General features: G+C 43.7%; 2 protein-coding genes across 3 annotated transcripts in view; both read right to left on the bottom strand.

Annotated features, from left to right (window-relative positions):
* Positions 1 to 3956, bottom strand: part of LOC145403821 (uncharacterized) — a 33667-nt gene extending 29711 nt beyond the window's left edge. For both annotated transcript variants that reach the window (XM_080275501.1, XM_080275502.1), the window contains exon 1: positions 3889 to 3956. The gene's annotated coding sequence lies outside the window, so the exon portion shown is untranslated. The remainder of the gene's footprint in view (positions 1 to 3888) is intronic.
* Positions 3957 to 15781: 11825 nt separating this feature from the next.
* Positions 15782 to 45513, bottom strand: LOC145403754 (venom allergen 5-like). The gene is made up of 7 exons (XM_080275432.1): positions 45339 to 45513; positions 27290 to 27411; positions 21423 to 21504; positions 20735 to 20913; positions 16852 to 16952; positions 16471 to 16574; positions 15782 to 16083 (listed from the first exon to the last, which is right to left on the bottom strand). The coding sequence occupies exons 1-7, from the start codon at positions 45511 to 45513 to the stop codon at positions 15782 to 15784; spliced, it is 1065 nt and encodes a 354-aa protein (XP_080131558.1).
* Positions 45514 to 72089: the final 26576 nt, after the last annotated feature.

Below are 72089 nucleotides of genomic sequence, written 5' to 3'. Positions count from 1 at the left end.
TTTTTTAAGCATAATGGCAAAGACTTACTAAAACTTACTCAAATCTAGTTATCATCACTATCCAACCCTTAAATAACCATAATCTAGAATTGCCTAATCTAACATAATATAAACTAATTTAACTCAGCCTAAATATTAACCTAACAATGAAATAATGTAACCTAACCTATCAATCTAACCAACATAGCCTAACCTTACTTAACTGAACTGATATGAACTTAATTTAACCTAATTTCACCTTACTTATGGTAATTTAATAAAATCTGCTGAATGCAAAAGTAAACTAAGTTCAGTGGACCTAAGTAAGATTTAGTGACAGTCCCCCATTAAAACACACACATAATGGGAAAGCAAAATGCTAAAAACAAGAAGGATGCAAAAATCACTAAGACCCCACCATTTACCCTTGTAACATGATGAACTGATTACCTTTTCACAAAATAAGACTGATTTTTCACATATTCAAATATTAGGATCCTGTATAAAGCCTCATGGATCAATATACAATTGCTATTTTTACTTGTATGATCATCCTCATGCAAGTCTACAAGTTATTCCAAGATAGCATTAGCACTTGTCACTACTGGGTGTGCTAATGTCAGTGATGGGACAGTAGTGTTGGAGTTCAGGTAGCAAGTGAAGTGAAAAAACTTCCAGTTTAGGTGAGTTCAAAACTTGCATTTAGGCTTAATTTTGGTGGTATTCAGCAAGTGAAATAACAACCAGTTTGGGTGAGCTGGAAACATTTCAGACTATGTTGGGTGAGTGAACCTTGGCCAAAAAGTATTCCCATTGAAAATATTATAACTGGCTCAAAAAATATGATAAAACATTATGTAATGAATGTTTTCAAACAAATCCTCATTGTAAAATGAGGGTGTGTTACAGAGGAAACAAACTAGAAGAATAAGAAGTGCTTTCTTCAGGTCTTTCGGCTTCTTAAACTAAGCCACACATTAACCCTATTCTGAACTCTATTTCCGTCAGAGATGTTTAGTTTCTCAATACCAGATACATTACTGACATACCACAACCTTGCATCTTTAAAAGGGCCAATACTGGTGACAACATAATGTTTTTTCTGATGGTTTATTATGTAGTCCTGATGATTCTGATTTTCGCTTCCAAAGGATATGCTTTGTTTTCTATTTATAAGGATATCATCCAATGTCTTGATAAGGGGCTGGGCTGGTGTCCACTGAATGAAATGTAATTTCCCATTGTACAAACACACAAATATTACAATGAAATTACAGTTACTGTACAGTACCTGGGAGCAACCCTTAGCCTTAAAAAAAAAAAAAAAAAAAAAAAAAGTACGATGAAATAAAGCACAGAACACAGTAAAACCTTACAAGATGAGTGTTCACATGGAAAAATATATAGTAGTATACCAGTTATGTCTGGTATAGCCTAAGTACTCGTAGTTATGTTGGGTATGGTAACCTGGCTTCAGCAGGTTGATAGAAATGAAAGGTCAAAATTGGATTAACTGTACACCTTAAAAAAAAAAAAAAAAAAAAAAAAAAAAAAAAAAGTACAGTAACCAAGTTTCAACTCACACATTCCTAAGTTTTTTTGGGGTGTTCCAAAGCTATATCTCACCTAAAATCTTACTGGATACTACATCAGGAATCAATAAAAATGACGATGTTGCATTCATATACAACACATAGTTACACACTGAGGCAACTGGTGTCTGCTACACCACAATACACAGCAACTCGTGGTGTACTGGATGCGACTCAAACTGTGGGGCTGTCTATTAAAGTAAGGTTGGAATTGGTCTTGGTTAGGATTGAATTACATGGGTCAAGATTATGTACAGTAAAGTAAGGTCAGCATAGGTTACCGTAACTGCACTGCTGGCAGTTGTACACCATTAGTTTCTGGGTAAATTTTTACCAGTTGCCAATACACCAACCAGGTAGTGCAATATATTTTTCTGGTAGTTTCTGATGCGATTCAAATGTTTCTGACCTTCATTTTTTTCAGAAATGCCTCATTTCCCCTCTTTCCAATCATGAACTTTGATTGGACAAGTAGGTGAAATCAAGCTATCTATCTATCTATTGCCAGACACCATAATCCCGTAAAGGGTGGCCATTTGACACTGAGTTAGATGTTTTACAGGGAGGGCATTTTTGGGGGGGACACCTAAAATTGCATAAAAAAAACACCAGAAAAATATGCAATGAGTTAGTTGTTTTACAGGAAGGGCATTTTCTGGGGGGGGGGGGGAGAAAAAAGTAAAACAACAACTAAAATTGCATTAAAAAAAAACAGAAAAATATGCTGTGCCAACTGCCAACATAACAGAACAGACCAAAACTAACCCAACCCAACCATACAGACCTAACCTAACCTGACCAAATCTAACCAAACAGACCTAACGTAACCTCAACTAACACACCAAACCTAACGTATCCTAGGGGAATGCTTACCCTAGAGATATGATGGTTCAGGACAAGGGTCGTCTGAGTCATTGTCGTCTTCCAGGGGTAGGCCTAGAGGGATAGCAGAAACAGCACCACAGGACCTGTTTCTTGGTTTTCACATACTTTTTTTGTACTGACCACAGTACCACTGATGTCTGTCGTTTCTAAATTTACCGGCTTAATCACCCGTAAATAATCAGTATCACACCCAGGACACACAGCATGCCTTTCTTCTTTAAAGGCCATACCGAGAAGGAGTTGAAATTTCCATCCAAAAGAAATCAAATACCGCGCTTCAAATAGATTGGTAGAATACCATCACGTGCCCTAAAGTAAGCCTATGAGTGGGTGATACAGACCTACCAGATACAAGCACAGTCGAAGAGAAGAGAAACACGTACGAACGCATGCATTTTTTACATGGACTAGCCGTGAAGATCTAAAGGTATGTATTTTTTGGAATATTACATTAAATTCATTATCTCTGAAAATATCAATTTCCAAATAGGGTTATGGGGGTTCATTATGATCCTCAGGGACTATATTATCCGTTAATGGTGCTAAAATTCCTGAACTGCGTATTGGCAACTTGTAAAATAATACCTAGTTTCTGTATAGTTCCACCATTATAGAACAGGAGGATAGTGGGTTCCTCTCTCAAAAGTTGGTCATTTCTGACAGTTAAAGCAAAAATCAATGGTAAAAAAATCACACAGAGAACCAACAGGAAAAACAAACTTATCTCCAATAAGAAAATGGGTCAAAACTTAAAAATACCAAAAATTACACTGCACTACAAAACTGTATGAAAGGACAAACTGACCAATTGTCTAACAATGATGTTTTCTAACTGCAACACTGCAGAACTTGTCAAACAATAACTGTCAACACTCTGACTTGCTTAACAACACAAACTTCTATCATTCCAGTATCTGAGTATGACAGTGAAACATACCAATTACCATATCTATGTTAAAGTTACAGAAAATCCTTAACAATTCACAGAAATAAATAATGTTAATGCCGCTTCGATTGTTCCTTCACTATGAGTTAAAATTTTCATCAGAAACTGCACCAAAAGCACGGAAAAGTCCCAGTCATGACCATCAGGCAAATCAATATGGGTACAATTAACCAAAAGTGTATCTGTCAAAACTTGTGGCCGGACATGAAACGGAAGCATCAAATTTGTGGCTGTATGAATGGGTGACACTGGGCCTTCAAAAGAAGCCACACCCAGCGAAACAGATACAAGGCGACATCAAATCACTAATGGACTGAGATTATTTTTATACGCGGTCCGAAGTTAAACAATTGCATACAACTGTGCTAAATAATAACCCTTCATTTCCGCTACACAGCTAATACTCAGGCTTATCACTTACTTCACAATTTAATCCTGCCGCTCTACTTCACTCAAAAACCTTCAAAATAATAAAGATAGACTCACCTAAGCGCGAGGGGGCGGCAAAATACCATGAGCCAGCAGGTCTGCGTCACTCCCAACTGACCACTCCGCCATATTTGCTCCAGGCCTGCCAACACAACACACAACACGCCCGACCATGGCACCAGGCATGCCAACCACACTACCTCTACCATCTGGGACCTCTCTGTCCATTGATTCTCGTCTTATACACGACAGAGCAGATTAACTGAAGAAAATTCGGTCACATAATAAGGGTTATGTACGCATGAACACCATTACTTCAACCAGCTGGGGCCTCTATACCTCCATGGACTTTTTCTTGGTTCATACCCAATGGAACCTCAGTTAGCAGTTGGAAATACCTATGTCGATACACAGCAGGCTACATGATAGTGAAGAAAATGTAACCGTATAAGTGCAAATTTCCATTGATTCCATTACCGCAACCACCTCGGGCCTAATAATCTCCACCGACTATTTCTCGATTCATATTCAACAGAGCCTCCAGCTCTGTTAGAACTTAGCACAGCAGAATAAGTGAAGAGATTATGCTAATATAACAAACGTAAAAAGCTTAATTATCTGATAGTTGATGGGAGAAAGTTCAGCATTAGTAATTTGTGTAGTTAAACTGCCGAATATGATACACTGATAAATAACCAGCAAAACTGTGATGATGATGATGATGATGATGATGAAATGATATAAGAAAAGAGAGAGACGTTACAGAAAGTTACTGTTAAACAAATATAGGCTATATTTTCTATGAAAAGCAGAAAGTTTTTTAAAAGGCTAACTGTACTACTACTTGTAACTCCTTATCGTGTTTAACTGTTCATGTTTTATATTAGCTTCCTTTCAGTATCATTGCTTTTGATTCAAATCCACTGATGGATTCCCTCCTGTTGTCCTCAAGAACTGTGCTTCATTGCTCACACTCTGCCTAGGTAAACTCTTTCGCCTTTTTCTGTCAACTTGTACCTTTCTTTCTTGCTGGAAGTTTGCTCTCATTCAGCCAGTCCCAAAGAAGGATATGACCATTCCCAACCCTCTAACCATCGTCCAATTGCTTTAACATCCTGTGTCTCAGAAGTTTTCGAGTCAATTCTTAACAGAAAAATTTTAAAGCATCTTTCCTATCACAACCTTTCTGATCGATAGTATATATGGGTTCCGTCAGGGACGCTCCACTGGCGATCTTCTCACCTACCTTTTAGACTCCTGGTCATCCTCCTTTAGGGACTTTGGAGAAAGCTTTGCCATGCACTTGACATCTCAAAAGCTTTCGATCGAGTCTGGCATACATCTTTAATTTCCACACTACCCTCTTACGGTTTCTATCCTTCTATCTGTGCCTTCATCTATAGCTTCCTTTCTGGTCGTTCTATAGCCGCTGTTGTAGACGGCCATCGTTCTTCTCCTAGATCTATCAACAGTGGTGTTCCTCAGGGTTCCGTCCTATCATCAACTCTCTTCCTTTTATTCATCAATGACCTTCTAAGCTGTAGGCCTACATCTAACCCTATCCTCTCGTACGCTGATGATTCCACTCTTCACCTTTCCATTCGGTTCCAGCAACGTCCATCTCAGCATTTACTTCAACAAACAAGGGATGAGGCTATGGCACACCTAGTGTCTGACTTGGCTCGTATCTCTGATTAGGGTAAAAATAATCTTGTTGTTTTTAATGCAGCAAAAACTCAGTTTTGCACCTATCAACCCGACACAATCTACCACAGGAGTACCCACTAATGTTCAATAATATCCAGCTCAAGCCTTCATCATCCTTGAACATGCTTGGGGTTTCATTCACTCGGGACTTGTCTTGGAAAGATCATATTGCATCTCTTGTAAAATCTGCTTCCAAGAGATTGGGTGTGCTAAGCCGACTCCGTACCTTCTTTACCCCTGCACTGTTGTTGACTTTATACACGGGTTTTATTAGCCCCTGTTTAGAGTACAACTCTCGTGTGTGGGGAGGCTCCCCACATACAGTTCTTCTCAATAGGGTGGAGTCAAAGGCCTTTCGTCTTATCAACTCTCCTCCTCTTTCTGGCTCCCTTCAACCTACTGTATGTCTCTTCGCCGCACTGTTGCATCTTTATCTATTTTCTATCGTCACTTCCATGGTCACTGCTCCTCTGAACTGTCTGCTTGCATCCCTTCACCACTACGACGTGTGTGTAGCACCCGTCTAGCAGCAAACTTTCATTCCTTTTCTGTCCAACTCTCTAATGCAAGAGTTAACCGTTACTCCCAGTCCTTCATTTATGCAACAGGTCAACTCTGGAACTGTCTCCCTCTGCATGTATTTCCTACTGCCTATGATCTCCAGTCTTTCAAACGCAGTGTGTCCAGGCATCTCGAATTGAATGGATCTTGAATTTGGCTCTCTATTATATTGTCTTGTGTTTTTTCTTGGAAGGAACGGTTTGCGCGCTTCTGGCCTTTGGTTCCTTCTTTCTTGCATCAAAAAAAAGTAGGGAAGAGTTAAGAATAATGGTATTATCAATACAGGGGAAGAGAGGAGAACTGATGAAAAAAAAAAAAAAAATGCTTAGAAGCTCTGTATGCGAACCACATCCATACACAAGAACTATACACAAGGACGAATTAGGTCCCTGTAATGGAAACTACCAGCCAGAGGTACCAAACCCTTGTCATGTACTCCAGCTCCGTGCATGATTCATCTAACCAACCAGTTTTGTATATTAAAAAAAAAAAAAAAAAAAAAAAAAAAGTACACTACAATAAAAAAGGATATCGGTACACAGACCCTCACCACAGTGAAAGGAACTGCCAATGCTCTTTGAACATACCCTAGGTGATTTTCCCTGCCGCATCAACACAGCAACACCACTACACCCACCCCATCAACACCAGGCACTCACCCATCTCAATTGGTCTGCCGCTGTGAGTGTAACACGCTCATAGTCGGGACAACTTTAGCATTCAAGTCCAAGGATTTTATTCAGCTGTGATTATACGGTATCCAAACACTGTGCTGTATTCCAGCATACGTTAAACGATTTTCTTCCCCTTCAGCCATGACATCCTCACAGTATTATCATAAACCCTTTCAAACCCGGGACAATTCTAGTATCTATTCCAGCCATCACCAGACTATTTTATTAATCTGAGAGGAGGTTATAGAATCCTGAGTGTTTCGTAGTATTCTGAAGTAGTGACCACGCAGGCAGAGTACAGTAATTTTTTTCACTCATTTGAATGTCCCCTCCCCCCTCCCTCTCTCCAAGCTCTAAACTTTTTATGGCAGAGGTGTGCGCTCTCTGAGGCTGTAACAGGTCAGACTAAGAACACAAAGTTAAGTGACTATGAGTATGTGAGACCGGAGAAATATTCGCGTGGTAGGAAAGAGAAATTAAAGTAGTTAATAATTAATATTATTGCCGTTAGAGAGGTATGTGTTCTCAAAGCGCTCTCTGGTTTAATATCCAGATAAAGTGTTGCACTGCCCTCCCCCCCTCCACAGAATAGGGTTTGACCCCACTCAGACCCCTCCATGTATCGAGACCTGGCTACGCTACTGACGCAGTGTAAAAGCTTGACATGTTGTGGCATAACTTTCCCAGGAAATGTGGGTCAATAATTTATCCTTACTTAACCTGATTTAGTAAACTACCCTGACTTAACCCACATCCCTGCAGCTAATTATCTTATCACCCAGTTGTCAAAGTCATGTGGGCAGTGTCAATGTAGCTGTTGAGGAGTCTCCCTGATGGAATGCTGTTATCAACCCAACTGGTTTTGTTACGTATCACAAAAATTGTAACAACGTCATGTATGTCATTCACTTTATCTTACACCTTACAAGTAATACATTAACCCATTCAGTGCGGTGATATCTTTTTAAAGCTTATTCTTACTACACATATTATTATCTTTAAGATCTCTTCGTGCTACACAAATTAATGAAGAATGTATCTAACCCTTCTAAAATCGTCTGAAGGAAGCAAGAATATACTGAAAAATTCGACATTGGTGAGAACTTTGTAAATTATCTCTTTCACTGCTGTTGACCGACTTACATGTATTAAATTTATTTTGGCATAATACAACGTACTTATATTCTACTGAGGGAGATACCTAGACGACAGAAAGCTTCGATACTACATGATTTAATCTTTCATTGTTAAGGACACACTAAGCTTATTTCAACTAGCTCCGTATGATTTTATTACACTAAAGGAGTCAAATAATTATGGACGATCAATCCATTTATGATCCTACTCGTACTCTTGCTGCTCATGGCATCTGTTGCACTCTTTTCACTTTAACTTGGCCCAAAACTACGGGTTACCCTATTATTTCTCCAGACGGTCCTTGGTTTAATGATTTGTGCCGTTAATACTGAAACACCTATCACAGAAGGATTCCAAACTTACGAATGTTCCTGAAACCACGGGATGGTCGCCAGAGGGTCTGTGAGGATATGAACCCAAAGGTCAGCTTGAAGGTGGTCAGTCAGTATGCTGTTTACTTTAACCAGGCGTAAAATTGCCACCTCTCCGTTGACAGTAACAAGAGATTTACACTAGAATATGGTTTTATGGAAAGGATGCAGAGGGACACTTGTCTTTTTCTGAGCTGCGGGAAATAAGCTGCAGAACAAAAATATTTGCCCACTTAAAATGAATGTACAGAATATTTTCTTGCTCCACATTTCCCAATTGTCCATGATCTCTAACACTCCTCTTCCCTTCCTTCACTCATCCATGTAACTAATTCTTTTGCTTACACACCTCTCCCCTCAAACCTCCCTTTTATCCATCCCATCCTTTAAACACTAGTCATTCAATGCAAATTTCAAAGCAGCAGCCTATAGTTGTCTTTTCAAAGCTGTGCTTAAATCTGTTACTCTTTCTTTCCTGCATATTTACTACGGCTGGTTAACTGCATGTCTAACCATCGTAGCGTCAGCTAGGGTGTTTCATATGGTTTCAAAAGTTGTCAAAACTGGGTTTCTACAAATGTTTTATTTTCGAATCTTGGTGTTGCATTTGTAACGAGTGTGACCTAGATTTTTGGCCCTAATAGCTCATTGCTTAGTTTTGTTCCTCCCTTTCCCCACCTCACGACAAGCATGGGGGTGGGATATCAGAAGTAGTGGGTGAGAGAGGAAAAAAAGAAAAGAACGTGTGATTTGGGACTGGAATCAAGGCCAAATACTTACAAACAAAACAAAAAAAGGGTTTGAAAAGCAAAAGAAGAAAATGTGGATATACATAACCAAAATAAATCTAATCATATATTAAAAAGTCTAAACTAACCTTATCTACCCTGACCCAACCCATACCTAACAGACTTAACCTAACATAACAGACTTGCCTAACAGAGACCTACAGTGTTTTAGAGTATCAGGTACATACCTGGAGAGTTCCTGTGTAGTAGTTCGCTGACGTTGACAGAACACAGTGATTTCTTCAGCTTTCAATCCGGTAACGTATTTTCTACTCTAGCCTCGCCAAAGACATAACTATTGTGATCAGGTCCGTCTCTACTGTATGTGTGTATATTAAAAAAAATTGTCATGGATGCCCGATCATATCTAGAGCAAATTTGGCGTATACAACGTGTGTGTGTGTGTGTGTGTGTGTGTAAGTAGCTTCAACTGTGTATTGTCAAATTGTGTGTTTTTTTTTTATAGTTATTGGGAAAAAACGGTGACTTTGGCTAAGTGGCCAAATGCAATTTGGCCTGATCTTCCAGTACTTCCAGTGGTTTTCGGCAGCACGCTAACCTGAATACATTAAACGATGGACTAGTGTGACTGTGGCAAACTGTAATGTAGCACCCTTTAGTTAAGGGTCATTTGTAATAATAAATGTCTGGTTTAGTATAGGTAGGGTACAAGTGCGTGGTGACGAGTGCTGTGGCAATGGGCCATGTTATGGTGTTTATGATGCAGGTGGTGACTGGTGGGAACACAGAGGAAGAGCTGAGGTCTGCGTCCAACCGGCCACTGCAGAATGAAAACCTGCTACTCAGGGAGTCAAGGTTCATCCCACTAGATACCGACGAGCCTTGTCGCCTTCCTGACGTGCAGCGTCGTTTCCCCTACCAGTACAATCTACTGTACTACTGGGCTTCCACCATGCCTTTACGGATGGCTATTCTGTCATAGTGTACATTCGTTGCCTCCTGGCCCTACTGGATGACGTGGTGGCCGGGCGTGTCACAGATGAAACACAGCACCTTGTTGAAATTCTGCCAGGTGGTATCGCAGACCCATTGGAGGAAGCTATGCGAAGGGAGTTCCACGAGGACCCGAATAGTCTTGCGTCAACGGTGGCACGGATGGAGGCGTGCAACACCCCTCCTGTGTTGCTTCAGGCATTCCCAGAGCCAGGGGAACCGCCAGCAACAGATGAAAGGGGTGCTAAATAAACAAGGAAGACTGAACAAAGGGCAGAAAACAAAGTGATGCTAAAAAAAAGGGAACAAAAAACGTGGTGCTGACAAAACAAGGAACAAGAAAAGGGAGTAGTGTTAACATAATGTAAAAAAGAAAAAAAACAGTGGTGTGGTCAAAACAGGGGAGAAAAAATAAAAACAGTAAAAATGATGTTACTAAATGAAGGTGTTGTTCAGAAAATAGGAATATAGATAAAAAAGTGATGAAAAACAACAATGAAAAGAGAAAAAGTAGTGCTAAAAAAAAAAAAAAAAGAACAGCGAGACTTAATGGTGATAAGAAAAGGAGAGAGAGAGAGAGAGAGAGAGAGAGAGAGAGAGAGAGAGAGAGAGGCGAAGTAGTGCTAACAAGCGAGGAATAGAGAGAGACAAACAAACTACCAGTACGACTCTGCCTTTACTACCATTCCTGTGCAGTACGGCTACGTTACAAGTGTGGCAGGACTTAACATTAACTACAATAAATAGCCTCTTCGGATTACTGGTGTCTTTTGGGGGAGCCTCGCCCACACGCCTGCACATCCAAGCCTTCCTTCCTTAACACACACATGCTCTGGGAAAAAAAAAAAAAAAAAAAAAAAAAAAAAAAACCTAGCACTCTTCTCCAAGCCTTCCTTATCTCTGGTATGATCGCGGAAACTCCAATATTTTCCTCCAGTTAACTTAAAACGCATTTTTTCAGCTAAGAGTGTGTCACAGAGCCTGAGTGTTTATGTTTGTGCTCTCATATGATTGGGGAAACTCAAGGACTCCATTTCAGCTGACGTCAAAATTCAAGGACTCTCTTCCAGCTGACGTAAAAACTCAAGGACTCTATTCCAGATGATGTAAAAACTCAAGGACTCTATTCCAGCTGACGTAAAAACTCAAGGACTCTATTCCAGCTGATGTAAAAACTCAAGGACTCTATTCCAGCTGACGTCAAATTCAAGGACTCTATTCCAGCTGATGTCAAAATTCAAGGGCTCTAATCCAGCTGACGTCAAACGCTCTCATTCACCTGGGAGTCATAGGAGCCCTGAGAGTGTTAAGGTCCAGGAAGACAGGGATGCGTGCAAACCAGATCAGGTGATGCGTGCAGAATACAAAATAGCCTATGATATACATGATACATACATAATGCGGGAAATAGTGGTCTAGAGATACACTGTGCAGGAAATACAAGTCAAGGATACAGGATACAAAATATACAGGTTATGAGGGATACATGATACAGGAAATACGAGCCTAAAACTGATATGTATGGAATATGATGCACGAGCGACAGGTCCAAAAGTTGATGTGTACAGACTATAAAATGGCCTATGAGATGCGTTAAGAGAAAATACGGGGAAATACAAACTACAGAGTAACGTGAAACAGATGGAAAGACCTGTGAGTTTAACTCTTTCAGTACGAGGATGGTTTTTAATTTCTACTAACTCATCCATGACAAGATTTTAAACAAATCACTAAAGACCTCTTATACTGAAAGGTTAATTAATACTACATCTCATTCCTCAGTAAAAATAAGTCTTGTATGAATGTTCTGTAAAAGTCCCCAGAAAAAAAGCTGAAGTCAAAATAAAAAAAACAAAAATTATAGAAAAAAGTCCTCGGGCTGAAGGGGTTAAAAAAAAAAAAAAAAAAAATGAGCTACATACATCACACAGGGTAGACAAGACAGTAAACTCTAGAATACATGATACATAATACCAGTTGAGGATGCCCATACATGAGGAAACACAAATAAACGTACAATTATGAGAGTAAGAATACATTTTCAGAAAGTTTTTCAGAGGCAGATTCAGAGAGGGGGGGGGGGGATAGAGTTCGAGCGTCCCCATTTTTCAGGCGTGTCATTTTTCCCTCAAGTCATTATTCACTTCAAAACAACAATGTATATTTGAAAATTCCTTTTCGTACGAATCTATTCCAACTCGTGAAGCTTTGCTTTGTAGTTAATAGTTGTAAAATGAACTGATTTAATGTCTGTACTTAATAATATAGATTTGAATGCATGACTTTCCAATAGGTGATGAAAGGTAGGCTAAAAGTATGGGACACCCCCCTTTTCGGAACTGCTGAATCCGCCTATGTAAATAGTGAAAAATGGTACATAACGTAAGGATATAAGATACAAGAGAAGGTTCAACGTAGGTAATAAAAAGCTAGATACTCAGGATAAGATATCAATGATAAGCATGATCACACTCCTCGTTTTCTTTGCTAGCTACTTGACTAAGAAAACGGGAAGGGAACTGACTACTGTTCACACGTTAAGCTATGAAACTATTTGTATTATTCATCTACCTTACATGACACCTTGTTAAATACGATAGCTGTTTGTTTTTATTGTAGTTTTTCAGAGACATAAAATTCATGAAAGACAAGCGAGGTCTCTGCAGGATTGACTGCATTGAAGTTTCCGGTCATACACAATCAATTTTGAGGATATATGTTGAGGTAATTTAATATCTATCAATACAGGCAATTTCTTGAGCTAAAATAACAATCTTTACACTCACTTTTAAATGAATATATCTGAGTGGCTGATAATGGCTGCTCAGTTGTCCTTTGGGAATAGTGAAATATGCAACAACTGTGGGTTAAATTATTATGTCATGAGTAAAAATAGTATCTTAATAACACTCGTGCCTTTGTTTCTGAAACACATGATGAAGGGTCCTGAAACAGCGTCATTTCTCCTATTTCAAAAACCTTACCCTGCACCGAAACATATAGATCAGCGACGTACAGTACCATGGCATAAAATTATTTTTTTTTTTACATAAAATTACCAACATCGTGTGGAATATCACTGATCCATCTATACAGTACTCAAGGGTAATAATACTTCTTTTGTACCGCCCTAAGTTTTGCATAAGAAGATTGCAAGGACAACTCTTCAAGAACAACACATGGCACGAAACACGAGAGTATGCAATTTTCTGTTACCTCTGCTTTATCAAAAAATTCTTTATAGTAACTTCTAAATAAAAATTATGTTTCTATAATGCCCAAGACAAATTATATATGTGAATGCCGCTTATCTATTCGGTTACGATGTTAAAGTATTCACTAAGCATTATAATTCTGTTCCTTTCTAAAACCCGTGCACTTGAAATGTTTATGCAGAATAATTCGACAGTATATCGCTTATGCCCCAAAATAATCACTAAAGAATTGCCTGTATGGATAGAATTAAGGCGGGCAAATAATTATACACAAACAAGCAAGGGAGAAATAGAGGGACCTTAAATTTTGAACAAGCAAAATTGGAAGTGAATCAAGTAGGTCTAAAAGGCGAGAATACCTAAGGCCTTTGATACTGAAAACACACATCATATGGTAACAAGGCATCCTGCAGAAGCCAGTCACTCTCCTAACACAAGCAAGTCAACCCAGCCCTTTGCAACAACACTCTTTGTGGTCCAGGTACATCTTAACACCAGCCCGCCGTAACACACTCCATCACCACACACCCACCCGCAACACACCCTCCAAACCGGTACAGTAACAAAGCACGTAACCTCTAATACGATCCTCACAACAAACTCAATAAAACACACCCTCCAAACAGGTACATTAAACCCACAAGTCACCCAAAAGTCTCTCATGGCAAACCTACTACACAATATTTTCAAGGCTAGAATTTTCACAATACTCAGCTCTTGAACCCGGTAAAGTAAAATCATAGTGCAACAAACGTAGTACACAAAATTTCGTAACACAGAGTACAAAGCTTACAGCCCGGCCAATTAAAAAAAAATTCAAACACGGTACACTACGATCATTACTTAACCGGTACAAACGCTCTTTCATTTCATAATACAACTTTTACAACTCTAACAACACAACCTTTACGACATCAGCGTTAACCATCCTAACCATTTTTCCTACAGTTACACATAGGGTTGGTAGGAGGCTCTGAAAAAAGTGGAGAAAGGAAATACAAACCATCAGAATGCTCAGCTAAGAGTGGCCACACCTCAAATAAAATTCACTCATCATTCACTCCGTCGAAATTCTCAACATGATATCCAGTTCGCAACCGCCATATGATACACTGAATTCATAACCAACTCTGTACATTACTCACAACACATCCAATAACACATACATTTGTAACTCACATACAAGAGAAAAGTAACTCAGTGCGACGCTCTCCTGATATAACGCCTCTAAAATGCATCTCTACAAGGCACATCTTAACATATCATCCTCTCACGACTGTTCTATGGCACACATCCTCATCATCCACCTCAACCCACACACTGCGACTCAGTCACTAAAAACACTCTACAGATACTGGGTCAAGCAAGGTACACCCTGGTACAGCAATTTTAATGTATAACGGACACTTGTACTCTCCATATAAAGCCTGCAAGACATAATACACAGCACACACATAGGAGCGGAGCACAGTACTCTATGGCAGAACTTATCACACAAATTATATCACCGTTAATATTTTTCTCCAGCACATTTCGCCCAATGACAAAATTATCCTTGCTGCTTAATTACACTGACAAACACCTGGCTAGCACCACCATTTCAGTGCTAGAAACAAACACACACCGCCATTACCATACAACCGTTTAGTTGCTTTCTGTGCATCTACTATGGCACTCTTTCGTCACTTCATTTAATGTAGATGTAAAAGAGTGAAAATAAAGAGGAACCGAAGAAATTACCTGAGTAAATTTTTCATAATAATAATTTTAAGGCATGATGATTACAGTAGGGTGATTTAAAATATCTGAATATGCCATTTGCTCATATTGTTTATAGGCCAACTGATATTTCAGGAATATAAAAAAAAAAAAAACTAGCCACCATAATGACTTAAAAAAAAGGCAAAATCTGAATTAATGACACAGTTTGCAGTGTAAATTAATTGGGTAGCATTAGCAGCATGCTGTTCATCACTGGTCTTCCAAACAATGAGACAGAAATAACTCGAGAAACTATATAGGAAAAAAATCTGTTTACATCTTACACGTGTAAATGGGACCAAGTCTGTGCAAGGATGAAAATGGACGTACAAAAGTGAAAGAAAATTACTGGGTAAGTCAAAATTTACTGTACTCACTCCTCTGTGTGCGCCAAAGTCGTCTAACTAAATCATGCCAAGCTACTGTATCTGATCATTCTTGAGCGTGGAGATGATGTCATACTAACAGATGTGGCCATACCGGTAACAGCAAAAAAGTGTGCTAGTGTGAGGTGTGAATGTACAGTGGTTGCCTGACCCGTATCACTATCAACGACACACTGGTTCATCATGGAATAATCACAGTCAGTGTTGGCAGCACTGCCCAGACACACTTGAAAATTCGTCTTCGCAGAAGACAAGGTACCAAAAAGTTGTAAACAACCGCAGGAGTGTCCAGGCGCTGTCACCACGCCACCACATCGCCACGCCCCGGCGCCAGGCTGGGGCAAGACGTAGCAGCCTTTCTTGTAAAGCCGGCCAGCCGGGCCGGATGGGAACAGATTATCTGGTAAAGCGGTTGATGATGTTGAGGGGGTCGAGCATTTTTACCAGCCCCATGAACGGCTTCTGAATGCCCTCCACCAGGAATTCTGAGGGTCTCATGAGGTCGTGGTCCTCGGGGTCCAAGTAGTCGTGGTGTGGTGGGAACGGCATCATGGAGTGGTGGTGGGTGGGTGGTGGTGGTGGCGGCATCATGTGATGGCCGCTGCTCGAGATGCTGTTGGACACGGGTGAGGGAGCGTGGGTGTGGCTGCCCATGGGGGAGTTGCCACACGGGCCGGCAGGAGATACCGCGTCGCGCTCTGTCACATGAGAAGGAAAAGGTCACTGGGTTGCACAACAAACAGAAAAACCCTGCCACCTCTTTTGCTTTACTTTCTATGGATTCTGACAATCAGCCTCATAAATAAACAACAACCAAAATGATGAGTTTACAGGTATTTGTTTACACGCCGTTGCCATTACTACTGCTTACTTCGATTTCACAGGACTAGTCTACTGCAGTTTTAAAAATCCACGGAGAAAAAAGCACGAGAGGCGACATGATTTTTACCGCTGATAGGACGAGGATACTGGCGTTCTGAATCAAGAGAAAGATCATAATGACATGGATTTGGCAGAACAGGTTAACACTGCCTTTATTTTGTACACTGTATACACGAGAATAGAAAGCATGCGAATGTGCTGACCACAAAGTCCCTGGTAGGCTTGCGAAGGATGAAGGCCATCATTGACACAGTACTGCTGGCCGGGGAACCCAAGTTTGTACATTGAGCCTCCTATCACGTTGCCTCTGCAGGGGAGAAATTGGAATCATCAGATAAGGTGAGGGACAGGGCGTTGTATTCTCATGGACGTTCTCATTTTTCTTCATAGTGATTCATTTTGCATACAATACCTTACTAATCTGCTGTATATAACTGTGTACCATCCGTCATGACCTGGGTTCAATCTCACACAGACCCAGACATTCATATGGGTGCAAGAGTATGTCATTTTTGTGTGTTCTTCTGTGTTCACACTCTGTCTGAGGCTATCTCGACATGTACTGACTCTCACTCACTACTTACCCAGGTGCGTAATTACACACGTATAGTTTAGTGTAGCCCAGGGATGGGTCTTTGTAGAAGGCGTACCCGCACCCCACTAGGTACGTCTCAGCCCAAACCATCTGTGTTGGCAACCGAGGTCCATCCGCAGCAGGTTCATCCATGGCAGGTCCATGCAGCAACGGATCCATTCACATCAGGTCCATCCATCCGCAGCAGGCCCAGGCACCAGTACCAGGGCATATTGCAGTACCCGGAAGCCCAGGTATCAGTAGAAACGTCCCGGGAACAGCAGTACCAGTGACAAGATGGCCAGGTACGAGATGGTCCCAGTACCAGTAGACGCCGCCACCCGGTAACCCCATGCCAAACGTGGGGGTCACCAGTAACGCCAGACGTGACAGTACCGGTCGAGCCACCAGTGCCAGTGTCCCAATATGTCAGTGATATTAGGGGTACCGGCAGCAACATGGAGAAGGGGAAGTGAGAAGGATGAGTGAGGGGAAGGGGACAAGAAAAAGGAAGATTAGCAAAAGTGTAAATGGTATGGTTGAATTTAAGCGTTTGTTGCTTGTCGTAAGTTATGACTAAAGTGAATAATTCATGAACAGTTTTACATTTATTATCGTCATGACAAATAATGTATAAAAGTATATCACAGAAAAATCAAATACAGTGATAAATTAAGACCAATATAAATACAGAAAGTTCTTGAGACAGATCTGCAGTGAATGATATAAGAGTGAAACTAATCACACACACACACACACACACACACACACACACACACACACACACACACACACACACACACACACACACACACACACACACACACACACACACACACACACACACACACTGTGTAGGTCAGTCAGGTTGTAGAGGCAAAACCAACTCTTGTTTACAGGATAGTGGGGTAAAGAAATACTTATTCTGTATAAGGAAAACATGCATAAAAAGCATGCAAGAAAGTCATTACAGTCAGTAAATTTGCAGTGTCTCTTCTTTGTCTATTTTGAGAGAATGGGTCAATGTAATTCTGCGTGCGGTTCAAGAAGGCCACTTAGGCTACTACTTAAAAAAAACTATGTCATTAAAGATATAGTATACTTGAAGACTGGAGAGCATTTTTGCTATTCTGTCTCGCTTAAATGGGACGATGCTAGGTAGGAGAAACGATTATAGTGGCTAAGTGAAAGATACGGGAGTAAGTTCTAATATGCTTATTACTTAAGGTGAATTTGCATATTAATTTGAACTTTGACTACACCTGGAAAACGAAAGCCGTACATTATCTCTTTTACCATGTAACCTGAATTACTGATCAGTGTGGGCGTCTCGTCTGGGTGTCATGTCTTCAGTGCCACGAGGGAAACAATCTCGTCTGGGTGTCATGTCTTCAGTGCCACGAGGGAAACAGTGGCACTCGGCCGGGCAGGTGTGGCAGTCTTGAGGTTCTGGTGTCACGGTCAGGTCAGGGGAATTAGGTACGGGTGCAGCCTCGTTTGAACTTGGTCTGGAAATATGGATCAGTTTTATTGTTCGATTATGACTTCTAGAAATATAACTTTGATGAAAACTAGATTATAAACTGAGAGATAAAGAGGCTGTGGAGAAAAGCAGTATTAAAAGTGGCCTTGAAAACACTGATTAATTATATATCCCATAATTCGGTGCATCTCACAGTCATCCGCGTGGTCAGAGGCAAGACAGAGTGAGCAAAGTGACGTGTGGCCAAAGAAGGTTTCATTACACTGGCCACCTCTATCTCCACAACGCCTCTCTGGGTCATGCTGGTCACACTTACCTCGCCCGCTGCTCACCTCTGCTCTCTGCTTGACTGCCGCACCACAGGAAGGCACAAGGGGCTGTATGTATTAGTGAGAAGGACAGAGAAGATGCAAGGCCGCTGTGGAGGTACTTTTACTATGGCGTGCAGGAAGAGATACCCCTCCATTATGACTTAACTGAGAAAAATGGCTAATCTATCATCCAAAATTTACTGCATAGGGTGTTCCATTAAAAGTGTGCCAAAAAGCAGGTAATTCTTGGGATAATTTTGAAGAATACAATATCAACGTGGGTCCAGGCCTCAACCACTAAGGAGCTACAATTCCCGATGATCTTATGGGGGAAAACTGTCTCCCTCAATAAGGCAGTTGCATATTCGCCATCTTCTTTGCTATCCTTGTCATATTCTAGTTGTTTAGTCGGCTTACTGCAATTATCCTCATTCTTATGTTCTTATGTTAAATGCAACTCTATAACGAAATACACTTAATTTCCTGTTGCTATATTTTTATTTAATTAAACTTTCTCAAGAATAAACCCACGCTGTTTGGCACATTTTTCAAGGGACACTATGCATTTGCGTTTGAGTGAAGAGTGAGGTTGGGTGTGGGGTGAGGTTGGGTGAGGGGTTAGGCTGGGTGAGGGATGAGGCTGGGTGAGGGTGAGATTGGGTGTTGGATGAAGTTGGATGTGGGACGAAGCTGGGTAAGGGGTGAGGTGGGGTGTGGGGTGAGGTTAGGTGTGGGGTGAGGCTGGGTGTGGGGTGAGGTTAGGTGTGGGGTGAGGCTGGGTGTGGGGTGAGGGGTGAGGTTGGGTGAGGGGTGAGAACTGACACGTCAATACTTTCTTCTACACAGGGCCAAGAAGAAGGCCAGTAATCCACAAGTCAATTCTTAATCTCAAAATCTACCACATGAAAATGCACCTCGCTCTGGGAACACGGTTAGAATGACATTAAGAAATTTAACTGTGAATGCTGTGTTTTCCTGGCAAGTGGGATGCATGGTGGGACAGTGTGAGAAGAAACGAGGACAGGGAAGGAAGGACGGAAGGAAGGGAAGTCAAAGGAAAGAAGGAAGTATGTGGTGAAGGGATAGAAGAAGAGACAGAAAGTGGAGGAGGGACAGAGAAAGAAAGGAGTAAGTGCAGGAGCGGCTGAGAAGGGAGGAAGAGAGGAAAACATGCATTTATTTGTACCGTTTGTGTATAATTTTTAGACAGACATCCAAACAGCAAAATATAAAAACTGTATCATTTATCTAAGTCTATTATTTTATCAACTACACTAACATGATTATGGGTGGCTGTGTAAAGATGGGTTATGGTGATGGACAGAATAAAAGGAGAAGGACTGTTAAAGATGTGATACAGGGAGGGAGAGATAGTGAAGGGGTGTGTGCCGTCGATCAATGAAGGAAAGTCTCTCTCTCTCGCTCTCTCTCACCGACATTACCTGTGGAGATAAGATACGGGGCTAAGAGAGAGATAGTGAAGGAAAGGAGAGAAGGTAAATGAGAAGACAAGTGAATAAATGAGACGAGATAGGGCTAGGAAGGAAACAAAAATAAATCACTTACTCAAACACACACACACACACACACACACACACACACAATTGCAAACATCCCATACATTAATACAAGAAATAAATACAAAGAGCGACAGAACTACAGGAAAAGCAATTTTGTTTTGAATCTGTTCGTGCAAACTCCGCAGACTAAAACGATTAATGTATTTACGATGAGGACAAGGACAAATTTAGGGTGAGAACTCAGGTGAAGTGTGAGGTGAAGAGTGAGGGCAAATTTAGGGTGAGAACTCAGGTGAAGTGTGGAAAAAAGAAGTGAGGTCAACGGTGAGGCGAGGAGTGGCGCTGCAGTAAGTGTGAAGTCAACTGGGAAGTCGAGAAAGACGGACTGAAAGAGATAAATATAAGGTCAAGTATGAGGTAAAGAAAAAGGTTTAGAGTGAAGCCAAGTATGAGGCGAGAAATGATGTTACAATAAGTGTGAAGTCAGCTGAGAAGTCATGTAAGATGGGCTGAAAGAAAAAAGAAAAAGGTTAAGTATGAGGTCGAGTATGAGGCCAAGTATGAGGCGTTAGTGCTGACCTGCGTGTAGTGCCCCGTGGCCTTGCTGAACCTGAAGGGGTCGACGCTGGCCTTGGAGAAGCCATGCTGGTTGACCTCGTTGAACCAGGCCTCTACCTGCGTGGCGAAGTCAGGTACGTCACCCTCGTTCACGTCGTATGTCCACGTCGCCGCTACGTTCTGCCCCACCGTGAACCGGGCTGCGGGGGGCGGAGGGGGGGTGAGAGAAAGAGGGGGTGGAGTGAGAGGGGTTATATTAAGAGGAGTGGATTGGAAGGGGGTACAGTAAGAGGGTGAGGGAAAGAAGGGTGAAGTGAGTGGGATTAGAGTAAGAGGGGGGAAAGAGGGGGTGGGGTGAGAGGGGCAGAATTCTAGGGGGTAGAGTAAAAGGGGGTAGAATAAGAGAGGGAAGAGTATAGAGGGAGTACAATAAAAGAGGGGGTGATAAAATAACATGGTATAATGGGTACGTGCAGCATGTATGTACGTGGATCAACAGAGGGAGGTGTAGGCAGGCACTGAAATCGTACACAGCTGACTAAAACGGCGTGTAGGCATGTATATACGTAAGAATACAGTAAAATGGGCGACAGAGAATACACCTACCACAGTCATATCCTGGCATACTAGACCATAAGTATATCAAGCAACAAAACAGAGGAGCAAACAGACAGAGGAGTACGTGTTTTTTTTTCTGTCCTGTACCCACCCACATTCCTGGCCCTGTCGTGTCCAGGCATACACTGATCCGCCCAGCGCTGTGCCACTGTAGCCAACTCGTCGTCCCACATCTGTACCGCAGAGATAAGGAATAATTTAGTGGCTGTGCTGAATTATTAAGGAGATAAAGAGGGAAGGGGTGAGAGACAAATATGGTTCTCTGCGTCGCTCTCAAAGGCAAAGATTGGGAGAAAAGGATTAGGATTTTTTCTGAGAGAGAGAGAGAGAGAGAGAGAGAGAGATAGACCACACCCTACCTCCCATATACGGTACAAATTATCACCCAGTGTCGTCATGCCTAACACAACGGTACACCACCACACTCACTACAGGTACACATATACTCACTACGGTACGCCACTCATCTCACCTTATCCCCCTCTCCTCCCTCCATCTCCTCTCCCCTCCCCTCCCCTCGCTCTTATTTCCCCTCCCTTCCCCCTATCTTAATTTTATGTCCCCCCACTCTCTCTTTCTCCCATTCCTACCCCCTGACTCTCTCCCCTCCTTCCATCTCAACTTCTCTCCCTTCTCCCCACTGTACTATCCTTTCCCTCCTCTACATACTACCTTTCTCTTAATACCTCATTTCTTTCCCTCTTCCCCTCCTCCTATTCCTTCCATTCTCCTTTAGTTCCTCCACTCCTTTCCTCCCTCCATCCCTCCCTTCATCGCTACTTCCACCCTGTATCTACATCTCTTCCCTCCCTTTCCTACTTACATCCCCCCCTCCCTGCCTTTCCCCTCTCATCCCCTCCTCCCCATCTCTTTCCTACCATCAACCCCTCCCTCCATCTTCCAACCTCCGGTCCCTACCTACATCCCTTCCCTCCTTTCCTACCTCCACTCTCTCCATCGATCCCTTCCCTCCCTTTCCAACCTCCATTCCCCCTTCAGTTACTCCATTCCTTTCTTCCCTTTCCTACCTCTCATCCCTTCATCCCATCCCTCCCTTTTGCTTCTCTCCCCCACTAGAACCAGGAACAAATGAAAAGGACGCATGAAAGGTAGAGGCCCTGTCCCCCTGTCCCTTCCCAACTGTTGTAAATAAAGTTCCTCATTGTAGGTTGAAGTTGTGGCCACTGAGGTTGTCGTGTCTGCCATCACATTCACTGTTGGTGGTGGCAGCGTGGAAGTGACACCAATGATGGCTTCTAGGTGGAGTGAAATACAAAGGTTCGTTCCCTCCTCTTGTCTCTCTTTCACTGAAGGATTCACAGTCGCTTGAAAATGATGACGCGGTGGAATGAGGTGCTGATGGCCTCTATGTGCAGTGAAATACAAAGGTTCGTTCGACAGTGCCTCTCTTTCACTGCAGGATTTACTTGAATACGATGACGTGGTGACCTAAGGCGCGTATTATCATTTATCTGTTGGTGATATTTATCCTTTTGTCCACTGCGTCTCATTTAAGGATACATGAATCAAGGAATGAAATACAGACAGGGGATATGTACGACTTGTATCTGACTGTATAAGGTGATCTACAAGGACAATCTGTATCTGTAGCTGAAGATCATGTACTACGTGACACTGGAGGCTTCGTGACACCTTTTCGTATGCTATTAATTTTTACAACAACTATTACTACTACTACCACCACTAAACTAAAAACTGAAATCCACTGACAATAATTATCCACAACATCAGCGGGGCCATGTAGGTCTGATGAAGCATAATATCGTACCTACCCTCAATTTATACGCTCTCTCTTACTGTCTCTCTACTGTGTACTTTGCGCGATAGAAATGATGAAGGACGACTTTCAAATATCCTACTTTGATCTAACCACTGTCCTCTCGAAGTCTTTACATTTTTTTTCTTCTACATCATTGTCATCATCATTGTCTTCTTCGTCTTCATCATCATCATCATCGTCATCACTATCATCATCTTCTACTACTTCTTCTTCTCCTCCTCCTCTTCCTTTTTCTTCTCCTCCTCCTCCTCCTCCTCCTCTTCCTTCTTCTTCTCTTCCGTCTTCTTCAGCTTCCATAAATACACAATACAGCTGTGTTCTCGCCCATGGTCGGTGTGCAGATTAAAACCTCATTGGTGTTAGGCACGAGGGTAACACAAGGCTGGGATGCCGCTGCCCCGCCTCACCTCCATTCACCCCGCCAGCCGTATATCATAGTTCCACTTTACGAGGCAACCCACCCTTTACCACCCCACCCTTTATCACCCCACCCTGTACCATCTCGCCCTTTATCGCCCCACCCTTTACCACCCCACCCTTTACCATCTCACCCTTTACCGCCCCACCCTTTACCACCCCACCCTTTGTGAGCACCAGGACCTTCACTCATCCCCACCACCATCACCACCACATTGCAAGCACGGAGTAAGAACATTATATAACATTGCAAGAACAGCAAGAACATAAAATAACACTGCAAGAACAGAGTAGGAACATAAAATAACACTGCAAGAACAAAATAAGAACAAAATAACATTGCAAGAACAAAGTAAGAACATAAAATAACACTGCAAGAACAAAGAACACTATATGCAGCTGATGATACTCCCCTTGGATAAAAGAGCGGGACATTAAGCAACAGGACTATTAATTTCGACACAAAAGTAATGCCATTCTTCGATGATGATTTTTGGAGGGAAATATAATGGCGATCACGACTATACTGATAATATTTGGCGAGATATAACCCATGAGAGAAATATACCAATAAATTCTGCCCTCGGGATGACATACAGAAATGGATATACCCGAATGTGAGATATATTAATTTTACAAGAGGGAAAAAAATGACGATAAGCTTGTGTGCACGAAATTTAAATCGGGGTTCAAGAGTTCACTGGGAAAAAAATATATATATGTGAATTAGGGTGAAGGAGGAAATAAAAGCAAAGTAAGTACCTCTTTTGAAATCCCAGAATGAGAGACTTAGGGTAAAAATCAAATGCCTTCTTTTAAACTGACGGTAAAATTGTGTGTGTGTGTGTGTGTGTGTGTGTGTGTGTGTGTGTGTGTGTGTGTGTGTGTGTGTGAGAGAGAGAGAGAGAGAGAGAGAGAGAGAGAGAGACTAGCCATAAATAACTCCGGATGATGAAACACACAGCCTAGCCATGAACAAAAGTGCATGGAGCTGAGAGAGAGAATTTATGAGGCTGTTGTGGTGTGGCTGGAAGTGTGAATGGATGAGAGACCTAATTATCTGGAATGTGTGAGGACGTATATACCTGTGTGGGTGCTCGGCAGGTGTGGGTGTAGGGCAGATGTGGGGGTAAGAATGAGCAGGTGTAGGTGTGGGTATGAGACAGGTGTGGGGCACGTATGAGTACTGGGAGGTGTGGGTACTGAAGGCGTGAGTGTGGGATTGGTATATTTATTGGACTAAGGTACCGTGTTTTATTATTATTATTATTATTATTACTATTACTACTAGAATTCAGGTTAGGATAGTCGCCTAGTCTTTATGGGGTTAATGAAGGCTGTCTCTAACTTCTCCACACACACACACACACACACACACACACACACACACACACACACACACACTGCCACCCATAACTCCTAAATGTCACATCCCACCCACTTTTTTTTTTTTTTTTCGGTTCCCCTCCCCTTTTATAGGTCCCCTTCCTCCTCTTCTCTCCTTCCTTCCCTTCTCTCTCTCTCTCTCTCTCTGTCCCGAGGCTAGGGGGTATCAGAGGGTGAGAGCACAGAAAACACTGGCTGAATATCTGAACAGGAAATTCTCCTTAATGGTGGGGTAGGAGGGGCAGAGAGAGAGAGAGAGAGAGAGAGAGAGAGAGAGAGAGAGAGAGAGAGAGAGATTGTGTAGATATGGAAGAAATATAGACAGATAATCAGGAGAAAATGGAAAAAAAAAGACAGAAATGGGCGCAAAGAAATATGCAGCGATAGTTTGAAATACAGACAGTCAGGAGAGAAGGTAACAAAAAATACAAGGAAAAGGAGAGACGGAGAATTAAGGGCAAAGAAGATATAGCGAGACAGAGGGCGAGATGGGCCACAGATACACGGGTTTATGGGGCAATGCGAGGGGTCCCAGGAACCAAGACGGTACCGCCAGTATGTTTACACTCGGCTGGGGACGGTCCTAAACTCGGGACTCGTGTAGGTCGGTTCTTGCATGCTGTTTGGTTGCTGAAGCCAGTATTGGATTTGGTGATGGAGGGAGTGAAAGGAAGGAGACGAAATGGGATGAAAGTAAGGGAGAGAGAGCAAGGAATTAGGGTGAGGGCTAGGGAGAGGAATATAGATAAGGGTAAGGGAGTGTGGTAAGAATGAGGGAAAGGAATGAAGGAGGAAAGCGTAAGGAGAAGAGACGAGTTAGAAGGATGGGTAGAAAGGAAACAGTTAACTTTGGAGACACCCTAGTAGTGAAGGAGTTAATGAAGGCTTTATATAAATCTATTTCTCCAGTTTGAAAACAGAGCGAGTGATGAAGTGTGAGAGACAGGAGTGAGTAGGATATTGTGAGAGATGGCGGGAAAGTGAGGGAGTGTGAGACAGGAGAGTGAGAGACTGTAAGAGAGGAGTGCGTGAGGGAGTGTGAGAGACAGGAGTAAGTGAGATTTTGTGAGAAACGGAGGGAGAATAAAACTGTGTCACAGACAGAAAAGTGTGAGACAATGTGAGACGATGATGAAGTGAGGGAGTGTGAGAAACAGAGTGAGACAGTGAGACGGTGTGAGAGACAGCAAGAGAGTGTGAAGGAGCGTGAGAGACGGAGAAGTGAGATACTTAAGAGAACGTGCATATGAAACAGAAGAGTGATATATTTGTGGACAGGAGACTGAGAGCGTGTGGGAGACAGTTGTACGAGTAGAGCGACCGACAGAAGGGAAGAGAGTTGCAGAGTGAGAAACAGGAGGAGAAAGTTAGATTTTGTGAGAGTATAAGGAGCTAACGAAAGACCTACTATAAACACGCCCTTGGAAGATAACGAGGACCAGTTTGTTAGGTGTTTAGACAAGGGACACAGCCTACACGAACCACAAAGTTATTACGCCACTCTTCCGTTATTTTTTGGCCTTTTGTTTTCTCGCTGGGTTTCACTGTGAGCGTCCTTGCTGATTGAATTCACACGCCTTTTTTTTTTTTCTTTGCTCCATCACTGTAGAAAATGGCATATCTCTCTGTCTCTGTCTGTCTGTCTGTCTCTCCCTCTTCTCCCTGCTTTCCTTCTTCTCTCACCAAGATCACTTTTTAAAAACACTTCCTTTATCAACCTTTCAAGAAAAGTTCCGTCCATCTTACTCATATCTCAACGAAGGGTGACCGTCTCCAGCCTTCCAACTATCCCCACTTTGCTCTACTCTCACGCATCTCCACTATTTAACTACCCCCACTTTGCTCTACTCTCACGCATCTCCACTATTTATGAGTCTACCCCACATTCCATCAGTCTACCCCACAGCACACAATACAACAGCCTCCTAAATGGTAGTTAATTAAGTCAGATTTTCAGTAATAGTCACGATTCAGAAACCAATATACTGCTGGAGGCGTCTTTCCCGGCATGAGAGAGAGAGAGAGAGAGAGAGAGAGAGAGAGAGAGAGAGAGAGAGAGAGAGAGAGAGAGAGAGATAATAAGCAAAGGTTTAAAAACGTGCACAAAATTACTGAAGAAGAATGCATACAGTACTAAAATGACGCAAAAAGTACTATAATATGAGGAAGTACTAAGAAATAAAAAATGAAAGAAACAGGAATACTAATAAAGACACATAAATGAAGTAATAGGAGTACTAACCAAGAAATAATAAACATTAGTACTCATAATAAGAAAGAGTACTAATTAAGTGTACTACCTAAACGTACACTTAGTCCCCAGGGTGTACTGAATGCCTTCACCCTACACCCACCAGTGCACGCATGTTGAGGGCTGCTGGCTGGTTCCGTACTTGGCCCATGGATACCTTCTGGCGGAGTGTATTGTGGGTGTCCAGAATGATCTCTCTATCGCGGCAGGTCAGCCCGCCCGTTCCTGGGGAGAAGATTAAGATGATGAAGAAGAAGAAAGAATAATAATAATAATAATAATAATAATAATAATAATTCTCTCTTCTCTTCTCGCCCCTTCTACTTTTGGCTCAGTTTCCTCCCCCCCTCTCTACTTAATCATACCTTCTCACTCCTTCCACCCGCTCTCTCTCTCCCTCCTCCCTCTCCCTCTCTCTCTCTCTCCAAGCAGGGGGCATGCCTAGTGACTTGCAAGATAGGAGAGCAACTTTTTAAGCGCCAGCACGAAGATAATTCCACAATACAGCCTCCCTAAAAAAAAAAAAAAAAAAAAAAAAAACTAGCTGAGAGAGAGAGAGAGAGAGAGAGAGAATATCTACCATTATAACTTACTCGTATATATTTTTGGATTTAATCTGCTAATTCCCAGACGGTTTTCTTCAAGTTTATAGAGATTTTTCGAACTAAGATACAAATATGTCTTCCACTAAGCACTGTTTAACGTAATTTATTTATTTATTTATTTACTTTTTGCTACTTCTCGTGATGATTTTATTCAACTGATGGAACGAATTTTAAGACTTCATAATTTAGATGTAGTCGTCTGTCTCTCTGTCTGTCTGTCTGTCTCTCTCTCTGGAAGGGGGAGCAAGAAATACATGGAGAGGAGAAAAGAAAATGATATAGTAACCTAATTTTTCTTTAATTCTTACTTTCTCCAGATGATTTTTTGATCTCTGATGACTTTCTGGGCTGGGAGGAGTAGATACAGCCTTCATTAAGCCTTCATTAAGCCATCATTAAGCTCTTGGCCATGAGAGGATCTAGGAATGTGAATATAATAGTTTGGTGTAAGCTAGTGACTCAGACATCATTGGGCTGAAGGGGTAGAGGAAAACAAAGGAATGAGTAGAAGGAAACAAGATGGGAAGGAGCCGAGGAGGAGGAGGAGGACAAGAAGAAGAAGAAGAAGAAGAAACAGAAGAAGAGGAAGAAGAAACAAGAAGAAGAAGAAGAAACAGGAGGAGGAGGAGGAGGAAGGAGTAAGTCAACAGAATCAGAGGCTAGACATGGGTAAATACAGAGGCATGGAGCAGAGGAGAGAAGGAGAGAGATGGAGTCAATCAATAAGGGAAGGAAGGAAGGAAGGAAGGAAGGGAGGGAGAAATAATGTAGAAGGAAACCCTGACTGTGAGAAAGGAAGGAGGGAAAGGAAGGAGAGGTAAGAAGGTGAGAAAGGGCAGTGGAGGAAGACGAAAAGAAGGAAGGAAATGTGAAAGATTTAAAAACAATGGGAGAGGAGGGTGGAAAAGGAAAATGTGAGAGAGTCAGAGAGGTGAAAGAAACGCAGACGAGAAAGCTAAAAGACATGAGAGAGAGAGAGAGAGAGAGAGAGAGAGAGAGCATCAATGGCCAGGCAGAAAATAGGACGAATTAGAAAGAGGGAGGGGGGAGAGGCAGAAGAGCGGGGAGGGGGAAGGTGAAGGGGGAGGAGGGGGAGGGGGAAGGGAAAGTAGGCCAGGGAACGATAACAAGAGAAGGTCAGGGGAAGACGAGGGACATTAGGTGAAGGGGGGGGGAGCTGAGGGGGTAAGAAGGTGGGAGGGGGTGAAAGCAGAGGGTGGTAGGGGAAGAATGCTAGAAGTAGTGGGGAGGAGGGGGGAGCAATGGAGACGAGGGAGGAGGAGGAGGGAGCTGGAGGGTGAGGAGAGATGGGGATGCTGAGGACCTGGGGTGATGGGGAGTTAAAGAGTGGGGAGGAACTGATGGTGAGAGATGATGAGGGAGAATGAACATTTGGACAGGTGAAGTGGGGGAGGAAATGAAGGGGGTGAGGGGTAATAGAGGGGATGAGGGAGGCAGGAAAGGAGTATCTGGTGAGGGGGGGGAATGGGGGGGTGGAGGATGACAAAAAAGGAGGACGGCTGGTGGGAAAGGGGGGTGATGTAATTTTGTGACGGTAAGAAGGAGGGGGGATGAGGAGGGGTATTTATGGAAGGAGGAGGAAGGAGAGGGAGGAAGGAGGAAGAAGAGGAATAAACGTAAATAAGTGAGGGGAATGAGGGCGAGAGAAGTGATAACATGAGGGAGTGAGAGGAGTAGGTGAAAAAAAATTGAGGTACAGAGGAAGGAAAAAACAGAAAGTCAATACGTGGAGGTGTGTGGCACGTAGAAGAGCTAGGCCTTAGGAAACGGACAGTCAAGAATATGCCCAAAATCTGAGAGAGAGAGAGAGAGAGAGAGAGAGAGAGAGAAGAATGAGTTAGGGCAGAGGATGAGATATAGAAGCGACGGAGGTGTGAATGAGAAGTGAGGAGTGTGCGTGGGCGAATGAAGAATCCGTGAATAATCTGAAGGCTGAATCGTCTGCATGTGTGACGTATGCAAAGTGAGAGATTTTTGAGAGACGCATGTGAGAGTGAAAGGCAGGGGGCTGGATAGTGTATATGATAAGGTCTGTGAAAGAATGACAAAGGCTGAAAGTATTTGAAATGAAGTGTGTGAATGAAGCCTAAGAGTGAAGTGTACGAGATGAACGAGAAATACAGTAATGTGGAAGTGTCAAAGATGAAGTTTGTGAATGAGAAACGCAGTAAACTTGAAGTGTGTAAATCTGCAGAGAAGCGTAAGTGTGAGAAGTGTGAGATGGAGGGAGTGAAAAAAATACATTAGGGTGGAAGTGTACCAGAATAAGTGTGATTAGATAAACGTAAGAGTGAGAATGCGTATGGAATTAAATGTGTTAGAGTGAAAAGTGTGTGAGATGAAGTGTGTGAGTGAAGCGAAAGGATGAAAATGCATGAGAGGAAAATATATGCAAGTGAAAAATGTCTGGAAAGTGTAAGAGACGAATTCTGGGGAAATTCTGCATACGTGGGGTGTTGTAGGGTGGAGTGAGAGAAGGGGTGAGGGATGAGGGCAGGTCGTGAGGGGCGGAGGGGTGAGAGGGAGCGAAGAATGAGGGCGAGGATAAGGAGGGTGAAGCGAGGGTGAGGGAGGGTACGAGGGTGAGGGAGGTGGTAGGAATGAGTGTAGCATGAGGTGAGATGAGGTAAGGGTGAGACAAAGGATGGAAAGAAAGGGGAATGAGAGGGCAGGGGGGGAGGGTGAAGTGAGGGGCGAAGGGGTGAGAATGTCTGAAGGACGAGGGAGAGGTGAGGAGAGGTGAGATGAGGTGAGAGTGAGGTAAGGGAGGAATAAGGGGACAGAGGAAAGAGAAAGGGTAGGGGGAGTGAGAGTGACATGAGGTGGATTGACAGACTGTCCACCCATCCGTCTAGATGGAATGAGGACGGAAGGAGAGAAGAATGACTGGGTGGAAAGACGGTGGATCCAGAGTATAATGAAGTCAGAATGGGAGAAAATGGAGGGTGGATGAAAGTGGAAAGACTGTGGGAGTAATGACATAGAAGAATGGTGGATCGAACGTAAGAGAGAGAAAAATTATGGCTGATAGAAAATGGAATGAGGGTGGAATGAGTGAGAAATGAAATGGAAGAACTGTGAACCAATAGTGAAAGGAAGTTAAAGAAAGGCGAAGTGGAATGAAAGAGAAGTGAGTGAGAAATGAAAAGGAAATCAGGGTGGCATGCGAAAGGAGTGAGAATATATGAAGGATTAAATGAGAACAACTATGGAATGACAAAAACGATGAGGTGGGAGTGGAATGAAAACAACAAAGGATGGAATAAAAGTGTGGACTATGGATGTAATGGCGGTGGAAGAGCTAGGAATGAGAGTGGCATGTAAGTGGAATGAAATAACAAAGGTAGAATGAGCAAGGAATGAATAAAATGAGGGTGGAAAACGAATGGATAAAATGAAACTACAATCAAAGTGGAATGAGCTGAGAATGTGAGTGGAATGAGAAGTAAATGTGGGTACCAGGAGTCAAGAATGAGTGTGGAATGAGTTAATCTGGATGGAATGAGGTAAGAATGTGTGTGGAATGAGTTAATCTGGATGGAATGAGGTAAGAATGTGTGTGGAATGAGTTAATCTGGATGGAATGAGGCAAGATTGTGTGTGGAATGAGGTAACAAAGAAAGCGGATAGAATGAGCCGAGACTGTGGGTGGCATGAGCTAAGAATGTAGGTGGAATGAGCTAAGAATGTAGGTGGAATGAGTTAAGAATGGGTGGAATGAGTTAAGAATGTGGGTTGATTAAGTTAAAAACGTGGATGGAATGAGCAAAGAATGTGAGTGGAATGGAAGTGGAATGAGCAAAGAATGAAGGTGAAACGAGATAATGAAGGTGGAATGAGACAATAAAAGTGGAATGAGTGCGAAATGAAAATGGAATGATATAATAAAGGTGGAATGAGATAAAGGTAAAATGAGAGTGAGGAATAAGTGGAATGAAATAATGAAGGTGGAATGAGTGGAATGAGATAATGAAGGTGGAATGGAAACGCAGAATGAGTGGAATGAGATAAAGATGGCATGAGAGTGGAATGATAATGGGGACTAAGTGGAATGAAATAATGTGGAATGAGAGTGCACTGATACAACAATGGTGGACTGGGTGGAATGATGTAATGGTGTAGTGAGAAAATGAAAGTGGAAAAACAGTGGAATGAGGGAATGAGGACGGAATCAACTGTGAATATAAAATGAGAGAGAGAGAGAGAGAGAGAGAGAGAGAGAGAGAGAGAGAGAGAGAGAGAGAGAGAGAGAGAGAGAGAGAGAGAGAGTCGTGACCAGGATACCAACCCAGGTCACCTCGCCAAGGGGAGGTGGGGGGGGGAAGGTGTGTGTGTGTGTGTTTTTTTGAGTGTGTGTGTGTGTGTGTGTGTGTGTGTGTGTGTGTGTGTATTAAGCCAGAAAAAGAATACGTACCTAGGTTTTATTATTAGAAATGAAGTTGGTAACTGTATTTCTTTATAAAACTCTTGAATTTTATACACACACACACACACACACACACACACACACACACACACACACACACACACACACACACACACACACACACACACACACACACAAATAAATGAGAATGGTAACGATACTTCTCCATAAGTGATACTGTGACGAATTCTAACACACACACACACACACACACACACACACACACACACATTTTATATACACACTACCACTATTATAAAAAGAACTGTGATGTGTTAATGTTAAGTTGACCACACATTGGCCAACACGGGGTCAAGGTTGCAAGTTTTCAATCGCATGCAAATGTATGTTATTGCATTGTCCTTCCTTTTTTTTTTTTTTTTTTTTTTTTTTCATCCCTGGACTGATAATGAAGAAAGTACTGGACACAGGTTAATGTTGATATACCTTCGAGGGGAAAGATTCATCTATACTCCTTTCACGCCAACTTGGTCTAAAACCGTATTGTCTTTCTGTTAGGCGGGAATTTCATCATTACTAGATTAATAACGAAGAAGGAACAGGACATTGGGTTATTTTGACAGACACCCGAGGAGAAATATCATCCTATACTCTTTTTACACTAACTTGGTCTAAAACTGGCAGCTTTTCATCATGAATGCTAAGTCGTAAGTATATATTAGCCCTAGAATATAATGCCTGTCACGAAGAAGTGCTATAGGAAGGAGGTAGAGACGTGGTATTGCCTTCTTTTGCCACTAAGCTACGTGAAGTAAGCTGCAAAAGGGTGAAAAGCTGGGCCAAGTTAGAGTAAAAAGTGTATAGTATTTCATCTCTTTCTCACTTTCCTCTGTTGCGTAATATTCCTTAGCGAAGAGAGGCTTGGATTGCTTCTTCATCGTCTGTTGATTGTTTTTGATATGATGCATCAGGGAGGAAAGTGACGGACATGCCCTAAAGGTTAAAGAAAGTGACACAACAGGCGAAACTTTGTCCTGCAATGTCCAGCGTTCCCTATCAAGTTGTGGAGCTATTTTATCGTAAGCGTTATTTTATTGAAAGCTTTATTAGTTACGAGCACAAAGACAGCATAGTAAGTGAAATAGGGTTTGTGCTGACATATGATTTTCCTTTACTCTGGAAATCACAAGCTGGACACAATAAAAACAATTCGCCTTTATCTCCCTGTCGGCTGTGGAGATAGATGGTTTTTATATGAGTTTTCTTCATGTAACACCAATATCAAGTAAACAACACAGGAGGACAATAAGGTGTGCAACTCTCTCACGCGAGGAATGAGAGGCATGGAAAGCGACATACAACGCTGGGAGGGGAGTGTCAGAGAACTTTTGCCGCTTATACTGTTTCGCCTATAGTTCTTTCACCTTAACCTGGCCTAGATTTTTTTTCGTCCTTTTGCAGCCTCTTTCCCGTGGCTCAGTGGCAGAGTAAGACAGTGATTCTACATCTTTTCCGTCGCTCCTCTTCGTGATTAGCATCATATTCTTGCGGCAATATTACAGATCCACTTTCTAGATGAAGAGATGGCAATCTTAGGCCAAGTTAAAGTGAACAGAGTGTAGTACTGTTGATGTATCTGTATTAACCACTTCAACCTGGGGACGTCATATCTAAATTACTCTTGTTAGCTACCTCTAGAAGATAATTATACTCTGTTCACAATAACTTGGTGTAAAATAGCCGTCTCTCCATCTTCAAAGTGTAACAAGAGAGTAACACTAGAGTATGGTGGTAGTCACGAAGAAGTGCCATGGAAAGGATGTTGAGCCTTATTGTCTTACCCTGCCACTGAGCTACGAGAAATGAGCTGCAAAAGGAGGAAATTCTCAGCCTACTTAAAATGAATAAAGCATAATTTAAGGGAGACTTAAAATTTAGGTTAGATAGGGTTTTCACTGACCTCCCCAAAACAAAAGGTCCTCCCTAAGATTAATAACATATGTCTGGACGTAGGAAGATGGAGACAAAAGAATAAGTCGCAGGATAATAGGAGTTAAGGATATCTACAGTTTATAACCTATCGTAACTTATCAATTCGGTGTGAGAGTAGTAGTAGTAGTAGTAGTAGCAGTAGTAGTAGTAGTAGCAGCAGCAGTAGTCGTAGCAGTAGTAGTAGTAGTAATAGCCCCAGGTTCATCTGAAACGTGAACCCGGTGGATTGCAGGCCTAACTTAACCCCCCTAGTACGAAAAATCTCTCAAAATTTGGGTAGAAAAATTTGGAGTTGGCAAAAAATAAAATATAAACCAGGTAATCGGACTGAAGGGGCTAAAATCAGGCCGCTTATTTATCGTGAAGCACACACATTCTCTTCTCTCTCTCTCTCCCTCTCTCTCTCTCAAGCATAAGAAAATGGTCATCGTGCCAAGAAAATCAGGTATATAATGAAAGAGTCAAGGCTTCTTAATTAAAAAGTACTGATAATTTGTGGCCAGATGTGTGTGTGTGTGTGTGTGTGTGTGTGTGTGTGAGAGAGAGAGAGAGAGAGAGAGAGAGAGAGAGAGAGAGAGAGAGAGAGAGAGACGTCACGGTATCTAGATGACGGAGACGCTGCCACAAGAATACTAATTCTCTCTCTCTCTCTCTCTCACACACACACACACACACACACACACACATCAAGCAAGCAACAAAAAGATTACAAATAAATTCCGTACAACAAACCACAATTATCTTACTGTTAACCCCTTTCACCACAGTTATATCAGTTTATTCGTCACCTCAAGACGATTTTGCGTAAGTTATAAATCACCTTTTTTTTACTAAGAGAGTGTGTGAGGGCTAGAGTTATCCCTTCCAGTTGGCAATATCGTAAGCTGAATAAACTGTTTTGATTTAGTTCGACTGAAAATATTATTCGCTATTGGATGGAAGTGGTGAGTATGTGGTAATGGCGTCTGGAAAATAGGTGATATTTTATTAAGCTTAGAAGGACTGTCTAGTAGAGAGAGAGAGAGAGAGAGAGAGAGAGAGAGAGAGAGAGAGAGCGAGAGAGACCTAGAACATAGTAAGGTAAAGCGTCGTCGGTCTGAAGGGGTGAGAACATTATTTTATACCTCTGTAACTCTCTGAACGTCCCACCTTTCCCTGAACCCCCCCCCAAAAAAAAAAGACAAAAAGAAAAAAAAAAAAACACTTCCTCAGTCTTCCTCTCTCTGTATTTACCCTTGTTTACGAACACAAATCTTTTAAAAGCAGTGTGGCCAGGCATCGTAAAATGAACTGATCTTGAACTCTTCTCTCCTTGGTTTTCCCTAGAAGGAGCTATTTTTCTGTGAGCTTCAGTCTTTGTTTCTTTCTTCTTCGCATTAAAAAAAAATCTGATCAGAGAGAGAGAGAGAAAGAGAGAGAGAGAAATAACACAGCCGCCGGGTTGGTCTGACACAATTACAAGAACGTGAGGGTGTGCACATCAATATGCCAAGGCTCCCCCACACAGATCTCTCTCTACGCCTTTCTCTCTCCCTCCTCTCATATTTTTTCTTTTCCTTTTTTTTCTGGATGTTTCTGAGTCTTAATATTCTACTAATTTTCCTCAATAAATTCTGATTATGGGGAGTGAGTGAGATTTCTTGGCGAGGCTGTCTTTCTTTAATTTTCACTTTATTTATTTATTTTTTTTTTTTTCACTATGAGAGGTATGAGAACGCAGCTGTACTTGGCCATTCTCTCTCTCTCTCTCTCCTAAATTCCTTGACTATGAAAGGAGTTAATGGAGACTGTTTCTATCCCCATTTATGCCTCCTCTCCTTCCCCTCCTCCCCTCGTACCATTTTCTTTTCCCTTTCCTTCCTCCTACTCCCCACATTTTTTTTATTTTTTAATCCCACTGTTCCCCTTCTCTCGCCTCTCCCTCGCCCCAGTTTTGGCCCCACTCTTTCTCCCTTCCCTCTCCTTACATCTCCCTTCCGTATCTCTTTTTTTCTCCCCTCTCCCCATTTCTGAATCAACTTCCCCACTCTTCCCTTTACTCTACACACCTCCCCATTTGACTCCTCCTCCCTTCTTTCCTTTTCCTTATTCTCCTTCCTCCTTTCTCTTCCTTCCCTGTCCCACCCAAACCCTATTTCTAACCACATTCCTCCTCCTCCACATCCCCCATTCATCACCCCACTCCTCCTGCCTCATTTTTCACACTCCCAGCCTCCCACTCTCTTTCATTCCTCATCCCGTGTCTCTCCCACTCACGCTCCAAACCCAGCTCACGGTTTCACTCATTACACTCCCATCCGTCTATGCGGGTCTGCGTCGACGAGGGGGAGGAGGTAAGGAGGTGAAAACAGAGGAAGAGCGTGTATCGACATTAAAAACGGGATGGAGGGTCGAATACAGGATTATAATAGATCGACAGCACACACGGAAAGTCGAATATATGGCTTTATTTCTTCGACAACAAAAAGGTGGGCAGAGTGTCGAATTCATGGTCATTTCATTTCGACATCGCACACGGGGGTAAAGGGTCGAATATGTGGTCGAGTGTGGTATGGCTTGGGGATCGGTTTTTACTAATAACCAAGGAGACTCGCTCTTACCTCATAACTAAGGCTGAAGGGATTTTTGACTTAACTATGGGAGAGAGAGAGAGAGAGAGAGAGAGAGAGAGAGAGAGAGAGAGAGAGAGAGGAAGTGATCTACTACTACTACTACTACTGTTACTACTACTACAACTATTACTACTACGACGACGACGACCACCACCACCACCTGCACCACCACCACCACAACAACAACTGCTACTATTACTACTATTACCACCACCACCACAACAATAACAACTACTGCTACTACTACAACAACAACAACAACTACTACCCCCACCACCACTTAGATCAGGTGACGCATTCTTCTAGCTTATTTTGCAGCCTCCAGACGATTTTATCCATCTTCACGAGACCTTTCGTAGCGGAGGGGTTGGTCAAAGGTGTATTTAAGCCCTAGAGTTCGAAAAATCCATCCCAAGCTTAATAAAATCGTCCGGAGAAGGGAAGACTTAAGCTCCATCCATTTTACCATCGTCCCTCTCACGATAGCCAGTACGGAAGGGTCTCATTGGGCGGGGTATCTCATGCAAGGCCGGCCTCCAGGATCAGATAAAACACACACACACACACACACACACACACACACACACACACACACACACACACACACACACACACGTTAATCACACAAGCCTTCACCCAGCCAGACGCGCAGAGTAAATGTTTAAGAAAATGAGTAGCGAGAAATAAAAGGGACGGATGGTTGGGAAATTCAGGAGACGGATTGGGGTTAATGGGGAGCTTGGGAGAAGGGGGGAGTTAGAATATGGCTGGTTTGGTGAGGCGTGGACTGGTTATAAGGAGAATAGTTGAATATTTGGGAGATCGGGAGAGATGTTAGAAGAGAGAAGTGGATGATTGGGAGCTTGGGAGACGGGGAGAGTTGAAGAAGACTTGGATGGTTGGGAGACGAGGAGAGATAGTTGGTTTGGTTTGCTATTGATTAAGGAAAGATGATTGGCTATTTGGGAGACGGGAAGAGATGTGAACAAGTGGATGGTCAGGGAACTGGGTAGACAGAGGGAGAGATGGATAGTGTGGTTGGTGATGCGTGGGGGGGGTCAAGGAAGAATGGCTGAAAATTTGGGGGGCGGGGAGAGATTTTTAGCTGAGGCTGCAAGGAAATTATAAAGGAAGGGATGAATGGGAAACTTGGGAGTGTTAGTTGGTCGGTTGGTAAGAAGTAAACTGGTTAAGGGAGGATGATTGGGAGTTTGGAAGGCCAGGGAGTTTGCAGGTTTGGAGTGGAGTGGGTTGGCTAAGAGAGTTGGTTGGGGAATTTGGGACATGGGGGTTAAGTGGCTGGTTGATGAGGTGTGGATTGTTGTGCCTGGTGCTTGTAACTACGAGGACGTAACTTCTACTTTATATATATATATATATATATATATATATATATATATATATATATATATATATGGAGCCTCTGTGGTACAGTGGTAAAGCGTGCGTTTTCGTACACTGAAGAACGAGGGTTCGCGCCCCGCCAGGGTAATAAACTTTGGGAGCGTTCTTCTGGCCACGTACTGCTTGGTGGACATCAGGGGTGCTGTGGTTGAACCAGTGTCGCATACTATACTTCGTAAAGTATGCTTGCACCCAGTCGGCTTGCCCGGGCCGATTACACTTGGTTCACAGACTACACACACATCCAAAGCCACTACAACACTACAATTACACTTACAAGCACTTCTCACCCTACATACAATCTCTACCAGACAGCCTAAGCCACTTGGTAGAGATACATTGGCTGTATCGTCTCCACTTCGGTAGGGATAGGCCGGTCCTGCAGTGGACACTCAAACGGCTGATGAGATGAGATGATATAGATATATATATATATATATATATATATATATATATATATATATATATATATATATATATATATATACTTTCTGTGTGGAAGTGTGGGTGTTCATGTGCATGTTCATAAATGTAAGTGAGTGTACGTGTTCCAGTAACAGGATGCCTGTAACTGTGTGTGTGTGTGTGTAGCTAACAGTGACTGGATTCTGGGTCATCTTTGGCTTGTTCACTTAATGTTCCGCTCCAGTGGGTCCTCCTCCCACCGCCGCACCGTAGGACGATTTCTCCGGGGGGAGGGGATGGGCATCGAGGGGGGTGTGTGAGTGGGGGCCGGGGAGGGAAAGGAAGAGTGAGAGGGAGTGGTAGGCAGTGTGAGAGGAATGAAGGGGGAAGGGAGTGTGACCGGTGGGAGTGGGGCAAGCACTGTTAGGGGATTGAGAGGGAGAGTGGGCATGAAGCAGTGGGGGAAGAGGACAGCATGGCAGGACTTGAGTAGAGGGTAAGGTAGCAGGGAAGTAGAATGAGGCAGGGTGAGGGGGATGAGGGGGTAGGGGAGTAAAGATGAGGAAAGGGGAGTGATTTACGAGGGAGGACACTGAAACAGAGGGGACGATGAGGCAAAGTGAGGGGGGGATGAGAAGGAAAGGAACTGAGGCAGGAAGGAAGGTGAGGCAAGGTGAGGAGGAGGACGATGGAGGGAAGTAAGGTAAGAGGAGGGAGACGCAAAGTGAGAGGGGGTTGAGGCAGGTGGGGGGTGAGGCAGGAGGGGAGGGGAGGCAGTAAAGATAAGGCAAGGTGGCTGAAACAAGAGACCCTTAGAATTTGAGGTGAAATATCAGCCAATCACTTCTTGTCTCCCATTCAGTACAATTTTCTTATATATCACATTAACTATTCTTATTTTTGCTATCTCCTGCATCAAAATCGAAGGGTCTGGTCTTGAGAAAATAAATAATAATAATGGTTCCAATACTCACGATCGTGTGTATAAAATCGAAATCGCAAATGAAATGAGGAACTCCCAAATTATGACGGACATGAAATCTGTGGAACGCCTGTGGGTACTGGAATCTATTAGCCTGCATCCCATAATACAAAGTGCAGTTAGCAATGATACAGGTGGGTCACACGTACTCTTTTTTTCGTCATGAACTTTAAAAATTTTCGTCAACAACAGGGGGCTTGTTTTGAGATCGGAAATTTTAATCTGACGGCCACTTCTGCATAAACTGTTAAGAAAGAAAAATGTTTGGCTGTCACTGCTATATTAACTGCCTTATTACGTGGTGCTGGGGGTGGAGGTGGAAGTGAGGGGAGAGGAGGAGCCCAGAAAGGGGTGAGACACAGGGGAGAGGGGAGGGAAGAGAGAATAACGGCAGAGTGAGGAGAAAGGAGCAGAGAAGGGGAGGGAAGACGGGCAGAGTGAGAGGAGGAAGAAGGGGAAGAGAGACAGTGGGGTATGAGGAGAGGGAGGAGAGGCAGTGTATGGGGAGGAAAGGGAGATAAGACGAGAGGGAGGGAGTGACATGGCTGAAGCAAGGGACAGTGAGGCCAGAGGATGGGGGTAGAAAATGGGGAGAAGGCAAGAAAAGGAGGGAGACTGTCATGAAATGGGAGGTGGAGGGAAGCAAGGGAGAGCAAGGGGGGAGGGGAACAACAAGACACAACAAGACAGGTAGGGGTGTCAAGCAGGGGATGTGGGGAAGGAAATGGAGAAGGGAGAGAGAGACATGGGAGGTGGGGACGACCGCAAGGGAGAAGGGAAGGGAAGGTTGGGGAAAGCAAGGATGAGGGGGAGGGGAAGGAGGGGAACAAGGGTGGGGAGAAAGGCAGAAGGGAAGTGAGGGAGGAGGGAGAAAGGGGAGTTGGGGAGACAGGGGAGGGAAGGAGAGGGGATGTGGGGGAGGCAGATGGGAGGGAGTAGACAAGGCACGGATGGGGGAGCGATTTCTTCATAGACAGACCTGGAAATACGCCAGGCAATTTTTTTCACAGGAAGGAGTTGGAGATAAGCCAGACAGCATGATGTTTTTTACAGGATGGAGGTGAAAATACTAACGACCGAGATTCGACAGGGCGGATCTTACACCTCTGTCTGCTACGATTTCTCTCAGGTGAGGAAAATCGTCCGGTATCAGTTTGAACATAATGCTGTCTTCATTTTATTTCTGCACGCCACTGGGCCACGGCAAGGGTGGCCAAGTGGCTAGCATTAAAAACTAAGAAGCTGGTGACCCGTTAATGTCAGGGCTCGAAAGGTAGTGCGGAGGTGATGCCACTCGACCCAGGTGTCATCCATCCTTAGTGGCTTGGCAGGTAAAATGGACATCAAAGGTAACACCAGGGGAGGTAACTGTGGTAACTGGATGATGCAGTGGCCTTGTATCCCAGGACAGTGGCTGAAAAACCCGCCACAGGCTCAAAGGCAGCACAGGAGGCCTTAGTTCCACAGGCGTCTACCCCACCTTTACCTTTTTACTGACGGATGATTTTACTCACTTTTCACTATATTCTTGCAACCGACAGACGATTTTACTGAGTTTTAAGTATATTTCTGCTCCCGACTGACGATTTTATTCAGCTTAATGGAGACTTCTGAAACTGTAGGCGTTATATGAGGGTCTTCACTACTACTACTTCTAGACGACCCCTATACAGTGAGAAAAATCGTCTGGGGCGCAAGGATTAACAATAATATGGCGTCATCGTCCTGAGGGGGTTGAGGGGCAGGTCTGGGGGAAGGGGCTGGAGACAAGGACGATTTCTCCCGAGGAAAGAGTTGAAAAATACAACTGATTTTTTTTGGGGTGTGTGAACGAGTTGTGAAAAAACATGAAGCAAAAAAAATGTAGTTTCTCTTTTGGCATGAGGGGACTATCATGTGTATTTGTAATGCACACACACACACACACACACACACACACACACACACACACACACACACACACACACACACACAATAAACGGGTATCTTTCTGTCTACCTCTTTATCTATTTATCTATCTACCTATCCATCTATCTATCCATCCATTCATCCATCCACCCACCTATCTATTTATCTATCCATCCATCCACCCATCTATCTACTTATCTATCTATCCATCCATCCATCTATCTATCTATCTATCCATCCATCCATCTAACTATCTATCCATCCACCCATCTATCCATCCATCCACCCACCTATTTATCAATCTATCCATCCAGCCATCTATCTATCTGTCTATCTATCTATCTGTCTATCTATCCAATATATACATGGTGTCTCGGGGTTGACGTACGAACTTCAGGAGACAATTTCTTAAGATATTCCTAAGTTATAATTATTCTTTAAATATAATTCCGATGAGCAATGTTATGGGGTAAAGAGAATATTAATATGAATGGTGTAGCAAGAATAGATAGATAGATAGATAGACAGACAGACAATCAGATAGACAGATAGATAGATAGATAGACATAGATACAGAGATAGACAGTTAGAGACAGATAGACAGACAAAGATAGACAGAGAGATAGATAGATAGATAGATAGATAGATGGATAGATAGAGAGAGAGAGAGGGAGAGAGAGCGTTTTGACAGTGAAAAGGCTGACAAATTGAAATAAGCAAATGAGGAGAAAGTCAGCATATGAGGGGAGTGAATTTTGAGTCAGCCTTTGAGAATTGGTTAAAAAGAAAAGGCTAAAAAAAGGGCGAGAGACTTAGATAAAGGCTGATTTCTCAAGGCGGAATACGAGAGAGAAAAAGATGCTTTATAATGCAATAGACGAGAGTGAATGGAAAGTGGAGAGAAAAATCCGTAGAGTTATTCATTTTTTTCCTCTCTCCCCCCCTCTCTCTCGTTCTGTGTGTGTGTGTGTGTGTGTGTAGACTAATCGGACCAGCCAATAAGGAAGTCAAAGAGCCAAGTAACCACCACCATCAGGACTGACTCACAGCACTGACTCACTCCGTCCTGACTCAACAAAACGCGTCTTGTCTGCGAGGTGAGGTGAACAGGTCACTAGAATGGCAGGATACGGGATGAGACGAGAATAGAAAGTGAGAGAGCTTAAGTTGGACGGGAAGAAATGGTAGAGAAAGGGAAAAGAATGAAAGTGAGAGAGGTAAAGTTAGACAGGAAAATGTACTAGAAAAAGAGAGAAGACTGACAGTGAGAGAGCTAAACTTAGACAGGAAGAAGTACTAGAAAAAGGGAAAAAAATGAAAGAAGGAAAGCGAAACGGGGCGGCCATTAAGTTTATTAGGTAACTAGAAAAGCAATCGGAAACAGAGAGGAAAAGATAGAATTAAAGATAGATGAAATAAAATAAAAGAAGATATGTTAAGTGGAGAGGAAAATCCGAAAAAAGAAAAAAATAATCTAAAAAAAAGAAAAAGAGGGATGGCTATGATTCTAACAGGTAGAAGAGAGGACGGGATGAGACAGGTAAAGGAAGTGAGAGGATTTTAAAGTTGGAAGAAAAAAGATACAATGAAAGAATATAGGGTGAATGACCGTGAGGAAACATAATGATGACGACTGCATCCTTTTTACTCTAACTTGGCCTAAAATTGCCACTTCTCTCCTCCCCCCCCATGCTGAACCGTGACAATAGATTAACACTTGAACATTATGCTAGTGAAGACGTGCTGTGGTAAGGATGCAGAGCCGTAGCATTGCCTCCGTGAATTAAGCAGCAAAAAGACGAAAATTTGGGTCAAGTTAGAGTAAAAACAGTGTAAATCTCCCACATATATTTGATACCTTTCCGCCTGGTGGTTCTGACAACATGACATTAGGCAGGGAAGACAGAGTGAGCGGGTGCCGAGTCGGAGTCATGTTTGGGACAAAGCCAAAATCAAGCTCTTTTCCTTAGATCTTGGTCAGGATTACAGTCTGCTTTCACCTGACGGAACTGGGTCACTCCCATTACCTAAACACTAAATCGTGGCTACATGACATTCGATGATCCTTAGCTATGGGTTAGGAATGAGCCTCCTTCGTTACTAGCCAAATCAACCCTCAAATCTGATTACACCTGACCACCACCTGAGCTGAATGGAGTTGGATTCTTCTGGTTAGCACAATCGGGTTACAGTTAAAACTCTGCCATCGTACATCAAACCAATGCTTAGGTACTCATAATTGGCTGGGAATGGCCACCGTAAGAGCTCAGACGGGACTAAAAGCTCCCCTGCACAGCTGTTCAAAAATGATAAAAACTAGAGTAGCTTTTGCAGTCCTTCGAAGCGCGGCGGCTGAAGACGGAATGGAGGAGGGTGGAGGAGGGCTGTGTACTGAATAATTAATGAGATAAACATGGCAGTTGTGAAAGATTACCCGATCAGAGTAAAACGCTGTACATGAAACTGTTTTTTTATCTGAACTTAACTTCCGTTCGGATCAGTATGTCTATCTGTCTATTTATCTGTATGGATTTTTTTTTTAATTTAAAATAATATGCCTGTGCTGGAAAAAAAAACAGGAAAGCAAGGAACATTATTTACGAAAACCAACTCCTGCCAGAAGTGTAATGTGTCCACGCTTCACACACAGTTCGTCTGATGCACTAACCGCACCTGACCCGTTTCTAACCTCATCTAACCACGTCCCTAACCTCTCCTGACCACGTCCCTAACCTCTCCTGATCACGTCCCTAACCTCATCTAACCACGTTCCTAACCTCTCCTGACCACGTCCCTAACCTCTCCTGACCACGTTCCTAACAGCTTCTGACCTCTTCTGACCCATTCCTAACCAAGACTGACCACCTTCTGACCCGTTCCTAACCACAGCCACTGGTCAGCAGCTCAGACATAAAAAGAGAGACGAGTGACAAGATGCGCTTTTATCTTCAGCACAATACGCGCCACTGAGCTTGATATTCCTTAACAAATAAAATACAACCATTCCTGGGCACTGAGTCACTTCTGGCTGGAGTGAGATGCGCCTTTAAAACATGGCAACGGGCAACAAAAAACCGTAGCTAAACAAGTAAGGATCGTAAAGTGTTAAGAGCCTTTGATTTAATTACAGAGGCGCTCCTTATCGTCAGCTGGCGAGATTACAAGATAAAAAGATAATCCAGTATTCATGAAATACAACATGGAGTGAGGCAGGGAGAAGAGAGAGAGGGGAGGAGGAAAGAAGCAGGACGTGAGGAGAAGAGAGGGTATGAAAGAGCAAGATAGGGATAAAAGACGGAGGAGATTAAGATGTGCGAGAAGAAGAGGAGAACACTTACGAAGACGAAACAGCATCAGGAGGAAGAGTAAAATAAAATCAGAGAGGGATGAGAAAACGTGAAGAAGGAATAAGTAAGTTCCAGGCCTGCTCAGGAATTTCTCGTCGCTACGCTGAGATGGTCTGAATCCGGGGAGAAGAAAGGTATGAGAGAGTAAAATAAAGGACATAAAAGCAGGAAGGAAGAAATAAGAGGAGAATAAGAAAGGGCAATATACCGAAACATGAGACAGAGAGACAGAAAAGCAGTGAACAGAGGCAAGAGAAGAATGAAAAAAGGGGCAATGAATAGAGACAAGAGGAAGGGGAAAAAAAGCAATGAAGCTATGAAGAAGGCGAAGAAAAGGCAATGAACAGACGCACAAGAGAAGACGCAAGAGCAGTGTACACTGTAGAGGAATAAGAGGAAGGAAGCGTCAACATAAAGAGGCAGAAGAGAATAAGACAGATCAATATACTGAGGCATAATATAAGACTAAGGAAATTTAAGTGCACTCACTCAGGAGCTTCTTGCCGCTACATTGGGAGGGCCTGAAGGTGCACATGGTGTGGCGTGGGTCGATGGAGCTGTACTGGCATGCTGTGGCAGGGGACGGCAGGGTGCTCAGCAGGGCACACAGCACACACAGCAGCAGGCAGCAGGGAGGCAGCAGCGGTGGCGGACACAGCGGCATCACGGTTCTCCGGGTACCAATCATACTGTAGGGAAGAAAATTAGGTCAGGTTAGAGTTCTTTTAATGCAGCTCTTTACCTGGATGTTGTGTCTTGTGTGTGTGTGAGACAAACTTGGTGAGAGTAATGCAAGAAGGGAAGGAAAAAGTTAAGAATGAGGTGACGAAGGAAGGAAAAGAAAGAAAGAAAGGAAGGAAGGAAGGAAGGAAAGAGAAGAAGGAAGGAAGAAAGAGGGGAAGGAAGGTAAGAGTGATGAGAGTAAATTCTCATCCATTTGTGCGAGAACCTTAAACCTGTCCAATCTGGCTCCTTACCTGACACACCTGTTCCTCTCTCTCTCTCTCTTACGCTTCTGCACAAATTCATTCTTATTTAAATGAGTCAAGACGCGCACGTAATTATTATATTTTTAGTAACATATATAAATCTAGTGAACTCTTGAACTCAAAACAGGAACACTGGTAAAAAAATATATATATAGATTAAGGAAAATAGTTAAAGAAATTACAAAGAAGAAAAAAGAGGGAAGAGTGAAAACGTTTAAGGAATGGAGTGGGGACGGGAGCAGACAAGGAAGCAGACGGGAAACAGACAAGAAGCAGACAGGGAACAGACGGCGAGCAAAGCGTTCATTCCACACTGCAGATTCAGGCGGTCCAGACAACACCCATTTACACTGCGATGACCCGCTGTTTACTTTACTTACTTTATCTTTTAATTTCTTTTTTAAGTTTAGGGGAGATTTTTTTTTTTTACTGAAGATGGGTACTAGTCTTCATTGACCCTTTCAATACGAGTAGCTTTTCTTAAGCTGAATAAAATTGTCAGGAAGGAGGACGGATAAACTAAGAGAAAAAGAAAATAAAAAGGAGGTCGAGTGCAAGGATTCTGCCATATTCTCTACCTTTACCAAATTGTGTGCGTGTGTGTGTGTGTGTGTGTGTGTGTGTGTGTGTGTGTGTGTGTGTGTTTTACCTTGCATGTCAGGCCCTCATTCTCGTGTTTATCTGGCCATCTCCCTACCATAGCCACTCTGTCAACACACTCATCCCTCCTCAATCCTGTTAACTCATTTACCTGTCACTCCAGTCATTACAGCACCTGGGCACTGACTCATAAAGGGGTAAAGTGTTCGAGTCTCATGCGGGGAGGGTGGAATGACAGACAGGCAGACAGAAACACACACACACACACACACACACACACACACACACACACACACACACACACACACACACACACACACACACACACACACACATAGAGCTGGGGGGAAGGGAATGCGCAGTCTAGAGCAGGGGTCGGCAACCTTTTGAACATGGTGTGCCAATTTATAATTAATGCCAATTTTTTCGCCACTTTGCGTGTCAGGTAAGATTTTTTAACACTGTAGCGACAGTGTCAATTGATTTAGTAAGGAAGGATATGCCCACCTCTCTCTCTCTCTCTCTCTCTCTCTCTCTCTTTGCATTTTCAATATTTTCTTTGTTACACTGGATCACGTTGAGTGCCACAGTATAGCACTTCACGTGCCAAGTCTGGCACGCGTGCCTAGGGTTGCCGACCCCTGGTCTAGAGTTTGAGGAGGCTGAGTGGCTAGGCAGTTTTCTTCCTGTAAGCAATTATCTACCTGCTTAATTACCTGGCAGACACATGCTTACACCTGAACTCACTACTCTGCCAACACCCATCCACTAATTAATCAATCCACCTGTCTCAGTCGCCACCTGTAAACTCACACTTCTGTGTACACCTGTCAGTTTAATTCATCAATCCATCTGTCTGTCTGGCTGTTGTAAATTCACCACCTTGTTTACACTTGTCAGATTTAATTCATCCGTTCATTTCTTTACTGTCAACTGTTTACGTGTCTCTTAAGTCCACTCCTCTCCTTGCTGTCAAATTAGCTCACTTATCCTCCTGTCATTATTTACCTGGACCTCAATACACCACGACTCTATTACCGTAACACCTGTAAAAATAATTCACTTGTTCTGTCTACTGTCTAATATTTACCTTGCAACCCCAATACCTCCCTCGCACCTGTCAAATTAAGCCGCCTGTCCACCTGTCAACTATCACACCCCTCGTAACGTCACTATTCACCTTACACCTGTCAGACTCATTACTCTTCCTGTCTACCGTCTCTATGTTAATCCACCTCATGTAATCCCACAACCCCTCCTGGCACCTGTCAAATCAATCCACCCATCCACATCTCTCTCCTGTCACCCTCTGCCACCATCCATTTGCCACTCAATTCATCCATCTATTCACTTATTTTTCTTTCCTCTCTCTCTCTCTATCTATCTATCTATCTGTTCTCAACTCCTGCAGAGAGAGAGAGAAGATGGCCAAATTAAAATCCTCAGAGAAGGTGTAATTGTCACGAACGAAAACAAATTGAATGAGTTGCAGATTCTGGCTATTGAGAGAGAGAGAGAGAGAGAGAGAGAGAGAGAGAGAGAGAGAGAAACATCAAGAGTGTGTAGGTGATGGTGGTGGGGCGGTGAAACAGCGTAGTGGTAATGGTGGTGTTGGTGGTGGTGGAGCGTGATGGTGGTGGTGAGGTTTGTTAATGTTGGGGTAGGTGGTGGTGATGATAGGCAAAGTTACAGTAGTGGTGATGGTATGGGTGAAGTTGCAATGGTGATGGTGGTGATGAGTGAAGGTGATGGTGGCAGTGGCGGTGATCGTGGTAGCGGTGGTGGTGGTGGTAGATGAAGGTGGTAGTTGTGGTGGTAACAGTGATGCTGCCAATGTTACCAAGCAGGAATGGGGAATAACCTTCACTACCCATCCACCTAGACGATATGCTCCAGCCACACTGACTCTCTCATGCTCGACGCAACTCTGGTGTCCTATTCCAGACGATTTTATTCAGCTGGGAGTGAGGCCTAGGAGCCTGGGAGTGTCAATACTAGAACCCTTAACCCTATCATGGTTGGGGCAACTCTAGTAGTGTCATTTTAAACTACAGTATACCCAAGAAACCAGACTTCAGTTTTAATATTATCTTTGGAACGATTTACGGAGTCTGTTGATATATAAAAAATAGGACACACAGATCGCAAAAAAAATATATGGTGATAATAATAAAGGAAATAAGGAAGAAAAGGGGAGTTTAGGAGCCTACTATGTCCTGGAGAATAAGGAAGAGGTGGGTAGGAGTCCGCTAGGTCCACGAGACGATGAATCTTGGTGTAAAATAAAGAGAAAATCGATAATGAGGTGAAATGAAAAGTACAGGAGAGGTAACAGAGAGCCTCCCAAGACCAGGAGACGAGGGACTAAAAAATAAATAAATAAAATAAATATAAAAATGAAAATGCAGTTAAATCGGCCAGGGAGAGGGCGCCAGTGAGTCTCCCAGGCCCACGGGAATGAGGAACTACAGGGAGCCTGCCAAGCCTACGAGACCCCCAGGCCCTTGACACAGTTTCGGCGGCTTCCCCTCCAGTGGCCAGACCAGTGTTGCCAGATGTCACAGCGAGGGGGGGGGAGGGGATTTATCGACTACCTTAACACCTTCAGAATGGCGATTTATGTTTTTTTTTTTTTTTTTTTTTTCAGTTTATTCTTGTTACCATTAGACTTTTTTTTTCGGCTAATTCTTCTAGTTCGAAATATTTAATCTTGAGGTGAAGTCCGGAAAAACCCTATCCTGTACCCTGTTCTACCTCACCCTGCCATACCCTACTCTGTCTTACCCTGCCCTGCCCTACCCCCTATCATACTGTGCCCTGCCCTGCCCAGCCTTGTCCTGTCCTGGCCCGTGTAAGAATAGTAGTGAATTTGCAAGGGACAGATGGACGGGTGAAATAAATTAACTAGTGTGAACAAAGGAATAGAGTGAATGTGACGAAGGGTAGGGCAGGGTAGGGTAGGGTAAGGTAGGGCACGGTAGGGTAGGCCAGGATAGGACAAAACAGGTAGGGTAGGGTAGGGTAGAGTAGGAATGGGTAGGACAGGGTAGGGTTAGATAGGGTAGGGTAAGGAAGAACAAGACAGGACAAAACAGGGTAATACAGAGTAAAACAGGACAGAACAGGGCAGGGCAGGGCAGGGCAGGGTAGGGGAGGGCAGGGCAGGGCAGGGGAGTCGGCACCAGGGCGGCAGGGCAACTCAGGGGCCAGAGAATTCAATAGGTGTATATTTTACCACCTGACATTCCGGCCTTCGCTACCTGTAATTAGATGTGTTACGGTCACTGTGTGTGTGTGTGTGTGTGTGTGTGTGTGTGTGTGTGTGTGTGTGTGTGTGTGTGTGTGTGTGTGTGTGCCGGAATGTCTATGTTTAGCAGTGCACATAAAAACACTCATAAGCTCCCTTGTTTGGTTGCATTAAATGATTTCCCAACTTTTCACACTCTCGCCTTACCTACTCCTCTGTTCATTCATTCTCTCTCTTCCTACAAACCCAATCCTTACTTTTGAGATTATTTATAACCTTCTTACTCACTCTTCTACTCATTCATTCTCTTCTGTTCATTCATTTCTTATTTTCTGTCCACTATATACTTACTCATCTCTTCATTCAGTATACTCTTACGTTCTCTGCTGTTGATTCATTACATCTTCCTCCTCTCTTCATTCATTACATCCTTTCTTACTCATTTTTTCATTCATCCTCTCCTCCTTACTCTCCTCTTCATTCATCCTCTCCTCCTTACTCTCCTCTTCATTCATCCTCTCCTCCATACTCATCTCTTCATTCATCCTCTCCTCCTTACTTTCCTCTTCATTCATCCTCTCCTCCTTACTCTCCTCTTCATTCATCCTCTCCTCCTTACTCTCCTCTTCTTTCATCCTTTCTTCCTTACGCTCTTCATTCATCCTCTCCTCTTCATTCATCCTCTCCTCCTTACTCTCCTCTTCATTCATCCTCTCCTCCTTACTCTCCTCTTCTTTCATCCTCTCCTCCTTACTCTCCTCTTCTTTCATCCTCTCCTCCTTACTCTCCTCTTCATTCATCCTCTCCTCCTTACTCTCCTCTTCATTCATCCTCTCCTCCTTACTCTCCTCTTCATTCATCCTCTCCTCCTTACTCTCCTCTTCATTCATCCTCTCCTCCTTACTCTCCTCTTCATTCATTCTCTCTTCCTTACCCTCCTCTTCATTCATTCTCTCTTCCTTACTCTCTTCTTCATTCATCCTCTCCTCCTTACTCTCCTCTTCATTCATTCTCTCTTCCTTACCCTCCTCTTCATTCATCCTCTCCTTAACTCTCCTCTTCATTCATCCTCTCCTCCTTACCCTCCTCTTCAATCATCCTCTCCTCGTCATTCATCCTCTCCTCCTTACTCTCCTCTTCATTCATCCTCTCCTCCTTACTCTCCTCTTCATTCATTCTCACTTCCTTACCCTCCTCTTCATTCATCCTCTCCTTACTCTCCTCTTCATTCATTCTCTCTTCCTTCCTTCCATCCAGGCCAATGTTTACTATTTTCTATCATGTCTGAGTTGCTAAAAATTTCCTGAGTGATGTTTCTGGGCTTTTATTTTTCACTATGTTATTTTTTTAACTCCTCTTTGTCAATTTCGTGTCGTTGTGGTCACGTCCGATTTGATAAGGAGGATCACGATTATATCCTTTTTTATTACGTTGTTTATATTCCATTTACTGCTTGTTTTTCCATGTTTGTTTATCTTTTGCGTTGTTTATCCTCCAATTTATGTTTTTCTGTGTTTGTAGGAGTAGCTTCTGTTCTGTATTTCCGTGTGTCTGTGGTCAGGTCCGAGTTGGTTATTTTATACGCCGTTGTGGTGTCTGTGGTGACGTGTGAGTTGCTTCTGATATGCTGGGGAGGGGAGGGGAGGAGAGGGGAGGAGGGAAGAGGAGACGGGAGGGAAGGGGAGGGGAGGAGAGGAAGAGGGAGGTGCTGGCTTCCGGGCCCAGGGTCTAGACGGGAAGTGCACAGTCGGCCGGGAGCAAGGACGGTGAGGCGGGTGGCAGGGAAGGCAAGCAGACAGGGGAGCAGGGAAGGCAGGGGAGGCAAGCAGACAGGGGAGCAGGGAAGGCAGGGGAGGCAAGCAGACAGGGGAGCAGAGGAGGCAGAATGGAAGGCAAGTAGACGGGCAAATAAGGGAGGCAAGCAGACAGACAGGTGAAGACAGAAACTGGGCTAAGATCAGTATGTAGGGAGTTAGCAGCAGGGTAAGAAAGCAGCCAGGGGGACTACCTTGCAGGAGAAACAATGAGGATGGTAGGATGGTAGATGCAGGGGTTATGACAGGGAAGGACGAAGGCAGACGAGCAGTGACAGGAAGAGAGGACGGCAGGGGAGGAGGCAAAGACAGAGTCAGCAGCAAGGACGACTCCGGGAGGGAGGCAGAGAGCCAGGGAGGCACAGAGAAACCTGAGATAAAAAGACAGGGAGGAAAAGAGAAGGAGTCAGATGAGAATATATGTATACTGTACACACACACACACACACACACACACACACACACACACACACACACACATATATATATATATATATATATATATATATATATATATATATTGACAAAGGCCAAAGAAGAGAAGAGAAAACGTTTGACAGATGAGAGTAGGAAGGCTGGCAGACGGACAGCAGACATGAAAGAATGCAGAGAGGGAGAAGGAGGAGGCCGAGGAAGGAGGGAGGGGGAGGGAGGGAGAAAGAGTGAGAATGAATCGGTATGAAGGTGAGGGAGGGAGGGAGAGTGGGTGGGAGGGAAGGACAACAGGTGGAGGGAGGGAGGGAGGGAGGGAGACGCCTGTGGATAGAAGAAGAGGAAGGCCGTGAAGAGATGTGTGCAACATAATAGAAAAAAAAAAAAAACATACGAAGCCAATTAGGGAAAATTAAAGACAGACTGACAGGTAAATAAAGGTAAAGGTGTGAAGAGAAGCATTGTGTGAGTGAGTAATAATGGGGTCGACACAAAACAGGTCTAAGAGAAAGATGAATGAGTGAGTGGCTGCAGCAACAGATGTACCCCCCCCCCGACACACACACACACACACACACACACACACACACACACACACACACACACACACACACACACACACACACGCAAAAAATTAAAGCAGGAAATATAAAACAAATAGCTGATTTCACTCTCTCTCTCCACCCATCCATCCACGTATGTATGTATGGCTGCATATAAGTATGTATGAATGTGTGTACTTATCTACCTATCCATTCATCCATCCATCTGTCTCTCTAACTATACGTCCATCTCTCTATCTATTTATCTATATCTACCTACTTGTGTGTGTGTGTGTGTGTGTGTGAGGGCAATGATGGTGGTAGTCAGTGTGGGCATTTTGTGTTACTACTGCTGACTCACTCACACCACAAAGACTCCCATTCTAGTCACTCCCTCGCCTTGTCTCTCTCTGAATCACCTCACGCCTTGTGTTGGTTTAAGGCCGGGTTGTAAGTGCAAGTGTACCGTCCCTAGCACCTTTTTCTAGGCGATTTATTTTAGAACACATCCACATTCTCTTCTATGCTCACCTGAATCCTATTAGTATCACACCTGGCATCAATAACAATCAGGGTGAATATCAAGGTGTAATGATCAAAATAAATCGCTGAGGAAAAGTTGCTACATAGCCTCCTACACTATTTATCTCTGCCTACCCCTGCCTAGCCTCTATCTCCATGCCTCACCCTACCTACCGCTGCCTACCCCCCTAGCTCTTTCCTCTGACTCGCTGCCTATTCTTTATCTTTGCCTCCCTCCCCCTTCCTCAGTCCCCATGTCTGACACTCCCTACCCCTGCCGTCCTGCCTTCCTACCTATCCCCTTTTCCTCTCTTCCCATGCCCGTCATCTACCTCCATGCCTCACCCCTGCCTAACCCTATCCCCCCTGCCTTCTGCCTACATCCCTTCCACTGTTCCAATGCCTTACCCTTCCTACCCTAACCTTCTTTCCTTCCTCCCTGTCTATCTCTACCCCAAGTCTCCTATCCCCTGCCTCTCCCCATCCCCTTCCTACCCACGTCTTTTACTTCCCCCAATGCCCTGCCTACCCCTATCCCCCTGATCATCCCTACCCTTTACCTCGTCCTATGCCCTGCCTATTCCTACTCCTTCCTACCCCTATCCCTGTCTCCCTGCCTACCCCCATCCCCTGCCTCCCTAACTACACCTCCTTCCTCTGTTCCCATGCCGTACCCTGCCTCTTCTTGTCATTCTGCCTGCTCCTGTCCCTTCACCTACCCATATTCTCTGCCTAGCCCAGTCCCCTGCCTACCCTTATCTCTGCCTACCCCTACTCCTTCCTACCCCTACTCCCTGCCTACTCCTACCCCCTGCCTACCCCTACTCCCTGCCTACCCCTACTCCCTGTCTACCCCTACTCCCTGCCTACCCCTTCCCCCTGCCTACCCCCGGCTGTGTGGTGATGAGGCAGGGCGCCTTTAAGCCGCGGGGAGCCACGCCCCTGATAACGTTGATGAAACATTAACAAGTTAGCCAGTACCCCTTTATCTATCCCTCCCCCTCTCTCTCTCTCTCCCTCCCTCTCTCTCTCTCTCTTATTTCTTCACTTCATTGCCACCATCACTCTCTTATCACGTCATCTGTATTTCTCTCTCGTGACCTGTCTCTGCTTATCTCTTTCAATTTCTCACACTCTCCTTCGCCCTCCTCTCTCATTTTCTCTACCTCCTGGCTCTAATCTCTCTCATCCTTCTTCTCTGTCCTGCCCTTGACTCCTCCTCCCCCCCCTCCTCCTCCTCCTACTCTTTCTTTCCTCCCCCTCTGGATTATGTTCCTTCTGTTTTCACTGACCTTTTTTCCTCTCTCTCCCTCCCACTCTCTCTCTCTCTCTCTCTCTCTCTCTCTCTCTCTCTCTCACGATGAATGTTTGATAATTACATTGCAATAGTACCGAGTCATGGCGCCTATCCCTGACCCCAATGCATGAGTTAACAGGGCCGGTGGATGGGTGGATGATGCATGGACGGATGGGTGGATGAACGGGACGGGTGGATGGATGAATAGAATGAACAGATGAATGACTGTTTACGCTACTGATACGGGTGATTGAAGGATTTATCTGTGGGCGAATTGATGGACAGATGAATAGGTGATTGGACAGGCTAATTGGTCAACTGATTATTATACGCACTACGCCGGGGCAAAAACAGCCGGATGCATGAATGAGTGAAAACTTAAGCCAATAATAGATGGAGGAAAAGTTTCAGTGCCTCAGGGAGCTTAACGCACCAGTAAATACCAATCTATGTCGAGATTTCACTGCAGCATTAAAGTGATCCGATCCAAGGAAATTTCAACAGGGCAGGAAGTATAAATCTTCGTCTGACAGAGCAAACATTTTCAAGACGGACAAACAAGCAATAGTTGTGGAGGACAAACAGACAGACAGAAGGGCAAATGTACAGTATAAAGAAATATCAACAAAAGAATAAGCCAACAACATCTTACTCTTCCTGACTGACAACAGAAACTGGCTGGGCAGAATGATAAGAAGCCACTCCTTTTGGTAAGGGATGAGAGGAATATATATATAATTTTAAAACACACAGACGCAGACGCACACATACATACAATATGTGTGTGTGTGTGTGTATGCGAAAATATTAGCTATCCTCTGAGCCTTTAACTAGAGAATTATCTTTAGTGGTAAAAAACGATGTAACAATACAAATTTAGTAAGGAAGAAATATTATACAAAAGCTATATTCTAGTGCCGCCCTCTTCTTCATGTCATTTATACAGGTAACTTAAAGCATAATTTAATGAGATAAAACTCCTGTTCTTTGCAGCTTTGCTTTATGAACATTATACAAAATTCACCAACAGTTTTAAATATCCAGAGAAATTATACTACTGTCTACACATTATCCCCTTCGATACAGTTTTTTTTTTTCTTAATATTTTTCTCTTCTTCCCTCGCCATTGCCAAACCCACTAGTCAGCTTAAGATAGTTGCGTGGGAGGGATTGAGGAAGACTATCTACTTCCTCCACTTGACCTTCTCCAAGACTGAATAGCTTAGAAATAATAATATAACAATGACGTCACCGTACTGAAGGGGTTAATGGTTAAATTAAATACGAGCTGGGAATAACTAACCCTCTCTCTCTCTCATGACAAAATAAGCAAATACATAAATAAAAAACGTGACAGATATGCACTAAGGCCCACAATCTCGTCGGTTAAGGAAGCTCCCTAACACCTTGTCCTAAGCGATTTATTTTGCTTACTGCACCTTACTGCCATATTCTGTGTTATATAAGTCCTTCCAATATCCCCATACTCTGCATTAATAACCTAGAAAAGGATACTAACTAGCCATATAAAAAATAAATCGCTAAGGAAGAGGTGTTAGAGAGACTCCTTACCCGACATCCATGGCCTGCTCTTAGACATGTATCGGTCCTGTCGGCGGTGTCGGTCTGTACGATGTCGCTTGTCTGTCGGCATTTGCGGAGGGTTTCGAAGTAGACTGTAGAGTTGAATGTACCGTTTATCACAGACACTACCAGACTGACCCTATTTTACATTTGGTGACAGTGAAAGAAGGTAAAGCAAAATATCGACATCATCATCATCGTCATCATCAAAATGCAGATTATTATCATCATCATCATCATCAAAATGCAAAGTATCGTCATGGTCATCATCATCATCAAAATGCAAAGTATCATCATCGTCATCATCATCAATATGCATTAACATCATCGTCATCGTCATTATCAAGGAGAGGCGAGCAATTATCATCATCATCAACCAACTGTTCGTATTATTTCAAAAGAGCATATAGTCCAGAAACGAAAACAGACGAAGAAGAAGAAGAGGAGGAGGAAGAGGAAAAAGAAAAAGAAAAAAACAAAGCTACGAGTACAGAGTTTGATGAAAAAAAAAAAATCAAACTTACGACACCAAGAGAAAACAAGATAAATAAATAAATAAATACACAGATAAATCAATAAATAAACAGATAGATAAATAAATAAATAAAAACACAATGGGCAAACAAGACAAGGAAAGTCGGACACACAGACACACAGACACACAGACACACACACACACACACTCACATACTCAGTCGGCAAAAACATAAACACAAGACTTGATTATAAAACAACTCGATTCCCCTTGCCTCTCCCCTCCCTTCCTTCCCCTCCCTCTTTTCTTCCCTCCCTTCCCTTTCCTCTACTCTTCCTTCCTTCCTCTCCCTCCCCTTGTCCCTCCTTCCCTTCCTTCCTCTCCCACCTTTCTTCTCTGCCTCCCCTTGTCCCTCCTCTCCTTTCCTTCCTCTCCCTCTTTTCTTCCCTCCCCCTCTGCCTCCTTCCATCTCATTCTCTCCCATTTCCTCCTCTCCTCTCCCCACTCCTCCCCCTTACTTCTCTCTCTCTCTCTCTTCTTCTTTCCTCTACCCACTTTCCTTCCCCATCCTCCCTCTTTCCCTATTCTTTTTCTTCTCCAGAGAAATTCAATGCAGAGAGAGACTAAGAGAGAGAGAGAGAGAGAGAGAGAGAGAGAGAAATATATATATATACCGACAGACAGATAAAAACGTAGACAGATATATAGATAAATAGATGGATGAATGGATACAGGTACAGTAGATAGATAGACAGACATAAATAAAATGACAAATACAGACATTATTAGATAGACTGGAGAGAGAGAGAGAGAGAGAGAGAGAGAGAGAGAGAGAGAGAGAGAGAGAGAGAGAGAGAGAGAGAGAGAGAGCATCAGCATCATAACGCACACACACACACACACATGGAGAGAGAGAGAGAGAGAGAGAGAGAGAGAGAGAGAGAGAGAGAGAGGTGAAGACACACAAGGCAGATATGAAAATAAAGAGGCGAATATCTTTAAAGACGGACCGCCTAATTAACTGCACAGAATATAATGTGTGTACGATTAAATATTATATGAAAATGAGTGGCCGATAAATGGTAATAAATAAAAAGCAAATGACTAACAAGTAAAAGAAAATGAGTTAGTGAGGATGGCAAGCGAGAGACTAACGTGGAGGGTGTATGTGAGCGAGGTGGACGGGGGGAGAGGGAGGGGGAGGCCGAGGATGAGATGGAGGGATGGCGTGGAGGGGTATATGAAAGAGGGGTAGTGTGAGCTCGAGGAAGGGAAGCGAAATGTCGGGGTTAAGGGCGACATGGAGGCGATTTGTTTGTGACCACCCTTTACGGGATTAAGGCGTCTGGCAATAAGTAGATAGATGCTCAGTGCTTTAGAAATGGGTCATATGAACAAAAGAAATGAATGAGTGACTGAATTAGTGAATGGATGAATGAATGGGCAGATGGATGAGGAAATGCATGAAGGACGAATTGGATGAAATATAAGAGAATGAATAATTGAGTGGATGGATGGATGGATGAATGGATGGATGGATGGATAGATGCTGAACAAATGAATCACTGAGTGGATGGAGAAATGGGTGGATGGATGGATGAGTTAAGAAAAAAAAAAGACTGAATGGATGAGTGGAGAATAGATGGATGGATGGATGGATGGAAAGGTGGATGGAAGGAATTACTGAATGAAAAAATGAATGAGGAAAATATGGGATGAATGACTGAAGAAATGAATGAAATGAAAATGTATGAATAAATAAATAAATATGGTAAATGACTGAATGATGATTGAATGAATGAATGAATGAATGAGTGAATGAATTAGTGAATGAATGAATGAATAAGAAAGTGTATAAATGAGTGAGTGAATGTGTGATAAGTGAAAATAAATATGGCTGAATGTGTGTGTGTGTGTGTGTGTGTGTGTGTGTGTGTGTGTGTGTGATAATGAAAGCACTCTTCAGGGAGTATGCAAAACGACTGACCGTATGAAAGACCGTATGAATGAGCGAATAAGTGAATAAATTGGTGAATAAATGGGTGAATAAGTGTGTGTGGCTGGGTAGAGGTGGTGGTAATGGTGTGGCCTCCAGGGAGCAAGGCCACAGGGGTCGAGCGTGCCACAAACACTGATAAACACCACAGCAAAAACAATACACAGTTGCCTTACGTTTATTGCATCCACTATACCACGGAAAGGAAGGGAGGGAAAGGAAGGGAGGGAAATGAATATATAGGTAGGTATGGGTAAGGTAGGGTAGGGTAGGGAAGGGAAGGGAAGGGAAGGGAAGGGTAGGGTAGGGGTTGGGTAGGGTATGGGTAGGCAAGGTAATGGGTTGGGTAGGGTATGGGTAGGCTAGGATATAAGTAGGGTAGGGTATGGGTAGTGTAGGGTATGGGTAGGCTAGGTATGGGTAAGGGAGGGAGGAGAGAAAATAGTAAAGACAGAGAGAAGAAAGTAGGGAAAAGAGAAATGAGAGAGAAACGAGAGAAGAGAGACTGAGAAGGGGAGGAGAGCAGAGAAAGACAGGAGAAAAGTAGAGAAAAGACAAAAGGAATGAAAATGAGACGAGGCGAGGAAAGCGAAAGAAAGGGAGGAAATGAAAAGAAATGAAGGAAGGAGGAAAAAGAAATGATATGAAGAACGAGGATGAGACAAGAGAGGAAGAAAAAAAAATGGAGTTAAGAGAAGACGGAAAGGTAAGAGAAACATATGGTATGGAGGAGGAGAGGAGGAGGAGGAGAGGAGGAGGAGGAGGAGGAGGAGGAGGAGGAGGAGGAGGAGGAGAAGGCAAGAGATGAATGAACGGAAGTAAGGAATGAGAAGAAGGGGAAAATGAAGAAGGGAAAATGATGAGGAAGAAGGAAAACTGATGAGAGAGAGAGAGAGAGAGAGAGAGAGAGAGAGAGAGAGAGAGAGAGAGAGAGAGAGAGAGAGAGAAGGAGTGGGGTAGGAGAGGGAGGAGAGACTGGAGAGAAAGAGGGATGGAGGAATGGAAGAAAGTAGGGAAAGAGGGGAGGAGGGAAGGGCGTGAGCGAGGTCAGGTAAGATTCCTCCATGATACTAAAGTTTATCACATTACTTTTACTTTCGTCCCCCATCTCCCTCCATTTTCTTTATTTTTTCTCCCCTTCCTTTACTCTTTCTCTCTCTCTCTTTCTCTCTCCCTTGCCTACCCACACCCTAGCCTACCCACACCCTAGCCTACCCATACCCTAGCCTACCCACACCCTAGCCTACCCATACCCTAGCCTACACCCTTTTCTGGGCCGAATGTTCCAGTAACTCTCTCTCTCTCTCTCTCACTCCACACACCTTTCACGTTATCTCTAGTTTTCAATTACCTGTTTTAATCTCTCTCTCCCTCTCTTTTCCTCCCTCCCTCTCTCTCTCTCTCTCTCCCTCTCTCTCTCTCTTATGGGTCGTCCCTACCACTTTTTACCCACACCCTCTTGTTTTAGGCAGGCGGCCGCGAGCCTTAATAGTAGGTAGGTAGGTGAGTAGGTTGGTAGGTAGGTAGGAAGGTAGTTTATGTAAGTATGTGCTTATGTAGATGAAATGGGAGGATGGTGGATGGGTGGGAGGTAGGTAGGTATGTAGGTAGGCAGGTAGGTAGGTGGTAGGTCAGTAGGTATGGAAGTAGGTAGGTATGAAGGTATGTACTAGTTAGGTCGGTAAGGGTAGGTATGTAGGTAGCAGAAAGGGCAGGTAGGTAGGAAGGCAGTGCGGTAGGCAGAAGGAAGGCTGCATGGTAGGTTACTGGACGGTAGGTTGGTAAGTAGGTAGGATCTTAACTGGGCAGTAGACTGGGTGATGGGTAAGTAGGTATGAAGGTGTAGACTGGAAGCAGGTAGGTAGAGAAGAGGAGACAGGTAGGTAGGCAGGTAAGTAGACACAGTGAGGGGCGTAGGTACTGTCTGTTAGATTAGAAAAAAAAAGAAAAAAGAAAAAAAAGCAAGGTTATAAAATTTTTTAAACAAACTTCAGAAATTTCGAAGAAGGAAGTTGGTCAAGTGGTTAGAAGAGAGATCTGGTAATGGAAAGGACGCGAGTTGAACCCCACACAGAGGCAAGGAACGTCTGATGATTTGAATATCGTTAAAACAGACTTCAATCACCTTCCACATGACCCAGCGACATGATATATACCCCCCCCCCCGCTAACACCAATACACAAGTCTTGAATGAGAAACCCCCTGCATGTATACAATATTGAGGGTGTGTATTAGTGCTGAAGTGGTGACATGTGTAGGTGTGTGGCATTCAGAAGGACTGCTGTGACTCAGGGAACGGACCATCAAATCAATGTCCAAAGCCTGACACATCCAAAAAACTAGAAAACACTCACAGAGCGTATACCCCCGTCAACGTCAATAACATTTAAGATTTAGTGCTGTAATTCCTCTTGCCCACCAGACGAATACTTTTCCGGTCTCACATATTCACTCAGATAATTCTACGGTCTTATTCTGCCCTGTTTCTGAACCTCAGAGATCGCATATCTCCTCCGACGCCAGTGAAATGTATAAGTTATTCCTGCACCTAGAGCCGGATCAATCTCAACATCTAACCAATTCTTCCTTGATCCACTGCCCAACTATTCACCAAATTTCATTCAAATCCGTTAACAACTTTGTGAGAAATCTAGTACACAAACAGAGACGGGAGAATACACAACCTGCGTTCGGTTTCGTTGGCTGATATTAAATATAAAAAAATAAGTAAATAAAAAAAAAAATAATAATCAAAGATGGAGTGAGAGGACAAGGCAGTGCGAGAGCCACACAGAGGCACCGGGTGGGAGGGAGGAGGTCAGAAGCCGACAAAAGGGAGTGAGGAAAGTTGGCAGGAGCTTTTGTAGTGCAGTGAGGTGGCTATGAGTGATGGTGGCGATAGCGAGGCGGGCAGGTAGGCAGGTAAGTAGATAAGTAGACAGGTGGATACGTGGTAGGTGGGTAGATAGGTTAAGTAGGTAGGTGGGTTTGTTGGTTCGGTGGGTAGATGGGTTAAGTAAGTAGGGGGATTAGTAGGCAGATAGGTTAAGTAAGTAGGTAGGTTAGTAGGTAGATGGGATAAGTAATAGGTGGGTTCGTAGGTACAGTAGGTAGATATGTAAGTGGTTACGTCTGTAAATAGATGGGTTAAGTAGGTAGGTGGGTTGATAGGTACAACAGGTCGACAGGTGAAGTAAGTAGGTGGGTTGGTAGGTACAGTAGGTAGACAGGTACGCAGGTGGGTTAGTAGGTACAGGAGGTAGAAAGGTACGTGGGCAGGTAAGTAATTAGGTGGGTACGTTCTAGGCAGGTAGATATTAAGGTAACCGATATCCTCAAAAACACAGGTATAATTTAATGTATCATATCTCAAATTCATATTCTTTTTTTTATCTTCTTATTCCTTATTTTTTTCCTTTTTCTCGTTCCTTGCTTTTAAACAAGACAAAGTATAAGTAACACAAACACTATAGACGCTGTAACTACGCTGCCGGATCCTAACACTGCTAAAATGCCTCCATATCCGATTCGATACTACTTGGTGTACTTTCTCACTTTTTTCCTGCCATCACTGTTTGCAAGGCGCCTCCTGACTTTCTATACCCCCTTCGCTTTAACTTGGCGTAAAATTGCCGTCTCTCCACCTTGAGTGCTCACCTGTAACAAGATTTTAACGCTAGAATAAGGTGCTTGTAAAGAAAATGATATGGACAGGATAAAAAGCTGCGGTATTCTTTTATTCTGTTAAATTAAGTGGTGTATAGATGCTTCTCTCTCTCTCTCTCTCTCTCTCTCTCTCTCTCTCTCTCTCTCTCAACATCCCTCCGCCTACCACATCCATCTTCGTCCCTCCTCCACACACAAGGTCACGCTCCAAGACCCACACTCTGATATACGGGAGGGAGGCCAGCTTCCAACACACCCCCTCTCCACTCCAAGGACGGGAAATCATATCTTAATTTAATTTCCGGGCTTGACTGGGGTGATGGGGTAAAATCGTGCACGCTTTCAATTTTCGTGGATATTCGTTGGTGTTCTCAAATCCACTGCTGAAGGGAGTACAAAGGAATACAAACATGGCAAATAGCAGCAGATTTGTTGGTCCTTTCGAGGCTTTTTTTTCTTTTTTTTTTTTTTTGTCATAGGGAAATTTATACTAACAAAACTATTCTATGAGTTAATGGCAAGGATAGTAAACACGAAGGCTCTCCCCAGCCCATCAGGCCCTTTAGCTGGAGTCGGCAGGAAACAGTGAGAATGACCACCATGCAGCAAAGAAAAGCTGTCAAGGAAATTTCATAGGAAAGAAGGAATAAAAAATAAAAAAAAAAGACAATATTAACCTAAAAGTGAAAGCCAGAGGGAAATTTATGGTGACGATGGCCCGTGAAGTTCGGAACATCACAAAATTTTCGATAAGTAGAAAAAAATACAGTGAACAGGTGAAGCGACAAGGACCTAGATCTGACAGGCAGTTACAGCTCCACTAGTCTTCAATTACAGGTATACCGTTCATACCTTTACTGAGCTGAAGGGTGTGCTTGTAATTGTGTAAGAGTAATCAGTGCCATGCTACAGCCCGCAATCTTCAGTGACTATGATTATAAAGTCACATAGTTCATATCTAAAGTCGCTTCAAGTCCTCCCCGCCACTCTACACTGCACCTGAGACGGCGTTCATTCTCTCGTAAGCCCATGCTAACTAGATGCTATTACTCTATCGTTAAACTGGTGGGTTATTTTAATTCCTTGGCCACGGATTACAGCGTGTGGGTTGAGGGACGTGGCTAGAGTGGCATCTTGTGGCTGGTCTTGTCTTGTAATGATACTTCGCAGGACCAGCCGCCCACCTCATCAGGGCCTCACTTCACCTCACCTTATGGGTCGACACCTGGCTTGGAAGAGGGGTTGAGTGGAGGTAGGGTGAGGGAGACAGAGGGAGGGTACTGAGAGATAGTGGGGGGAAGAGGTTACGTGAGAGGGTAAGGTGAGGAGAGAGAGTGAGGGGGCAAGAGGGAGAGGGTCAGAGGGACGCAAGAGGGAAGTGAAGGAAAAGGAAAGGCAGGGGTGCAGTGGGAGATAGGAGGAAGCAGAGGGGAAGTGGGAGACAGGGGAAGTAAGGGAGCAGAGTGAGGGGTGTACGGGGAGGCAGGGTGTAGAGCGGGGGCAGGGAAAGCCAGGGGTGTAATGCAGACAAGAGGTAGAATGGGGGTAAGGGAAGCAGGGGAAGGCAGGAGGTAACAGGGGCAAAGGGAGGGAGGGAGGGAGGGGGTTGAGTGAGGGGCAGGGGAAGTAAGGGGGTAGAGTGGGGGTCAGGGGGAGACAGAGAGGGTCAGGGGGAGAAAGGAGTGAGGTGAACAAGAACACAGGCAAAAAGTATGTAGGACTCAGAGAAGGTAGTAAAATGGGTAAGTGCGGGTTGCTAGGTAGTTAAGCGGCCAGGTACGTGGGTAGGTAGGTAGGTAAGTAGAGAGACAGGCAACAGGTAAGCAGGTAGGTAGGTTGGAAGGTAGACAGAAAGGTAGGTAAATGCTGAACTAGTAGGTAGTTATGTAGGTAGGAAGACAGGCAGGTAGGCAGTTGGGTATAGGCAGGTAGGTGAGTTGGCAGGCAGGTAGGTAGCAGGTAGGCAGGTAGGTAGGCTGGTAGGCAGACAGACAGGTAGGTAAATGTTTAACTTGTGGATAGTTATGTAGGGAGGAAGACAGGCAGGTAGGCAGTTAGGTATAGGCAGGTAGGTGAGTTGGCAGGCAGGTAGGTAGTAGGTAAGTAGGTAGGTAGGTAGGTAGATTACTGAAGCTGAGAGAATAGGAGTAAGACAAAAAGAAGGTAGAAAGGAAGGAAGGAAGGGATGAAAGAATGTGGATAGGAAGGAAGAAATGCAAGGAAGAAAGGAGGGAGGGAGGGAGGGAGGGAGGGATAGAGGAGAGTGAGAGGAATAAGAAAGAGGGAGAAAAAGATGAAAGATGAATGGAGAAAAGAGAGTACAGAGAGAGAGAGAGAGAGAGAGAGAGAGAGAGAGAGTTGGCATTCCATAAAGAAGTAAAATAAGATACCACAAGGGGTCCAAGTCGGGCAAAAGCTGTTATACCTTCAAGATAAACACAATTAAATAATTAGGTAGGCAGGTAGACTCAGGTAGATTAGATTAGGTAGGCAGGTAGACTAAGGTAGATAGGCAGGAAGGTAGGTAGATTAGATTAGGTAGGCAGGTAGACTAAGGTAGGCAGGCAGGAAGGTAGGTAGATTAGATTAGGTAGGCAGATAGACTAAGGTAGGTAGGCAGGTAGTGTAGGCTAGATAGGCAGGAAGGAAGACAGGCTAGGCTAGGCTACGTTGCGTAATGGTGACTCAGATAGGCCGCCCAGTAGCCTTTGGGGCCCAGGCTACTGCTATTATTGCCTCCCACTCACCTCCCTCCCTCCCTCTTTCTCTCCCTCCCTCCCTTCCTCCCTCCCTCCCTCCCTCTTGTGCTCCCGTAACCTTCTCACTTCTCTCGCCTTCCCTCTCAAGTCCTTCTCTTACCCCTCCATTCCCCCTCTCCATTCCTTTTCACCTTCCTCACCCTTCTTACTTTCCTGTCTCCACTCTCTCTCTCTTCTCATACTTCTCTCACTTCTCAGTCTTCTCCCCCTCACTCCTCTCTCAAATCTCTTTCACTTTCTCTCATCTTCCTCACGTCTTTGTCTCCTTCCCTCTCGCCTCAGTTCTCTGTCTTTGAAATCCCACTCTTTTTCCCGTCCATTTCCCTCTCTTTTACCCACTCATCTCACGTCCTCTCCTTACCTCTCTCTCTCACCCCATCTCCCACTCTCACTTTCATTCTCCCTCCCTCTCTCTCTCCCTTTCAACTATCCCACTCATTCTTCCTCCCTCTCCCATTTCTCTCCCTCTCCATCATTTCATATTCTCCCTGTCCCTCTTTCTCAATTTCATCTTCCCTTGACTCATTCACCATCTTCCCCTCCTTTCCTTCCTCTGTTCCTCCTTTTACCACCCTCTCTCATTTCCCTTCCTCCTTTCCTTCTCCTCCTCGTCTTTTTTTCCTTCCTCCTCCTCCCTCCCTTCTTTTTTTCTTCTTCCTCCTCCTCCACCCCCTCTTCTTTTCTTCTTCTTCCTCCTCCTCCTCCCCCTCTTCTTTTCTTCTTCCTCCTCCTCCTCCTTCCCCTCTTCTTTTCTTCTTCTTCTTCCTCCTCAACCTCCTTCTCCACCATCTTCTCCCCTTCTTATTTTTTTTTTATTCCTCCCTCCCTCCTCCTCCTCCTCCACCACCACCACCTCTCCCCGTTTTTTTTTTTTCCTGTTTCCTCTTCCTCCTCTTCTTCCTCGTCCTCTTTTTCTTCCACCTGCTCCCTCTTCCTCCCCCCCCCCCGCCACCTTCTTCCTCTCACTGCTAATTTTAACCCAGTCTCACTTCCATTTATGGCCTAGAATATTTACAGCCAAGGTTACTTACTCTGAAACTTAGTGAGGGAGGGGAGGGGGAGGGGAGGGAAGGGAGTAGGGGAGGGAAGGGAGTTGGGGAGGGAAGGGGAGGGGGAGGCCAAAGGGAGGTGGGAAAGTGAGTGAATGGAGAGTTGGAGCTTCTTGGAGAGGGAAAGGGGAGAGGAGGCGAGGGAAGGGGGGAAGAAGAGACTGTGTGGCGACGCAGTGAACGAGGAGTGGGGGGAATGTGGGAGAGGGAATGGGGGGGGGGGAGAAGAAAAAGGAGAGAGCAGCAGGAGAGGGAAAGTGAATGAGAAATGGGAGTATGTGGAAAAGGAAGGGGGAAATGAGAGAGAGAGAGAGAGAGAGAGAGAGAGACGAGGTGAAAGAAAATGAAAGAATAAGAGAGGAATGAGAGCAGAAAAACAGATGAGAAAGAAAGGGGCAAAGAGGGAGGAAGATAAAGAAGATATATAAACACGGGTGAAAAACGGGTGGGGGAAGAGAAGAGAAGAGAAGAGAGGAGAGGAGAGGAGGAAAGTGGGTATGGCTAGAGGATTAGGAAGGGAGTGAATACATTACTCCATTCATTGCTATTCATCTCTGCCCCCCTCCTCCTCTCCCTCTCCCCTCCCCCTCTCCCTCTTCCCTTGGCATGGAAGGAAGGAATGGAAGGGGGGAGGAAGGAGAGGGACTCTGTAGGTGTGAGTGGAGAGGAAAGAAAAGGTAAGGGGAAATAAGAAAATGAATGAAGGATAACGAAGGAGGAAAGAAGAATAGCAGCAGGAAGGAAGGAGGGTGGAGAAGGAAGGAAGAATCGATGGAGGAAGGAAGGAAGGAAGGAAAGAGGGAAGGAAGGAAGAAGGGAAGGAAGGAAGAAAGGAGGGTAGAAAAGGAAGGAAGGAGCGTAGTGAGGGAAGATGATCAAATGAGGAAGGACAGAGGGTGAATAGCAAAGAAGCAAGGAAAGAAGGAAGGAAGGAAGGACAAGGTAGGAGGGCATGACAAGGAAGGAACGAATAGGGATAGGCGATAAAGGGAAAAGGAGGAACAATGAAAGGCCACGATGCAAAAAACGAAACAGAAAAATGGAATAAATGAAAGAATGAAGAAATAGGGGGACGACAGGAGTGGAATGAGAAGGAAGGGAACGGAATGCGAAGAGGTGAAGTGAGAAAGAAAGAGTAGTGGAATGAAGAGGGTGGAATGAAAAGGATGGAGAGGAAAGAAGGATAAAACGGAGAGCATAAGGAAATATCATGCATGCAAACCCTCATCATTCTTCACTTCTAGGCTTCTATTACTAAAATGAATAGAATCGTCTGTGGGAAGTAGAATAAGAAAAAAATGAGTGAAAAAAGGAAGTACTGAGGAGTAAAAAGTAGAGGTGATAAGTAGAAAAACAGAAGTAGTGAGAAGTGAAATATTTTGGTATTTATGCTGTTCGTGAGTCGCATTAAAAAAAAAAATACAAAAGGGCATTAACCAGCCACCTTAAGAAAAAAAAAAAAGTCGCTAAGGAAGAGGTGTTAGGGAGCTTCCTTACCCGACGAGAATACGAAACCTGGGGCTCCCATGACCCACTCTCTCAAACCGTCTGACGTTGAGTTACATGGAGCCAGACAGTCACACACACAGACAGTCATGACCTTTCGATATGTCATGTTCTGGAAGTGGATACCCTGAGTCAGCGCTTTTGTTAGCACTAAATAATATATCTGTCTTAAGGAAGCGACCACCATCCACTCACTTGATGCAGTGCTGCCTACTTCTTCCTTCACCTTTATCATTCTTATTCTGCCCTCCTCTCTACCTATTTTTCCCATCTTTCCTGTCACTTTTTGTTACTCTTCTTTCCTTTTCATGTGGCTTTACAACGAGTGACAAGCCAAATGGTTTCCTGTAAGCCTGAAAACCACCTACAACGCCGGGCGGTAACCATATAATCAACCCATACGCGTTCCATACGTGTCAACAAGTGGGTTGGCGAAGGGTTAGTGCCCCTTCTCGTAAAACAACTAACACAAAGACAAACGACCACCCCATACTGGATTATGGCGTCCGGCTATAGACCGATCAATCTTTTCTATTCATAGTTACCAGCGGCGTTTAGAAGATTTGGTTTTAGCGCTTATGTTGATGTTAAAGACGGAGCGATTCTGATTTACCGCTTTTGTTAATGTTACATAACCTCATCTTTTGTTTATGTTAATGACTAAACGATTTTGATTCAGCGCTTTTGTTAATGTTAAATAGTCTGTCTTCTTTGGTTAATGTTAAAGACTAAAAGATTATGATTTTACGCTTTTGTTAATGTTACGTAACAATAGAAGATTTTGTTTCAGCGCTCTTGTTAATATTAATCTCTCTTTCTCTCTCTCTCTCTCTCTCTCTCTCTTTACAATAGACAGTCCTATTTATTTCTAATCGATTTTTGCGTTCAGTGCCTTTGGCCAATCCCTTTAGGTTAACACAGGATTTTATTGCTGGACTTTGGTCAACGTTAAAAATTCTCTTCCTTTTTAATATGTCAAACTTCATATTTCTTTACCTCGTTTATTAATATTTCAAAACGCTCTTTATTTCTATATCTTCTAGTTGCGTTCCGTGTACCTGGCTCTATCAATAAAAAAAATAGTAAAAGAATATTGTTCAAACTGCTACTTATAAAGGATGATCTGCAAGTCTCCCTCATTCACAGTACTAGTTATATCGCAAAAATCTGTGGTGATATTTTTGGAAGATAATTTTGACTTTAAATGTGGCCGGTTACACGATGTTTTTACGGCGTCGGCACAGAGATAATCCTCGGCTTTTGTTACGCTTACTGTAATCCATTCACTTTAACCTGGCCCAAATTTTCGTCCCTCTGCAGCTTATTTCACGTAGCTCAGTGGCGGAAAAAGAAAATACTAAGGTTCTACAGTCTCTCCGCAGTACTTCTTCGTGACTAGCACCATATTCTAGTGCCTATGTCTTGTTACAGCTCAGCATTCAAGGTGGAAGGATGGCAATTTTAGGGCAAGTTAAAGTGAACAGAGTATGGTATTGTTCCAGGTCTTAATTTTATAGAGAAGGGGCGTAGTGGTGAGGATGGAAAATGAGAGACTGGCTAGAAGAGTGTAAGTGGGCAAGGTCGAGGGGAAAAGGAGGAGGGGGAGACCAAGGATGAGGTGGCAGGATGAAGTGGAGAGATATATAAGTGAGAGGGGGTGTGAGCTGGAAGATGGGCAGCCAAATGGTAGAGGACAGGGTGACGTGGAGGCGATTTGTTTGTGGCAACTCCATACGGGATTAAGGCGTATGGCGACAGAAAGACAGACAGACTAATAGACAGACAGATAAACAGATAGAACTATATAGACAAGTTCACGATTTCCTGATATTGTAAATTAGTCTGATATATTTCTCGGCGGTGTGTGTGTGTGTGTGTGTGTGTGTGTGTGTGTGTGTGTGTGTGTGTGTGTGTGTGTGTGTGTGTGTGTGGCCTCCCTCATTCATGTGCACCAAATGCCCACTATGTAGATTCTTCCAGGCCAATTAATTTCCATAATTCCTTGCCATTTATCTCCATCTCACTCAGCATCCTCTAGTACTCGCTCCCTTTCTCCCTCTCTTAACTCCCTCCCCTCCCTCTCTACCAACCCCCTGCTTCCCTTCCTTTCCCCCTCCTCCTCCCATTCCTCTCCTCCCTCCTGTATCACCAACACCCCTCCTTTTCATTCTCCCCCTCCCCTTCTCTTCCCCCCTTTCCTTCATCAATGACACACTTCCCTCTCTCTCCCTCCTTTCTACCTTTTCCTTGCTCCCCCTCTCTCCCTCCTTTCTACCTTTTCCTTGCTCCCCCTCTCTCCCTCCTCTACAACCTTCTCATCTCCCTCCCTCACTCTCACTCTCCCTCTCCATCCCCTACGCCCTGCCTCTTTCCTCCTTCCTCCCCTCCTTTATCCCCGCCCTTCCCCCCATCTCAGACCCCCTACACAGCCTCCAATTCATCTTCGCTAATCACCCTCCCTCACGCACCCTCCTTAAGGTCGACTCTCCAACGCCTTCACCATCCCTCCATCGCCCTTAATGACCTCACTCGACCTCCCTCACTCTCCTTGGGTCAGCCCGCCGTCTCTCTCTCTCTCTCTCTCTCTCTCTCTCTCTCTCGACATAAGGGTTAACTATGGTATTGTGACATCATTTTATTTTTTTGTTTAATATTCATCTTAATTCGATCGTGACGTGTTTGGCAGAATTATGAACGAAGATAAAAAAAATAAATATATACACGACTCTGGGTTAAAAAAAAAAAAAATTACTGATTTGATGGTGAAGCGTCTGAAAAAAGAATGATTGAAGAAAAAGGATTAAAAAAAGAAAAAATCAATCTGTATACAAATCTTTCTTAGCAATTTTTCACTCAAATTTAATTCTAAAGTTCTTGATATGATATTGACCTAAGAAGCACAGAAACTTATCTTACGCAAATCTTATGCTTAGGAAACATTCATTCTGATACTATTGTAAAGTATTTGACGGCAGAGTGAGTAAATAGGAGAGAGAGAGAGAGAGAGAGAGAGAGAGAGAGAGAGAGAGAGATAATCTTATATAGGAAAGTAAATAGTCTCCCAGGTCTCCTACCCCGTTCCCCCTTGTCTCTGATCTCCTCCACCTCCTCCTCCTCCACCTCCTCCCATTGCACAATCGCTCTTCATTCTCCTCCACCCACCCACCCAGCCCGCCCTCACTCATTCTCTTTATGACTCTCACTCCACCCCGCCCCCACACGTCACTCCATTCTCTCTCTCTCTCTCTCTGTCTGTGCGTGTCTATCTATCTCTGTCTGTTTGTCTTATTCACACACACACACACACACACACACACACACAAATGCCAGATAAGACTCCCAGTGCTAAACAATCGTGGTTCGTTGGTGAAAAACTGAATGATGCTGAATAACCCAGGTCCTGGTAATGCATAATAATAACAATAATAATAAAGGAGTAGAGTGAGAGGGAAGGGAGTGGGGTGAGAGGGAGGGGAGTGGAGTGAGAGAGAAGAGAGTGGAGTGAGTGGGAGGGGAGTGGAGTGAAAGGGAAAGGAGTGGGGTGAGGGAGGGGAGTGGAGTGAGAGAGAAAGTGGAGTGAGAGGGAGTGGAGTGAGAAGGAAGGGAATGAGAGTGAAGGGAATGAGAGGGAAAGGAGTGAGTGAGAGGGAATGAGGGAAGAGAGAATGGAGTGGGGTGAGAGGGAGTGATGGAGGTCGAGGCAATGAGGGGGCACTGCAATATAATAATTAAATGCAACGTGAACCCTGCCTCACGTCTTGATTTTTTTTTTACCAATATTTTTCATTCAGATTTTAACCTCTGGAATTTCCTTTTTTTTTTACACATACGAATACCCAACAAAAATATATGCTTGAGGATTTTTTTTTATATAATTCGGACAACTCAAAATACATAAAATAAATAAATAAATAAATAAAACTTTGCTATGAAAAATGTGCACTAGATTCAAGGACTCTATTTTTTTCCTTTTTTTTTTTTATGGTTTTGAAAAGCTGAGGACATCGTAATAATATTCTTTGTTATGAGGAAATGTAAGCTAGATTCAGGGGCACACATTCTATTATTATTATTATTATTAGTAGTAGTAGTAGTAGTAGTAGTAGTAAAACCAATCTTAGTATATATTTTAAACATTCTCATCAAATGACATTATTATCGTTTATTGTAAAGGCAAACTGAAAACTGTGAATATTTTTATAGATGACTTTGAAAGGCCGAAAAAAAAAAAAAAAAAGGTAGTTTCACGGACACACAATTTGGCACACAGCACCATGTTTCCCACCCTCGTCAGGCAGTGGCGTAAGTTTCCTGATGATGATGATGATGATACACGCTACAACCACCACTACCATCACGCTCTCTCTCCTGTGTGGTAGCGGTGTAGTTGCGTGTGGTGGTAGTAAAAATAAGACCTAACAGTACAGGTTAAATGGAGTCTCGTTTTAATTCCTTTAAGATGATGAATTCCCTCCAAGATAACTATAATCGTCAGGTAGATGAGAGAGAGAGAGAGAGAGAGAGAGAGAGAGAGAGAGAGAGAGAGAGAGAGCAAATTGAAACACCTGTACTTTACTCACCTGTGCCACGGCTAATTAATCATCTCACCTGGGCTTAATTAGGGACTCACCTGTGTTTATTTTCTTAAGTGGGGCCGTGTGCGTGTGTGTGTGCGTGCGTGCGTGTGTGCGTGCGTGTGTGCGTGCGTGCGTGTGTGTGTGTGTGTGTGTGTGTGTGTGTGTGTGTGTGTGTGTGTGTGTG

Source organism: Coenobita brevimanus, chromosome 61 (assembly GCF_032717465.1).
Source record: "Coenobita brevimanus isolate Jiangsu-jjx chromosome 61, ASM3271746v2, whole genome shotgun sequence".
Taxonomy (NCBI): domain Eukaryota; kingdom Metazoa; phylum Arthropoda; class Malacostraca; order Decapoda; family Coenobitidae; genus Coenobita; species Coenobita brevimanus.
Note: the sequence above shows the minus strand (reverse complement) of the source record. Positions and strands in the feature narration are given on the sequence as shown.

What these genes read in the sequence shown, in the direction of transcription:
- LOC145403754 (XM_080275432.1), bottom strand. Translation starts at nt 45,513, where the DNA reads ATGCCGCTGTGTCCGCCACCGCTGCTGCCTCCCTGCTGCCTGCTGCTG. An exon ending in TAGCGGCAAGAAGCTCCTGA is followed by an intron (nt 27,412 to 45,338) that starts GTGAGTGCACTT and finishes TCTTCTCCCCAG; the next exon opens with GAACGGGCGGGCTGACCTGC. An exon ending in CGACAGGGCCAGGAATGTGG is followed by an intron (nt 20,914 to 21,422) that starts GTGGGTACAGGA and finishes CGCCCCCCGCAG; the next exon opens with CCCGGTTCACGGTGGGGCAG.